The sequence below is a fragment of the Aethalodelphis obliquidens genome, unplaced genomic scaffold, assembly GCF_003676395.1.
Source record: "Aethalodelphis obliquidens isolate GAN/ISIS:26980383/991018 unplaced genomic scaffold, ASM367639v1 scaffold18, whole genome shotgun sequence".
Taxonomy (NCBI): Eukaryota; Metazoa; Chordata; class Mammalia; order Artiodactyla; family Delphinidae; genus Aethalodelphis; species Aethalodelphis obliquidens.
In genome coordinates this window covers 25545743-25617831 of record NW_020837962.1, presented here as the reverse complement: position 1 = coordinate 25617831, position 72089 = coordinate 25545743, and the positions used below count along the sequence as shown (strand labels likewise).

General features: G+C 41.3%; 2 pseudogenes; one reads left to right on the top strand and one right to left on the bottom strand.

Moving 5' to 3' along the window:
* Positions 1 to 5260: 5260 nt before the first annotated feature.
* On the bottom strand, positions 5261 to 6916 carry LOC113626629 (60S ribosomal protein L9 pseudogene; annotated as a pseudogene).
* Positions 6917 to 17260: 10344 nt separating this feature from the next.
* LOC113626628 (thioredoxin-like protein 1 pseudogene) lies at positions 17261 to 60508 on the top strand (annotated as a pseudogene).
* The last annotated feature ends 11581 nt before the right edge of the window (positions 60509 to 72089 follow it).

Genomic DNA, 72089 nt, shown 5'->3' with positions numbered 1-72089 from the left:
CTAAATGTTTGCATTTGTGTAGCTTTCAGGATTTAATTTTCAGGCCAGGATTGAATGATACAAGCTACCTTTAGAAGTATTGACACTAACATTTACTTATACATGAAAATTATTAATCAGCAAGTTAGTAAATCATATTTTCATCTCGTGATTATTGATGATATAAAAGAATCTCTAAGAACTTAACATTACTTTGCTCACAAAAGTGAAATAGTGATGACAAAAACTGTATCTAATCTTCTTTTTAATAAATAACCACATGTAACTGATTTACTCAGCTCTTACCAAATCAAGTGAGGGAAAGCTAAACTGGTTTATAAATATTGGAGGAGTGTTTAGTTTTAACACATAATAAATGCAAAGCATAAGGATTTAAAGAAGAAACTCAAAAGAAATAATATTCTAAAATAATGTTGCTTCTTCCTTTCTCTCATTGCCATTTTTTCAAACATTTATGTTCTACCTATAAATATGCACCTGTATAAATTATGACTAAATCTATTTACACTGCTTCATAGTAAGTATTTTGCTGAATGTGTGGGATTTTAATCTCTGGTGTATTGTGCACTAAAGGATAATAGATTTGGCAACAGAAATGGATAGTTATGTTCCATTAAAAACCACCTCTATAATTCATAACTGGACTGAGGTTCTGCTCCCAAACCAATGACATGCTTAACTTCCAAAAGGTCTAAAACAAATTTTCCAGTTATGGTTTCCAGAGTCATATTTTCCTCCATTTTAAAAGATTGCAATATTTATATTATTTTCCATGGGTTCTCTAAATAATAGCTAAATGCCTTGACAATAAGTATGATTTGTTAAATTCAGTGATCTCTTGATAAGCAGTAGTTTGATTATTTGCTCATATTATCAATCATCATGTCATTTATTTAATTTTTATATTTATTTTTAATAATCTTTTTCTTATAAAAGGAATACATAATCATACAGGAAAAAAAACCCTGCAAATTAGGAGAAAAAGAAAAAATGTCATCCATTATTCCAGCCCTAGAGAAAACCAGTTACCCTCTTGAGGACTTCTTATTCCAGTTCTTTTGCTCTGCATACATTTGCCATAAAGATATAATACAAAGTAATATATACTGGTTTTTTTGGATAAACAACAAGGTCCTACTCTATAGCACAGGGGACTATATTCAATATCCTGTGATAAACCATAATGGAAAAGAATATGAAAAAGAATATATATGTATAACTGATTCACTTTGCTGTACAGCAGAAATTAACACAACATTGTAAATCAACTATACTTCAATAAAATTAAATAATAATAATAATATATACTGTTTTTTAGCCTTCATTCTTGATTATAAATGTAACCTATATGGCTCCCTATAGAGAATTCTGAAAATATAAAAATTAAGGCAAAAACATAAACCAGGGAAAACCCATTAGATTACCATTATTCATATTTTAGTGCTTCCATTAAAAGCAGTCATTACTCAGCTACTTCAGAGTTCACTCAAAGAAATATTCCCTAAAATGGTCCTCAGCAGCACGATTATGTTTTCCAAATTTTTATTCACTTCTGAGTTGGATCACTGTCGTTCATCACGAATTTGCAGTAGGAGACAACTACCTGTTACATCCTGATGTTATAGATACAAAAGACCCAGCCTCTTGTCACCAAGAGCTCCAGGTTTGGGGAGGATATAGACTAGAAAACAATGACAATACAGAGTGATTAGGTCTAGCATTTGAGATAAGCTCAGTCTGCAACAGAACTGGTTGGACAGAACAAAAACCTATCCTGCTGTGGGAGAAAGAGTCAGGAAAACAAGCTTCCTGGAGGCTACGCAGTAGGGCTTCACTCTGAGGTAGGGGTGCAGCCAAAGACGGGGAGGAGGAGAGTCAGCAGGGAGCACCCACTATCCAGGATCAATGATAATCCCACATTGTTGGAAGATAGAAAGATCGAGACAAGAGATGAGGTGGGAGAAGTTGGCACAGGCTTTGTATTCCATAATGAGTCTGAGTTTTATGGAGAAGGTAACAAGGCAATTAAGCAACAGAGTTGACATGATCAGTGTGTATTTAAGAGGAGCACTCTGGCTGCAGTGGGAAGGGATGGGAGATATGGCAAGGCTGAGGGCACAATAAGCTATGGCAGTCATCCAGATTAGACATGGAGAGGACTGGAGTGAAGGCAGTGGTAGCAATCAATGTCAGGAATGTCAAGGAGGCTTAGAATATTCCTTCCCCTCCATGTGCCACTTGGGGATTAAACTTGGATATTGATCATGCCAGCCAAATTGTTGATAAGACAATATCTCAAGACTTACCTTGATGATCTCCTTTGATATGAGATTGAACAAGACAAATAAGGATATATTTTGGATCCTGCTCCAAAGGGATCATCATATAAGACCTGGGTAAGATTTCAACACTATAATTGAAGTCAGGTAATAGGGACATATGCTATATCACTCATGGAGAGTGAATGGCTTGAAGACCCTTTTAGGGCAACACGACCACTGCGGAAGAACTAGAAAAATACTTTGGGTCATGGTGATTTATCTGAGCTGCAAGTTGAAAGTAGAATAAATCTATTCTGAACAATGTACTCACTGAATCGTAGTCATTCATAGTATATTAACAAGACAGTTACCCAAATGGGTACACATTTGCTGAATAAACAAATGTTGGATAGGGGATGAGGACTTACAAATGCCAAGGTATGTAGCAGTTCAATATCAATTTTTTTGTCGACTGGGATTACTAATGTGGTTTACAGAGTTTTCCCAATCAAGGTGACTGACACTGAAAGCTATCCAAATTTTTTAGCACAGTGCTTACACCTGTCTATCATTTGGCTGCTGAAGACTTTTTTTTCCTTTAATGATTAGAACTTTCTGAAACTGGTTTGGATTGCTTCGTGAGGGGATAATGAGTTTGCTGTCACTAGAAGTATTTTTTTAAAAGGCTGAAAAACAAAACACTGGAGGACAAGTTTTAAGGAGGATTTATATGCAGATTAAAATACTGGTTTATAGCTTTAGACGGTTTTATTTTTCTGTTGTTGTCATGGGATGATATGTTTATATATTACAATAAGTCCCCTACATAGGAACCTTCAAGTTGTGAACTTCCAAAGATGTGAACGTGAGTTCATATAACCAAACACGTAAGTTAGTACACGTGTCTGGTGTACATTGTCACATATGTGCATCCTCTACAAGTGGTTGTGCTTTCATGTACTTTACTGTACAGTACTGTATAAAGTACAGTAGTACAGTATCTTTATTTTAAGTCCAGGATGTGCGGAAGCAAGCATAAAACCAGCGGTGATGTAGCTGGTACTGCTAAGAAGCACTAAGCGATAATGATGGAAACAAAAGTGAATATAATTGAGAGTGGAGAGAGATGAAAAGATGGTAGATGTCACTCATTCTTATAGTAACTGAATAACTGAAGAGATTCATAATGCAGGAGATGCAATCCAGTGCTACCGTGTCATCTATGACAAGGAAAAAAAGGAGCTACTACCCAGACATCACTGGATCGTTTCTTCAAGAGGGTAGATAGAATTGAATCCAGCAAGGAACCAGAATCTGTGGCACTAATGTCAGGCATGGGTGACATTGTAGCTTGCCCTCCATCTCCTATTGCTGACGATCCTTCAGCTCTACCATCTCCCACCTCCTCTCCCTCCTCCAGTCAGTAACTCTTCTTGCCTGTTCACTTGATGCCAGCCCCTGTATGCCAGCTGTTGTACTGTACTTTTCAAGGTACTGTATTGTAAGATTAAAAATGTTTTTTTGTGTGTGTTTGTTTTTTATGTATTATTTGTGTTAAAAGTATTGTAAACCTATTTTGTGTTTGTTTTTTATGCATTATTTGTGTGAAAAGTATTATAAACCTATTACAGTACAGTACTTTATAGCCGATTGTGTTAGTTGGGTACCTAGGCTAACTTTGCTGAACTTACGAACAAATTGGACTTATGAAAGCACTCTCAGAATGGAACTCATTCATATGTAGGGGACTTACTGTACTTTTTCTTCCTTGTTACTCAGCACTACATAAACAAATTCAACTAAGTTGATAAAAGATTTAAGATACAAGGTCAGAAAACCAGATACCTAGAATTCCTTTAACACACATACTTAAAATTTGCATATGGATGATTAAGTTGGACCTTCTTACAAGGCAATGATTTAAATATTTAATTCATTCAGCCTTAATTGAGAGCTAACTTTGTGTTGCCGGATATAAAAACAGATAGGTCATATATAAAGGGCTATTTAAAATTGTATCAAATTACAAACTGAGTACAGGTGTCTACTTCCATCATACAGCCCACACAATGAAAGAAAACTTGATGAAAATAATCCATCATAGTGCAGAAAAATATAAGGTTTTCCATCAGAGGAACAAAAATTGTGAGAAATCTCTGGAAGATAGAATACAATCATGTGCAAACAAGACAACAACTCCAAATACATATGGGAGAAAACGATTCTTTCAAAAGTTAGAAGTATCAGAGGCACCCCAAAAGGGCCATGCCATCAATGGAGGAGTATGATTTAAGGGAACCCTGCCATTGCATGTTGATGAGTGATGCTGTTTCCATTGATAAGATTTCAGGAAATCTGTTAAGAGTAAGATCTGAAATGGCTTCATGTTTTTTTTTTGTTTGTTTTTTTTGTTTGTTTGTTTGTTTTTTTAGTTTTTAGACTTCTTTCTGGCACTACTTACTGCACGTGCTCAAGATGAAGCCCCGTGTCCCTTGGGAGTGTATTACATTGCAAAGAAGAGAAGTGTAACTCAGACAATTTTGACAGTGACTCCATAGCAAGAAAAAAAATCATAAACTCATTTAAGTCCTTCTCAATGCCACACAATTACTTACAGAATATTGAGATACTAAGACAAACTTCAGGACTAGTGTCTGAGAGATATGGAATTACCTTTCAGCTGAGAGGCAGGACAAAGTGGGGAAGTTGGTAACTCAAAAAATTTGAGAAGTCCAGACCCAGTTATCCGGATTGTCATCCCCACTGTCTTTAGAAGGGGCTGAAAATTTTTGTTTCTCCAATGAGATGTCTTTTTTTCTAAGGAACTAGATTAGAAAAATCTAGGATGGAATATGGGAACTCTCAAAGCAGCAGCTGGTGAAAATAGGATTAGGATTTTTCCCCCAATCAAGAGCTTTTATTGCATCTTTAAAATGTCACAGATGAGTCCGAAGTATCATCTGGCATCTTGCTGCTTCTGTAGCTGGACAATGTAGATCTTATTCATCGGCCTGCTGAACTGTTCCTTTTTCAGAAACAGAGATAGCATCCGAAAGTTTTCTGATATCCTTGTTTTTAAGTATTGTGGCTTGCTGAATCAAAGCAGCTGAATTTGATACAAGTTCAATGTCATTTCCTTCAAAAATGAACTCATCTTTCTAGGCTTGAGATACTAAACAAGCAATGCCTGGCCTCATTTGAACCCTGTGGATGTATTTTTCACATCCCCCAAATTTCAGACTTCAACAAGAGAACCATTCTCCTAAATAATGACGTTGATGGGACTTCATCTTGTAAATGGAAGCCCAGTGTGACACCCTTGACCATGTTCTGTACACGACTACAGATAGTGTGCACCATTGCCAGTTCCTTTCTATTTCCCTATCCTTTGTCAACCCGGAGCCTCATTTTTTTCTTTCCAAGGAGACTGAGTTCTACATTAATATGATTGAAGTCCCTCCACAGGGTGCCTCTGGGCCCTTCTCAATAATTGTGCATCCCTTCAGAGTGATGTCGACATTTTCTGGAATGTCGACAGTCTGATTCTGAGAATGGTCTTCATTCTTGCAGTAGATGCGGCAAAAAGAGTGGGATTAGGACAGTGGACTAATGGGTGGACAAAGAGAAATTGACTAGAGGAGAGAAACATGATGTTGAAATGGTAGCAAATAGAAAATCTGAAAGTTTATCCTGCAGGAGGGCTAAAAATAATTTTATTCTGAATGAGAATGTGATTGCTAAGAATCACTCTTCAAGCAATCAAGGATTTAAATTTCCTTGTTTAGACTCAGAATTTAAATGGGAAAACTGATGCAGAAGACTTCAGGACCACTCTCCCCTCTTCACATGGCTGGCTTCTTCCTATCCTCTGGGATTCAAATTTAAGATTGCATTCTTAACATAAGTTTCTCCCTGACGACTTAGCAATTGGGGCTTATATAGTGCATTGAATGCAACACACGTGTGTTCTAAAGTCAAGTGGTTAGACACCGATGGGCCCCCAATACTGTTCATGGACATTTGCATCCCAGGTAGACGCTGTCAGAGCATCTATGTCCTGCCCAGTTCTTGCTGGTCCTCTCTTCCAACTCTTCTCCTCACTGACAGCCTCTTATAAACCTCTTGCCACTCTCCTGGAGGGCTTTCTCTGGTTGCAGGTGCATGATCCAGCATGCAGGCTGGAGGTATCTGTGAATCAATGCCTCCAGAAGCAGCCCTCTACAGTCATCCAATGGAAAATGTCGGATAAATTCTCCAAACCTCACCTCTCAGGTGGGGCAACAATGAGGCATGTTATGCAAAGTCTCCCGAGAGTCCCCAGAGGCCTGAGTCCCAGCTGCCCACATCAGGAATTCTGCTCATTTGCACACCCTTTGATTGGTTTTCTTTCCTTCCTTGTCTCCTTCTCCACTTGCCTTCCAGTGGTTCCTGGGATCGTCCCCCAGATAAACTACTTGCATTCACATCCTTATCTCAGAGTCTACTGGGGAAACCCATACTAAAACAGCATTTTTCCACATAAGAAAATTCACCAACTATGGTGCACTGATCAGTGTTTCCACCAAGCCTTGTGGGAGTTTGTACTCCCCGCCTGTGCACAGCAGCAGTGCACGTTTTCCAGTGCTGTGAAAAATTCGATGGAAGCCAACTTCCATTGGAACCCTGACTTAACTGTTCTTATTAAACTCCAATATCGTGCTATTTAAAACATATGAGGGACTTCCCTGGTGGTCCAGTGGTTAAGACTCTGCAATCCTAATGCAGGGGGTACGGGTTCAATCCCTGGTCAGGGAACTAAGATACTTCATGCCGCGAGGAACAGCCAAAAGAAAAAAAAAAAGTATGAATACTAAATTTTAGTAATAGTTAATTCCTCATATAGTCACTTACTAGTATGTAGCACTTGCTTATATGTATAAAATATGAAATGATATCATATGGTACATCATTTGCTCATAATAAAGAGAAAGCTTTGTGCTTTATCAGTTTAAGGTTCCTGAAAGCCTTGTGGATACTGGTCCACACTTTCACCAACCCTGCACTAAATAGAGACCATACTGGGAAAAAAAAAAAAAAAAACATTATCACAAGCAAATGCCCACTGTTTTCCTGGCAGCTCGACCCCGGGACCAAACATACTTTAAACAGTTAAGTTCCTAGTCACTGAAAGAGTAAACATACCTTCAGGGGGAAAAGAAAAACATACAACAATCTTACCAAGTTGCTTTTTTTTTTTTTAACATCTTTATTGGAGTATAATTGCTTTACAATGTTGTGTTTTTTTCTGCTGTATAACAAAGTGAATCAGTTATATGTACATATATATCCCCATATCCACTCCCTCTTGCGTCTCCCTCCCACCCTCCCTATCCCACCCCTCTAGGAGGTCACAAAGCACCGAGCTGACCTCCCTGTGCTATGCAGCTGCTTCCCACTAGCTATCTATTTTAGTCTTGGTAGTATATATATAAAAAACTAAAAATAGAACTACCATATGACCCAGCAATCCCACTACTGGGCATATACTCTGAGGAAACCATAATTCAAAAAGATACATATACCACAATGTTCATTGCAGGTCTATTTAAAATAGCCAGAACATGGAAGCAACCTAAGTGTCCATCAACAGGTGAATGGATAAAGGAGATGTGGTGCATATGTACAATGGAATATTACCAAGCCGTTGGGTTTGATATTTACTACTCTCTTTCTCGGGTCAAGGTTGCGGAGTATAAACTGGGTTCCAGACAGGTTATAACCACTTTCCTTCAACAGTCATTTCCCAGGAACTTCTGTTTTCTGGAAGCGATTTTTAAAAATAGTACCTGGGAGGAAATCAACCATGCTTATGTTGCTGAGTGATTCTAATATGTTTGAGGGGGAGCACGGCCCATCCATGTTAAATCATTCACTGTTTGCAGAGAACTTCCTTTGGATGCAGATTTTCTTATTCTCCACCACCAGCAGCTATTTTTCTAGTCGCCTATACGTGTTTGCAAGTTTGTCTCCCTCAACTGGACTGTACACGAGTCGAGGGCCATGATCTTGCCTAATCTACCTCTGCCTGCCCGCGACACTGCAGGGCAGTAAAGGGAGAGGGGAAGCCGGGCTCGTTTCAGTAGGGAAGAAGGAGGAGCCCTGAGGCGGGACTTCCGCTGCAGCGCCCTCTGCAGACCCCATCGATGGATGTGAATTCACCACCAGCTTGGCTTCCTTCCCTTCCCCATCAAGTTTCCCCCATTCCTTTAAGGTCTCCCTGAAGCCCTTCCTGAATAAACCATTTGAACATGATTCTCATCTCAAGGCTTTCTTCTGGGGATCACCAAATGACTTCAACCCAGAGGAAAGAGAATCAAAGCACTGGAAATATGCAAGTTAGTGGTTACCATCTTGTTTTAGTTAACGGTTCTCGATTTCCAAGGAGGAGAAACCCATTCACATTAACTTAGATGGAAAGTTTACAAAAGACTTAAATTCCAGAGGTACACCGTGGCCTTGGGGGAATTAGAAAGTCACCTTAAATGTGTTGGGGCCACATAGTCTCTCTTCTCTGATTCTCCTAGCACTTGTACTCATCTTTTTTGCTGCAGTTAATATTTTCTATGATGCTTTACTCTAATGTGCTGTGTTGGCACATGGCTGCAGCTTACTAAGGGAACAGAAGCCTTGCCCTGTCTCTACAGAGAACAAAATAATTTAGTCTCTTAGTGCCCTAGGTCCAAATGCCAGGGGAAAAATTCAAAACACCAGAATCTGATTAGCCCACCTGGGGCAGGTGTCTGCTCCATGACAATCAGATGTTGCCTCAGAAGCAGGGTCACCTGCCCCAACACAGCCACTTCTTCAACAGTACCGTGGACATGGGTGGGCTTTTTCAAGAGGGATTGTAGGCTCAAGGCAATGACTGACATCTTTAGGACAATAACAAGCCAAGACTTTTTTGTTTTGCCTTCAGACGTCTCAGTGTTGGCCCTGCCCTACCCTGTCAAGCATAGAGATACCCACTCACTTGAATATGTTCCATCAACCTCGGTCCCATGGGCTTGTTCACCACGTATCAACATGCTAGGCTAACTCCATCTCCATGCCATCTGTCTCATTGGTCCTCAGATGATACAGGCTTTGGCTTTGTTTCTACAAACACTATCCTTCCTTTATTTTCTACTTTCTCCATGAAGCCTTTCCCAAGAATTCCAATCCTCCCCTAATGCCAATGCACTATTTATATTTTGTCCATTTGCCCGTGTTGCATGGTAGAAGCAAGGTTATCTTCCCTATTCAGTAAGCCCCTCAAATCAGTGGGACATCATACTTCCTGTTTCTATTGCTTCCCCTACAGCATCATTCTAAGCATACAGTCAGCAACACACAGATACTCTGCCTCATGTATTGACTGAAGTAACTAAGCTTTTGTACGGCACTTACTTCAGTGACTTCCTCATAGCTGGAATAACAAGCCTTTGAATTACCGCCCCTCAGGTGGTACCACTGCAATGTGAGCTCGCTCTACTACCAACTGCCTGTATCTTCATCTCTCACCAGACGGTGTCCTCCCAAACAGCAGGAAGCCACCCTGGACTCAGACCCAGTAGACTGGACAGTCTGGGCAGTTAACCGCTGGCAGCCTTCCACCAGTGATGCTTAGAGGCAGGTGGATATATAACCCAAATCCCTTTCCCTCCATAAGTCAACTCTGAGTCTTGTACATCAGCTCCCAGAGTTTCCCCCTGGGCTTGAGCTCTGGTCGCCCACGGTGGTAACTTGCTCCATTAGGCTGCCTATCCTTCCTGTGTCACCTCCACACCTCCCTGCTAGTGTTTCCTGGGACCGCCTGCCACGTAAACTACTTACACTTGAATTCTTGTCTAAGGGTCTGCTACAAGAGAGGGGACCTACACTAAGACAAGATTCAATAAATACTCATGATTGAAGGAAAAAGTGACTTTGCCTTCCCCCTCACAGGCCGAGAAGCCAGGCCAGGGGCAGGGTTGGATTTCTCAAGCCCAGGGAGGATAGAAGTCTCAATTTCCATGCTGTACCTCAAAAGTGGAAATACCCAGAAAGGAGAGGCTTCATGGGAATCAGTTTAAAACACAAAGCACTGTATCCTTGGGGGCAGCTGTGAAGTTCACGGTACCCAGCTAGGTCTAGAGAAGGCAGGTGCTGACAACACAGCTGCCCACAGTTTACTGGCCCAATTTGGGATGGGTGATATATATCTTGGCAGCCCAGAAGCCAGACCCCCATTTTTCCTGGTTTCCACTAATACATAACAGAGATGAACCGAGGAAAAATAATAACTACTCTTAGACTTTTTGCTAACCTTGATGGACTACATTTGACTTGAGTTATAAAATCAGAAAAATGTCCCCTCTCTTGCATCTTAAATTTTGGAAAAATTTCTACCTGCTAAAATAGTTTTCCAGAAATGAAGCGGACAAAAGCCATACAAATGCTTCAAGGATGATGGGAAAAAGCAGTTACCCCGATCAACTGGAAGGGCAGCTTGAACATTTCTGATGGTCAATTGCATAACCATCAAGTTCTTGAACATCTAACATGCTAGTCCTTTGTTTGCTGGAGGAATGCAATTGCTCAATGAAATGCGAAAGAACTTGGCAAGGACCGTTTTCATGATTATCTACCAAGGTCTTGCTTTAACTTGTTTGCTTAATCAAATGTCTACTTATGATCTCTTTGGGAGGTTCTAAATTTCATTAGCTCTTTCCTTAAAGAGAAGTTAATCTACTCAGGAAGGAAGGCTTATTCATCATAGGTCAGAGAACATTAGCACTTCCTAATAATTAGTTCCAAGCCCCAGTTTCTAGACGACTAACCAGTTCAGCAAAATCCTGGTTCAGCAGAACCAGAACCTGTTTTCAGCAGAACCACTGCAACCAGAGCAAAATGTAATATCTCATTGAACTGTTTTGTCATTACAGTCCCAACGTTTGGCTATAGCTAAGCAACAATTAGACCAAATGATGCTTGTCTTTTCATTGAGGGGGATCTACAGAACAGCTCTCTGTCATAATTTTAATTTGAGATCTGCCCGCTATCCTTATGAAAGCCATCTTAATGAACTTGTGAATTTCTCATTGTCTTCTATTGTAAGAATGTACAGCAAGTTTCCTGCTCAGCTATGCATAAACAGAAGGTGAACACCCTCACTGCTGTGGACTTGAACCTGAATAAAAACTTTGTCTTCTCAGAAAGATGGCATGCTAGATGGACGAGGGGCTTTTAAAAGCCTTTAGTTTACAAATGAAGGATGTCTTCCCTCTGCACATTATCATGGTAGCTAGAATAATGGACCCTTCCCCCAAAATGTCCACATCTTAATCCTTGGAACCTGTGAATATGTTTCCTTACATGGCAAAATGGTCTTTGCAGATGTGATGAAGTGAAGGATCTTGAGATGTAGAGTTATTCTGGATTAGCTAGGTAGGCTCAACCTAATTACAAGGGTCCTTAAAATCACAGAATCTTTCTCTGTTGTATTCGGAAGGAAATATGACTACAGAAGAATGGCCAAAGGCATGTAATCTTGCTATCTTTGAAAATGGAGGAAGAGGTCACAAGCCAAGGAATGTGGCTGGTTCTAGAAGCTGGAAAAGACAAGAAATAGATTCTCTCTTAGAGCCTCCAGAAATGATCACTGCCCTGCTGACACCTTGATTTCGGCCCAGTGAGTCCTGTATCAGACTTCTGATGTCCAAAACTATAAGATGATAAATGTGTGCTGTTATAAGCCACTAAGTTTGTGGTAATTTGTTGCAGCAGCAATAAAAAACTAATACAGTTATACTTAAATAATTCCTGGAAAAACTTAAGTAAGAAAAGAAAAAAATATATTATGGTAAAGTAATTTCTTCTCCCCCAAAATAACTAGAAGTGTGACTTTTCTTTTTTCTTTCCTTTTCCACCATCCAGGATTAATAGCTATTAACTCTTTGTGTTTGTGGCCTTTCGTTCTGTTTTGTAAAAAAGTACAATATTCATTACAGTTGAACCTCAGGTCCCCTTTAGCCATAACGCCAATTGCATTCCCTGACACACTCCACCAATCCTAATCATATTTTAACATATATTTTTATAATCTATTAAAAATATTATGTATAAATGTATAATCATTAGTGTGCACTTTAACTTTTTCCATATAATGTCATAGAATTAAGGGCTATTTGACAAAAGCTGGAAAACAGGACACAAAGTCACTACCAAAGATGATGCATCTTAAGAAAGAAAGAGAGGTCTAGCTGATAACTCCCTGGCTTCTCCCTGTTTTCCCTTTGCTTTCTATCTCCTGTCTCCTGGCCACATTTCCCACAGGCCAAATCCAGCCAGAAGCCAATTGGCTGGGAAGTCCGAGAAATGTAGTTTGCAGGATGAGCCCTCTGCAGTGCAGAAGAGGACAGGGGAGTGTGGAGAATGGAGCTGAAAGCAAGCTGGCAAATGCTTTGCAGGGTGTATGCTAGACTTACAATGAAGTCCTTTAAAAACCCTACAATTTTCAGCTTTCCAGAATGAGGGCCATATATTTTTGTTTTGTTACCTGTTTGTGCCAGAGGACCTTTGAATGCTTAAAAGGAAATTCTGAAGAAGTCCCTACCATGGGGAAGGGGGCCCAGTGGGACCAGAGCCCCCCAGTTGGCAGGTCCCTTGAGACTTGAGCCCTCTTTACTTTCTGCTGTAACTGTATCTTCCAGCTTCTGAGCGGGAAGAAGGACTCTAGAGTCATGATTTCTGGAAAGTGGGAGAAATGAAGCAAAAATGAAGCTTCCCAGGGTGGGCAGATTATTTCAATAAAAATATCAGACATATATAAATGAAAACATTGACAAGACAGCAACAAAAATATGCAATATGAAAAGATTTCTGGAAACAATCTACAATATCTCCTATTTTGCATTAAATAGGATATTTCCCTTTTTATTTTATTGATTGATTGATTATTATTTTTTTTACATCTTTATTGGAGTATAATTGCTTTACAATGGTGTGTGTTTCTGCTTTATAACAAAGTGAATCAGTTATACATATACATATGTTCCCATATCTCTTCCCTCTTGCGTCTCCCTCCCTCCCACCCTCCCTATCCCACCCCTCTAGGTAGTCATATTATTTTTGATTATTATTACTTTTGGCCTTGCCACACAGCATGTGGGATTTTAGTTCCCCGACTAAGGATAGAACCCACGCCCCCTACAGTGGAAGCGCGGAGTTCCACTGGACTGCCGGGGAAATCCCTTTTTCTTTTCAAAATAAGATTTTCAGAAATTCATGTTTTTTACCCTTCAACTAGAAGAGCATCACATAGACCAAGAAAACAAACCAAAGGATTGTTCACTGATCAAATAATAACATGAATACTAATCAAAACTGCTTAATTAGATTGTTCCAGACTTTTATAAGGAAAACTAACATCAGAGGGGTTGTTGACACATTTCTTCAATGTTTTTTCAGCATAAAAGCTCACATCCTGAAAGCTCTCAGGTTCAGAGGTTTGATAAGCTCCACCCTACAGAGTACAAGTTGGGTCTTCAAATCACTATTTAGACAGAAACTATAGACCAGCACCATCCAATAGAAATAGAACATGAGCCATGTTCAAAAAAATAAAAGGTGGTGGGCGAAGTAAGTGAAGGGGGTCTAAAAAGGTACAAATTTCTAATTATGGAATAAGTCATGGGGATGTAATGTACAGCATGGTGACTATAGTCAATAATGCTGTACTGCATATCTGAAAGTAGCTAGAAGAGTGGATTTTGAAGAAAAACAAAAACTGGTGAAATTAATATTAAGAATATTTTAAACTCAGTATATCAAAAATATTATCATTTCAACATGTAATCAATATAAAAATAAAATAATTTTGCTCTTTTTCAAACCTAATCTTTGAAATCTTACATGTGTTTTACACTTTCTCCATGTCTCAATTCAGATACTAAATTTTTATTGGAAATACTTGATTTGTATTCAGATTTTATAAAACATACAGTTGGTAAGAAAAATTCATGTACTCTGGTGGTTCCAAGCATACATTAAAAAAAAGTTCTTCAGTAACTGAATCAAGTATAAGTTTTTAATTTTAGATTAAAATTAAATAAAATTAAAAATTCAGTTTCTCACTCATCATGGCTGCAGTTTCTGTGCTCCGCAGATACATGCGGCTCACAGCTACTATACTGAACAGCAAAACACTCCATCAGAGACAAGGACTTGTCAAAGCCTGAGGTTTTTTTCACCTTTATAACTTTTTCATGCTACTTTTAGAGGTGACCTGTTTTTTCTTCATAAGGATTAATCTGAAGCCTTTAAGTAAAAAGTACCTGTGTTCTTGTTACTGGTGTCAATAAGGAAGCAATGGCTAGAGAAGAAGGGAAGCTTCATGTAAGAGTGAGAGGATGTTTGTAGGCCATCAAAGAAAGAAAAGCAGCCTAACTCTCCAGGGTCTTCTGGACAGAAAGAATGGAGGCCCCCAGAGCAGAAGAATGGGCTTGGAAAGTGACCTTGTTCACTTTCAGACAGGGCTCTTTGTCACAAATGACAGATACTTGATTCAAACTGGCTTTGACAATGAAGGTTCTCTGTGGGCTTAAGGAACTAAAAAGTCTGCAGGCTCTGTAATGAGAAGCTCAGGCATGGCTGAACCCAGGGGCTCAAATAATATCCTTAGGAATTGATGTATCTCAGTCTCTCAACATCAGTGCCCACTGTACTACTTTCAATCTCAGAGTTTCTCCAACAGTGGCAAGATGGCTGCCAGCTATCCCAACCTCATGTCCTGTTCTTCACATCCCTACCAGAGAGGATGCTTCTTTCCTAAAAGACCCAGCATAAGTCCTAGGGCTGATGGTCATTGTCCTCTGCTTGGGTCACTTGATCATTTCTTAAATAATCCCCAGGCCTGATTGACTTTCCAAACTTGGAGATGGAGCATTGGATCTGCCCACTCAAACCACATGGACTCAATGAGGGAGCGTGGTTCCCAGGGAAAATCAGGTTGCTGTCACTAGGGAGAGAGAGAAGCATGCTGGGCAGGAAAAATCTTTTGTATGTCAAATCAAAACGCTTGGCAATGAGGAGGCTAGTTGGTTCCCCCCAAAATGATTATGGTTATTCAGATTTTATGTGGCTTCATTAGAAATATTGTATCATCTGTCAGGTGTTCCATCTCCTTTTTCCATTAGTCTTTTGGGAGTCCACACCTTTTTCAAGTTACTTAACCTTGAGGAAGTTGTTTAACCTCAGTGTGCTTCAGAGTTTCCATCTGTAAAATGGGGACAATAATAGGACCTACCTATCACATTTATAATAAAAATTAAATAAGCTAATATGTGTGAAATATAAGGTAGACAATTTATGAATAGAGTCTGGCAGATGACAAGTTCTAAAAAATTCCACTAAATAAACATGCAAAAATGTGATATTATATACTTCTCTTAGAAGATCCATTGCCTTCTCAAATGAGTTCATATATGGCTCCTTCTGTCAAAGTAGGTTTCAGAGAAAGGAGAGACAACTGAAAATGTTTATTGGATCAATGAATGAATCCTATTGTCAGAGTTAAGGATGTATATACTTTTTTTTTCAAAGGCATACCTATGTCCTTAAATACAGTTTGCCTGTATTGTGATATCTCTCTTAGGAGCACATGTCAGAGTTTAATTAAATTTAAACCAGTGCATTCCTCCTGTCAAAGACACTCTGACTCTGGTTAATGTAATGGCACCAAGGAACAATCTGGGTAATTTGATCATCATGAGGAATTGTCTCCATCTCTATTCTATTCTTATTGTCCCAATACTTGGTTTAATCAAGTTATAGGAATTATAGTAAATGGGGTTTATCTGGGAAAATACTCCTTGAGAAATCAAGGGACCATCTCCAGTTGCCTCTGCTGGGGAAAGCAGGACTCAGTTCCTACTTGGGGGATGAAAACACCCAGACATGGAGGGAGATTGAGGTTACGAATTGCCTGAGACTGAGACTCCTGAAAATGCCGAGTTGATATCTGATGAGGAGGTGAGCCTCAAAATCCTTTTTTGCTGGACACGTTCAATCAGTAAAAGCCACCCGCGAAAGGTGATTCAAGGTACAACCTGCTTTGCCTTCCCTAAAGGACTAGTCCCCTGTATCCATCCCTTCCCTCACACCTGGTCTAACATGACCACCCTGAGGCCACTTCACTGCCTAGGCACTGCCTTCAGTAGACCCTTGCCTGTTCCAAGCACATTTGCCACCTGCAAGGACACACATTCACATCCTGGCCCCCCACCACTGTCACACAGATAACATTATTAGATCACCTCATTCCTCACCCCTCACTGTACCCATACCCTTCCCTAAATAGCTTTGCAGTTCCTTCCACTAGAAATCTTGCTTTGGTCCCACGTGGGCTTACTTTGGCCAGTGGAACATGGACAGAAATGGCAGTGAGTCAGTTCTGAGCCTACACACAAAGAGGCAGCACACTTTCTTCTTGCTTCTCTTGTGCAGAGTTCTGCCACATCATTCCTCTGGCTCCAGAAGAGTGAAACATGTATGGAACAGAGCCACCCTGGCAAATCAGCGAACCTGTGAGCATGACAATGCATGTTTATTATTAGCCATTGAGATATGGGCTGCTTTGTTACATAGTATGGCTCAGTTATAGTTGACTGGTAAACGAGCTACCAGCCAAGAGGGAGCAAGGAAGGCTCTGAGAGTCTTGGCCACAGCAGGTGAAGTTTTCCGCAGGGGTGGCAGAATTTGTAGCATCATCATTGCAGCCATTCCTTATCCCTCCTTCCTTGCTTTCTGTAATTACAGCGCCTAAAAAGTGAAATGCCCAAGTTTCCAGAATGTTTTACCGCTGGGCCATCTGAGCCAGTTCTAGTCAACGACATAGAAGTAGAGATTGGCAGGGGACTCCTGAGAAAACTTTTGCTGTTTGAACACAAGAGAGACTTCCGGTACCGCCCTCCTCCCTCCTTCCTGCCTCGGAGGCAGTCGCGATGCCTGAGTCCATAGCAGCCAACTTGCAACCAGGAGGTGAGCAGCATGAGGTTGAAAAACCAACAGCTTGAGGAAGGCAGGAAGAAGATGAAAAAATCCTGGGTGCTTGGTGAGATTGCTGAATAGCTGAACCGGCAGCAACCAATGCCTATCTCTGGTTTTCTTTTAACGTGAGATACAATCAGTGTCCCTTTTGTTTAGACCCCTGTTAGATGGGGTTCTGATATTTAAAGTGAAATGCATTCCCCGATGATATGCCTATTTTCTGGTTGGACTCGGGTCTGGCCCAGTCTGCCTACATCAGAAAGATGATGCTGCTTCCTCACTGGGTATTGGAGGAGCTGAGATAGAAGGAAATTCCAAAGGTTTCGTAACCATTGTGGGTAAGGAAAGGGAAGCAGCAGTCTTAGCTTTTGACATCAGATAGGAGTCCCCTAGGAACTGAGACAGGGGAAGCTTTGATTACTTCTCTCTCTGTCCTGACCCATTTGATCCATTAAAATCCAACCCACCCATCGTTCTTAGCCTGTTCCATGAAGCTTTCTCGAATTCCATCCAGAATGACTCACTACTTTCTCTGAATCCCTCGAGTTGGTTGTTTGCTTGTTTATTTCAGCCTATGTGTGCCCCTCAGTTGACACATCACACTTGGCTCTGCATGAGTCCAGCTGTGTATGTGTCTTATCTTCCCTACAAGGATAGTGTCTTAGTAGCCCCTGCCGAATCTCTTGTAGAACCTAGTAGACACTGGTCGGCATGCATCAGGCCTTTAGAACTAGTGGTAACTATGAATCAAATAACATGCGTATGAACTTGCTTTATAGCAAGGCTAGCATCACATCCAGGTTTGTGTGTGTATCTGGAAACCTAATTAGGGATTGGCAGCAAAAACAGTTCGGTTTAGAATACCCTCTACTATAGAGGAAGCAGATTAAGAAAGAAATGAGGGGACAAAAGAGAGGAGAAATAAAGAACAATCCAAAGTCACCTCCGAAGAGACCAGAGTCTGTATAATTTATTCCCTCTTGGGAATGTTCCTATCAGAAGTTCTGATGACAAAGAGTCAGCAACCTGGCATGGTTTTGCATTTCTATCCTGTGCCTTAAAATATATGTTGGATCGTTTAGACTTTTTAGCGTCCACTTTAGTTAAAAAGAAGAGGGAAACTTTAATCTGGGCAGTGCCTGAACTCATAGTTAAGAAGTGGGGTGGTACGGTCTCGGACTAGGTTCCCCAGAAGCAGGGCAAATGGCTTATGTGGGAAGTGATTCCAGGAAACACAGGGGAGATTGTGGAAATGGCGGTGATGGGAAGGAAGCGAACATGGGTGGGTTAATGAGTAAGTTACACCTGTGTGTACCTGGATCTTGGTCCTGGCAGGGAGCTCTGTGTAGACCCCACCTCCAAATTGTTCCACTATGTAAAAAAAGTCACTAAACCAGTGTTGGAAGAAAATATTATTTTTATAAAAGGCTTTGGTTGGTAGGCTTGGAGTTACTTTTTTTGGTTCCTTATAATTGTCTAAACTTTACATATTTTCCATGATGAACATGCATCACTTTTATAAGTTCCTCAGAAAATCTTTGAGAAAACATGTCACTCATTACCAATAATGATTCCAAAATGATTTTGCTGACTTGACCCATCTGAGTCTCTGCTGTTAACTTCTGTTTAGCTCAAGGGTACCAGCTCCCAGGAGGTTAGCATCCTCAGCTCTGTCCTCCTCATTCCCCAAGATGTCCATGTCACACTCCCTCCCACCAGTATGCATTCATTCTTTTAAGAAAATATAGAGGCCCCGCTGTGTGCCGGGCACTGCCCTAGGCACTAAACAAAACCAGACATTGTCCCAGCCCTCATGGAAGGAACTGAGTAATAAAATAAAGCAAAATTTAAAGATTCTGTCTTTCAGAAGCACTGTGCAGGAGTGTTTTTTTTGTGGGAATTCTATGAGGTCCCAGTTCTCCAGGAAACTATAGTAGGAGATTTAGATCCAATGGGGAAGCTGCCCTTAGGAAGTGAGGTTGAACCTAAGATCTGAAGGTGCAGAGGAGTTAACCGGGCAAATGTTAACTGCATTTCTAATGTGCACATGGGGTCATCATGTTGGGGTCTTGGGACGCTACGTTCAAACCTCTGTCCTCAAAGACATAGCCATCTAATTGTCAGCCTACAATCAAGTTTCCTAAAATAACAAAGAGAAAAAAAACCAAAACAAAACATTGTTGGATCAAGTCCCCCAGTGTCTATAGGAACATGTGAGAGTTCAAAGGAAGAGGCAATCAATAAGGCGAAGTAGACAGGAAAGCCTCTTTGGAGGAAATGTAGCTTGGGTTCAGGTTTAATGCCAGCAACAAGGAAAGGTTCCCACGGAAGGGGAACAGCACACACAAATGCTCAGAGAGCTCCATGTCAGGTGAGATGACCAGCAAGATGAGAGTATCAGATAGGTATTAAGTGGAAGAGATGGCCTGTCCTTGGAAGCCGGGTAAAGATTCTTGGACTTGATGTGATGGGAACTAAGGAGCAAAGACTGACAAAAGGCAGGCATTACCTACAGGAGGATTGATGCCGCTGACTTTACCCCTGGGAAGGAGGGGAGCCAGAGGGGCTGGCCACAGCGATCCAGACAGCAAGAGAGAGTCTGACAAGGAGGACCTACTTCCTTGTATCCATGGTAAACTGGGATTTAAGAGGTTCACGGAATTTTTAGCTTCTGAAAAAGAAATTTCTATTAGAAAGGGAAGCATCATTATATTACTTGATAGAATTGGTCTCATCTCATTTATTTTATCCATCTTTCTCTTACAACCGAGGAAATATACTGAAGCCCAGCCAATTTCTTTCCTTTCCCAGAAGCTCTCCACAGGAAGGAAACCATATTTGCAAGTCATCTGGGACTCAGCCCTCCTGGAGCACACGCATGGAGTGGGAGACCCCACTCCTGCTCTAAGGAACACCTCTTCCTGATCTGTAACCTTCCCAACTCACAAAAGTTGCTGCCAGGGGCTTCCCTGGTGGCGCAGTGGTTGAGAGTCCGCCTGCCGATGCAGGGGACACGGGTTCGTGCCCCGGTCCGGGAAGGTCCCACATGCCGCGGAGCGGCTGGGCCCATGAGCCATGGCCGCTGAGCCTGTGCGTCCGGAGCCTGTGCTCCGCAACGGGAGAGGCCACAATAGTGAGAGGCCCGCGTACCGGAAAAACAAAAAAAAGTTGCTGCCAGCCGTGGTGGGGTGGGAGCGAGGGCAGGAAGTATAGGTCATGCTGACAAAGGGTCTTCGTTGCTGGAGGGGGCTGCAGAGGCATAAGGGCGGGGCTGAGGGATCTCTTCCCTAGCAGAGGCTGGTGGAACAAGCGGTGCCCATTCTGCCCCATTGCTTCCCATGACCAGCAGTTCCTCTGGCTAGATCATAGCTTTTTAGGCCATTTTCTACCATGTCCTCCTACTGAGATAGCCCCTCCTGTGTTCTAGATCTCTCCAGGAAAGGTGAGTTTCTAAGTTCTACGGTGTTTTGTTTTAGTGAACACTTAAAGGACCTTTTGAGCAACAGTAGAGGAATCAGCTTTACCCCTGCTTCAACGCACACTGTAAATACCCAATCAGGACAGCGCTAGAATTTTCTATACGGGACACATTAACAGGTGGCAATCTGGAACTTCGTTCAAAACTCTATTTGCCTACAAACATGCTGTTTGTATTTTGATTTTATGTTTACTGGGGCAGCACATGGAAGTAATGGGGTACGACGGTCCACAGCTTCCAAGCTTGTTCCTGATACCACCCCTGAGCCCTACAACTAGGCTTCTTTTCAGTTACAGACTCTCATAAAAAGTCCTACACCCTCATCTGTACTTTCACACCAAGGACAGACAGAGACTTGCATGCAGAAACCATTTACAGTGAATAAATTGGTCAATTATCTAACTTCCCTACAGAGCTGGCTACTGCCTTCTCGTGGGAGGGTGAACACCTGCTGAGAAGGTTCTCAGGAATCAGCTTATGCCCAAACACCCCACCCAGAACAGACCTTTCAGCTCCCTCCCTGGGGCTTCTCTCAGAAACAGTTTTTCTGGATCTCTGACGCCCTCTAGTGGCTGTCTCAGGCTGAAATCCTGCCTAAAGTCAGCAGCCGTTCCACCTCCTCCTAAAAATACGACCAGCCCTGAATTTAAAAAGAAAGGAAGAAAAAACACATATCCTTTCTTCTGCTTCTCCTAAGTGCAAAAAAGAAAATTTAGGGATGTCTGGTTTCTGACACTGTCAAGGTTCACCTGACCTCTTAACATTGCCCTGGTTGGTTTGTGTTTTAAAACTTTGATAGCATCTTGCTGCCTGCTCTGTACCCCAAATGGCTTTCCCCTTGTCCCCAATATATACTTTATTTCGTCTTTATGTTTGTTTCAGAGCATCACTGTCTTTTTCTCAAAAAAAAAAAAAAAGAAAAGAAAAGAAAGAAAGAAACACAGGAATGGCTTAACTGTATCCTTTAAGTTGAAGAGGGCAGATTTCCCTGCCTGACACACCAAGGTGCCCTCACAAAGCCTCTGCGTGATTCCAGGCTCCAGGGGCATCATAGTGAGCCTTGGCAGGACCAGGGATGCTGCTGTCTTTTTTGACTTTGGTAGGTAGGTGTGGTTTGAAATTGGCTACATTGGTCATTTTTATTAATCGATTTTTACAAACCCATGGGAAGTGTTCCTAATATAAATAGCCTGCGTTATTCTTGTATCACCTTCATCTGACCCCTAGGAGCGCTAAAGAAAAGCCCATCACACTTACCTGGCCTTCAGCCCGAAGCAGACAAATAAGCCACTGGCCAGGATGAGACTGGAGGAGGAGACAGCACATCTGCTGACACTTCTATTCCCTTGGCTGAAAGGAAAAGACGAATATTTGCTGGGCTTGTTCTGTGTACTGACCATTAAGTATCTCATCTAGTGGGGCAGGTATGACCATCTCCATTTTACAGACGAGGACATTGAGACACAGAGTTAAATGGTTTTCCCAAGATCACATAACTATGTAAGAGGCAAGGTTAAGATTCAAACCCGGTTCTGAAACTCTTTAAGGCCCACTCTTTACCCAACTCTTGCCTCTTATCTTACTTAGCTTTGGGTTTCAGGTCCTTGCCTCAGAGTCTATGTGAATGGTGCCTTCTGGAGTTGAGCAGTGTGCAGCCTGCAGGTCTGTCCAGAGTGGCTCAAATTTGGATTGGCTTGAAACCCTCCCATGACCAGATTCTAAGCCTGGCCTGAAAACTAGAGTCTTGCTGCTCAAAGTGTGGTCCCCAAAACTGCAGCATCAGCGATACCTGGGAGCTTCTTAGAAATGCAAATTAGTGAGCCCCACCCCAGACCCAGTGAATCACAAACTTCAAGGTTTGAGATTAGAAATGTATACCCAGGTCTTCTCAGCTTTGATGTGCACTCAGATCACCCAGGGGTCTTGTTGAATGCAGATTCTGATTCAGGAAGGCTGAGGAGATGGTGCTGAGCTTCTGCTTCTCTAACCAGCTCCCAGGCAATGCCAACACCGTGAGCTACATTTGGAATAACATGCCCCTAGATCAATAATTCTCAAACTTGAGTCTGCATTCAAATCACCTGGAGGGTTGGTAAAACAGATTACTGGGGCCCCATCCCAAGAAATTCTGATTCAGAGGGTCTGGGATGGGGCCCAAGAATTTTCTTTTTTAACAAGTTCCCGGGTGATGCTGGTATAGGGACCCTATAGAGAACCACCATTCTAGCCTATAAGAACTTCCTTCAGTTAGACAATTAACCCCATGCCTTTTGGCTTTGCATTTTCATGAGGCCCTACTTAGTCCTCAAATCCTGGCATCCTGACATCTTAGAGCTGAAAATAACTTCATAGACCAAAGGCAAAGCCAGGATGAAGCAGCCAGACTTACTCTATTCAATGTTGTTCCTCTGCATCCTGCTGGCTCTGCAGCTCCATAAATTTTCCAGCGTCTAGCAATTACAGTGTTTATGGTGAGCTCTGCATTTCAGGCCAGTTTTGTAAGCACTTGAATCCCTATCAGACACATATGTCATTGGCAAAATCCATAAAAACTCAGGGCCCTCCTACCTCACGGCTGTGTGAAAAGAGGGCTTTGGAAAAAACCAGCAGCCAGGCTGGCAGCCATGGTGGAGAGAAAACGCAGCAGCTAGCAGGCAAACCCAGACAAGGTGATTCAGCACAGAGGCCCTGGAACAAAGTAATAAACCAGGATACTGACGGCTACTGGCACTCACATTCTGCTGGGCAACCCTGAGAAGGTCATTTACTCTCTGTGCCAGAGAAGATGCTTTTCCTTAAGGTAAACAATACTCTCATTCAAGGAAATACATGCAAGAGGTGGTCTCATATAAGGACTTAGATCAGTTAGTTTCTGTTACCTGACAAATCACCCAATACTTAGAACAACCATTTATTAATGCTCATGAATATTTGAGAAAAAGTAGTACTGTATATTTTCTTGAAGCCTAGGCTTGGAACTGGCATGCCATCACTTCCACCACATTCTGTTGGCCAAAGCAAGACCCAAGACCCACTCCTGGATGGGAGAAGCTGTAACATCACATAGTAAAGATGTAGAGGAAGGTGGAGTTTATGGCCATTTTGCAATCTACCACAGAAGAGTTTTCTGAGTTTGGGAGACCCTGAGACAAAGATTCCAAAGCCAGTGGTTTCAATGGTTACTTGGAAAGTGAAGGAAATACTGGTAGGGGCGTAGGGTTTAAGACCCAGAGGAAAGCATCTGGTGAAGTGTGCGTAACCCGGCCAGCCAGCACTCTCATAGATGGAGCTGAATTCCACTGGAAAACTCTGGGAGTGTTGGACACATGCCTTTTTGTTATCCTACCTGAGAGAAGGAGCTAAGATCCTTTACATCAATTCCTAGCAGTCATTTGTTGAGGACTGCTCCTAGTGCACACGGGTTCCCCGTTACTTCAGCCTCCCAGACTGGGCAGAGTGGTCCCAGAGGTATGCATGTCCTGGTAGCTGTGCACCGAAGATGTAAGTGTAAGGGACACCAACAGTAACTCCTGCAGTGCAATGGTGATTAAGAAAAAGAAGAAAAAAACCCCTCAAGCTTTGGTTTTAAGTTCTTCTGGTAATAACATCTTTTCTTCCCTGTTTTAAAGTCTATTTGCTTTATTTGAGGTGACGCCTCATTTCTTTTTCTGGCAAAGGTTGGAACACTAGATAGCATCATATCAAGTTGTCCTGCAGCTCCAGAAACAAAATGGAACTGAACAATTCACAGCATGAGTTGAGAACAAAGAGTCGTGTCTGCTGTAGCAGTGGTGGACCACTTCAGCTCTACCAAGAACATCACTCTGTCTGAACTTGCCCTGTGCAGCAACGTCACAAACCATGGGGGGCCAAAGCACAAAGGGCAGACAGAGGTCACTGACATTTTCTAAGGTATGGGATTCCCAAAATCCCTGTAAGGAAGCAGTAGGGAGAATGAAACTTTCTACCCCCAGAAAGGTCTTTGAACTGTATGAAAAATGGGCTGAAAGGAAAAACACTAAACTTATAGTAGAGATTTATTTTGGGAGGTGGGAGTGGAGAGAGGATAGTAAATGATGTTGAAAGTGAGGGTTCAAGTTATTTAACATTTTATTTTAAATATTTACCACAAATGAGACAAAATGTCAGCATTGACCAATTCTTTGTAATAGATACTAGGTAGTTGCCATATTATCATCTCCTTTACTTTTTCTTAAATTTCAAAAAAGTGTGTTGGGGGCAAGGCGGGGTGGGGGCAGAGGATGTTCTCCTGTAATTAGCAAGGTCTGGTAGGCTTATAGAAGTAACACTGATCTGTTTCTTGAGTAACATTTGATAAATACTTCCCCTTACTGAACCTTCATTTCCTTGTTCATAAAATGAAGATAATAATAGTAGCAACATCAGGGGCTAAGCCTCAGATGATATACCCTACTGCCCAGCGTGGTACCCCAAAGGAAATGGTCCCTCAGAAAATGCTCACTGCTCCCTTTATCCCTCCCCTGATGCGCCGCATGGATTAGGATCCCCTCACATGGAGTCAAACAAGACAATTGGCTAGTTATCTAGATAAGGCTAGAAACAGAAAAATCTTAAATAAAGCCTTATCCTGACTCCTCTGAGTCCAGGGACAGCGTTGGTCTAAGAAAAAAGAAAAAGAAAACCCTTGCAGGAATGGCTAGAGAGAGACAACCCCCGCTTGTGGAGACAGGGATTCTGGAATTTAGCAATAAGTATTTTCTAAATTTTCTCAAGTCTTTAAAATCTTCTACCTTGAAGGGGAACTAACCTAGTTCTAGAACAGACCTAGGTGCCTTGGTAGGACTTGTAAAGAGATATTTCTCCTTTGAGTGTAATGAGGATTCTTGATTTTTTTATACAAATTAGAGAAAGCCCATAGCCAGCCTTAACAACACAGAATACCATGAGGAAAAGAGAGCGAGAGGGACATAATGGGCCAGTAAGAGTGGAAGATATGGAATGTGATCTATTAAATGAGGAGTTAGAGCCTGACCTCTAGGAGAGAAGGCTTCTCTGGCCTCTCTACATCTTGCCTGGGAAGCTGAGGGAAGTCTTAGAAGGGAATGCAGCATTCCTCGGAGTCTTGTTTTATCTGGGATTCTCTGAATCTGGAAAAGATTGTCCTTAAGCACAGACTGAGAAGCCATTGGTCTGGGCTTGCTCTGTGCAAGGGTTACAAATAATCTCAGTCTTCTCTACACTTCAGGGTCTGCAGGAGGGGTGTGTGTGTGTGTGTGTGTGTGTGTTGTGTACAGGGCTTCCCATCCATTCTGTATCAGTTACCTATTACCACAACAGTGCTGCATAATAAACCGTCCCAAAATTAGTGACTTGAAACAATAACTGTTTCTTTAGCTCATGAATCTGAGGCTTGCAATTGGGACTGAGTTGAGCTGGGATGTTCTGGTTTCAGTTGGGCAGACATTCTCTAAAAAGAAAGAAAATGCTAAAAGAAGAAACCCTAGAACATCAAAAACAAGGAAATACAGTAACCAAAATTATGAGTAAAGACAATAGAATTGCCTTTTATTCTTGAGACTTCTAAATTATATTTGATGGTTGAAGAAAAAATTATAACATTGTCTGATGTGGTTATCAAAGTAAGTAGAGGAAATGTTTAAGAAAACTATATTATGAACAGGAGGATAAATGGACATGAAGAGAGGTAAGTTCTTCTACACTTCATTCAAATGGGTAAAATGATGACAACAGTAGACTGTGATAAGTTATATATATACCTAGAGCAACCATTAAAAAAAAACTACACAAAGAGATACACTGTTGATGAACACTACAGATAAATCAAATGCAATTCTAAAAAACAGTTTAAGTAACTCATATGAAGGCAAAAAATAAATCATAAATGAAAAACAGAGAATAAACAAAAGAAAAATAAAATGGCAAACTTAGTCCCTAGTATATCAATAAGTACATTAAATTTAAATGATCTAAATATACCAGTTAAAAGACCTTGGCAGAGTGAATTAAAAAACATAATCCAAATGTATATCATCTACAAGAAAGTCACTTAAAATATAACAGTACACACAAGTTGAAAGTAAAATGATGGAAAGAGATATATCATGCAAACAATAATCAAAGGAAAGCAGGAGTGGCTAATGAATGACAGACAAAGTAGACTTCAGAGCAAAGAAAATTACCAGAGTCAGAGAGAGAGATTATATACTGATGAGAGGGTCAACCCACAAAGACATAGCAATGCTCAGTGTGTATCCACAAGGCAACAGAGATGCAAAATATGTGAAGCAAACCTGATAAAAGTGAAAGAAGTATAATCCACAATTATAATTTCAGACTCCAACACCTCTCTTTTAATATTTGATAGAACAACTAGACACAAAAATTGGCAAAGATACATGAGAGTTCAACCACACGATCAACCAACAGGATCTAATCAACATCTATAGAAGCATCCCCCCAACAATAGCAGAGTACACGTTCTTTTCAAGTGCCCACAGAACATAGAGAGACCATTTCCTGGGTCATAAAACAAACCTCAACAAGTTTAAAAGAATTGAAATCATATGCAGTGTGTTCTATCACAATGGAATCAACCTAGAAATCAAGTCACTCTCCTTGTTCAAATTTATTTGTAAAATGAAATTGACAAAACCTGCCACAGTTACCTCCCAGAGTTGATAGTAGAGGCAAATTAACATTAACTGAAGAAGAAACTTTACAAATATAAGAACCAAGTCTATATATAAATATTAGGCATTTGAAATCTTTCATTATATAAATAGATGCCTCAAAGTCCATCTCTCCTGGTAGTTCAGGAACATAATTACCTCACTAAGACTAACAGCTAATTTCATTTTCATCATCAGTCTTTAATCCCTGCAATATAATCAAAGAACGATCTTGGGCAAGAGAAGAGAAAAAAACAATCTCTTTTCCCGTCCTATAACTCACTCAAGAGCCAGGAATATGCCAACAGTTTCCCCTCCTGCTGCAAAGGATATTGTCAAATAACCTCTCCTAGTCTGTGTCATAGAACACAGACCACTTTAAGATATTTTAATACCTTTTACTATTTTGGTTTGAAGAGATTGCACAGAGTTTATTCCCTGGCGTTTATGTGAGAGGAAAACCATTTGACTATTTATAGCCTAAGGAGACAGAAAGGATAAAGCACATTTTGGTTATCATTGCTTTGGGGACAGAGGGTAGGGATTATTTAATCTATTGGAAGCATTTGGAACTACTGGGAGGCTTTATGCAGCAATTAACTTTCAGTTATTCAAATAACTGGATGAGTTTCAATTATTTCTAAACTAGCTTTTTCAATGAAAGGATGTATAAGCTCATTTAACAGGAAATTTAATAGGAGTTGGTTGATCCAGAATCTCAATATTGTTATCTGGAGCTTAGGTTCTCTACAGTCCTTGGCTTTGCTATTCACATGGTTGGATTCATTTTTTTAAGTTGTCCAAGGGACAATGGTGGATTCATCTGCCTTCATTCAATTATCGAAAGAGAGAATAGCTTGCTCTTAAAAGCAAGGCAGAACTTCCCCAGATGACACCAACAGCCCTCTCATCACATGTCATTGGCCAGAACTGGGTCACATGACTTTTCACAACCAATCACAGACAAGGGGCGGTGAGATAACTCTTAATCCAATCAGATTCGCTCCTGAAGCTGATGGGATTCCTCTAAGTCATATGGGCTACACGAGGATGGGGCATCTGAAAAAGAGAGTTTCTTTTGGGAAGGAAAAAGGAGATAATGGGTGCTGTGTGGGCAGCTGGCACTCAGTAACTCTAAGTATGTTTCTAGGAGGAGAAAACTCAAACAGACTATAACAATGAAGTGACCTGATTGTCTCACTGAACTGAAGGAGGCCACAGCTGGCAAGGCTTGATCCAGCAGATCAAATAATGCCATCAGGACCTGGCTTCCCCCTCTCTCTGCACTCTGCAGTACTGGCCCCTTCCTCCACATAGTGGTCTCCTGCCGATGAAAAGCTACTGCAGATTTGAAGCTTGAATTGCTCAACATGGTGGGTTGGGGGAGGGGTGGAAGAAAGAAACCAATTCTAATAGTTCCAGTAAAAGACTCTTCCTTTTGCCAGAATACTCAAAAAATAGCTCTTCATATTTCATTGGCTTTGATGGGGGCATGCACCCAACCTAAACTAATTACTGTGGCCCTGCAGTGGAATAGTTTGTCTAGTTTAATTCCAATCATAATCTCTGTGTGTAAGGGTGGGCCAACAGCAGTAAACAACAACAACAACAGCAATAACAAAAAACACACACTAAATCCGTTGGTTTAACCCAGTAAGATTTATTTCTTGCATTCATTCAATGTGGGTGGACAAAGTGACTCTAATCCACACAGTTATTCAGGAACCCATGTTCCTTTTAAATGCAGCTTTGCCCTGGACATCAGAGCGGATGTGAAAAATAAATGAAGAGGTGGAGAGAGAGACATGCTCTTGCTCCTCATTTGGCATCCACAGCCATGACAGAAATGTGACTTCATTCACTCCTGCCCTGTGACCACTTTGTCTTAACTCAGCCAAAGGGACTAAATGACATATTTCTGAGAACTCTGATGCTAAATGGTGAAAATATAGGGTAGGGTTCGACTTTTCTAATTTTGAATCTTTCTTCAAACTAACTGTGAAGCTTTATGTAAGTCAAATTCTTGGGCTCTCGTTTCCTTATTTCTGAAAGGAAATAAAGTTGTGTAACCTTGGGCAAGTTACCTTATTTCTGTGTCAGCTTCCTCATCTGTAAACCCCTCATTTGAAGTCAATACTACTTTACTCATAAGGTTGTATATGAGTCTTCTAGGGCTGCCATAACAAAGTATCACAGAGTGGGTGGCTTAAGCAACACAAATGTATTTCTCAATTTATGGAGCCTAGACATCTGAGATCAAGGTGTCTGCAGGGTTGTTCCTCCTTGGTTTGAAGATGACCATCCTCTCTCTGTGTCTTTACATGGTCTTTACTCTGTGCATGTCTGTGTCCTTGATTGCCTCTTCTTATGAGGATACCAGTCATATTGGATTAGAGCTTATCCTAATGACCTAATTTTATCTCTTTAAAGACCCTATCTCCAACTACAGACATTCTGAAACTGGAGGATAGGATTTCAACATGTAAATGTGGGGGAGGGAGACACAATTCAACCCATCATAAGTTGATATGAGGCTTAAATAATTTAGTACATGTTAGGGCTTAAATCTATATAGTAGGTATATGCACTTAACATGAGCTATAACAATTATCTTACTTTTTTACAGTAGTAGCAATACATGTAGTAGCAGTGGTATTTGAAGTAGTATTAGCATCCCTAGAAGCAATACAGAAAAGGGAAAACGGCTCACTACAAAGGAAAGGGAAAGATACACTTTATTTATTTATTTTAACATCTTTTTGGAGTGTAATTGCTTTACAATGGTGTGTTAGTTTCTGCTTTATAACAAAGTGAATCAGTTATACATATACATATGTCCACATATCTCTTGCATCTCCCTCCCTCCCATCCTCCCTATCTCACCCCTCTAGGTGGCCACAAAGCACCGAGCTGATCTCCCTGTGCTATGTGGCTACTTCCCACTAGCTATTTTACATTTGGTACTGTATATAAGTCCATGACACTCTCTCACTTTGTCCCAGCTTACCCTTCCCCCTCCCTGTATCCTCAAGTCCATTCTCTAGTAGGTCTGCATCTTTATTCCCATCTTGCCCCTACGTTCTTCATGACCTTTTTTTTACATTCCATATACATGTGTTAGCATACGGTATTTGTTTTTCTCTTTCTGACTTACTTCACTCTGTATGATAGTCTCTAGGTCCAACCACCTCACTACAAATAACTCACTTTCGTTCCGTTTTATGGCTGAGTAATATTCCATTGTATATATGTGCCACATCGTCTTTACCCATTCATCTGTTAATGGACACTTCAGTTGCTTCCACGTCCTGGCTATTGTAAGTAGAGCTGCAATGAACATTTTGGTACATGACTCTTTTTGAATTATGGTTTCCTCAGGGTATATGCCCGGTAGAGGGATTGCTGGGTTGTATGGTAGTTCTATTTTTCGTTTTTTAAGGAAACTCCATACTGTTCTCCATAGTGGCTGTATCAATTTGCATTCCCACCAACAGTGCAAGAGGGCCCTTTTCTCCACACCCTCTCCAGCATTTATTGTTTCTAGATTTTTTGATGATGGCCATTCTGACAGGTGTGAGATGATATCTCATTGTAGTTTTGATTTGCATTTCTCTAATGATTAATGATGTGGAGCATTCTTTCATGTGTTTGTTGGCAATCTGTATATCTTCTTTGGAGAAATGTCTATTTAGGTCTTCTGCCCATTTTTGGATTCGGTTGTTTGTTTTTTTAATGTTGAGCTGCATGAGCTGCTTGTAAATTTTGGAGATTAAACCTTTGTCAGTTGATTCGTTTGCAAATATTTTCTCCCATTTTCAGGACTGTCTTTTCATCTTCTTTCTGGTTTCCTTTGCTGTGCAAAAGCTTTGAAGTTTCATTAGGTCCCATTTGTTTATTTTTGTTTTTATTTCCATTTCTCTAGGAGGGGGGTCAAAAAGGATCTTGCTGTGATTTATGTCATAGAGTGTTCTACCTAGGTTTTCCTCTAAGAGTTTGATGGTCTCTGGCCTTACATTTAGGTCTTTAATCCATTTTGAGTTTATTTTTGTGTATGGTGTTAGGGAGTGTTCTAATTTCATTCTTTTACATGTAGCGGTCCAGTTTTCACAGCACCACTTATTGAAGAGGCTGTTTTTTCTCCACTGTATATTCTTGCCTCCCTTATCAAAGATAAGTTGCCCATATGTGTGTGGGTTTATCTCTGGGCTTTCTAACCTGTTCCATTGATCTATATTTCTGTTTTTGTGCCAGTACCGTACTGTCTTGATTACTGTAGCTTTGTAGTATAGTTTGAAGTCAGGGAGCCTGATTCCTCCAGCTCCATTTTTCTTTCTCAAGATTGCTTTGACTATTCAGGGTCTTCTGTGTTTCCATACAAATTGTGAAATGTTTTGTTCTATTTGTGTGAAAAATGCCAGTGGTAGTTTGATAGGGATTGCATTGAATCTGTAGATTGCTTTGGGCAGTAAAGTCATTTTCACAATGTTGATTCTTCCACTCCAAGAACATGGTATATCTCTCCATCGATTTGTATAATCTTTAATTACTTTCATCAGTGTCTTATAATTTTCTGCTTACAGGTCTTTTGTCTCCTTAGGTAGGTTTATACCTAGATATATTATTCTTTTTGTTGCAATGGTAAATGGGAGTATTTTCTTAATTTCACTTTCAGATTTTTCATCATTACTGTATAGGAATGCAAGAGATTTCTGTGCATTAATTTTGTATCCTGCTACTTTACCAAATTCATTGATTAGCTCTAGTAGTTTTCTGGTAACATCTTTAGGATTCTCTATGTATAGTATCATGTCATCTGCAAACAGTGACAGTTTTACTTCTTCTTTTCCAATTTGGATTCCTTTTATTTTTTTTCTTCTCTGATTGCTGTGGCTAAAACTTCCAAAACTATGTTGAATAATAGTAGTGAGAGTGGCAGCCTTGTCTTGTTCCTCATCTTAGTAGAAATGGTTTCAGTTTTTCACCATTGAGGACGATATTGGCTGTGGGGTTGTCATTTATGGCCTTTATCATGTTGAGGAAAGTTCCCTCTATGCCTACTTTCTGTAGGGTTTTTATTATAAATGGGTGTTGAATTTTGTCAGAAGCATTCTCTGCATCTATTGAGATGATCATATGGTTTTTCTCCTTCAATTTGTTAACATGGTGTATCACATTGATTGATTTGCATATATTGAAGAATTCTTGCATTCCTGGGATAAACCCCACTTGATCATGGTGTATTATCCCTTTCATGTGCTGTTGGATTCTGTTTGCTAGTATTTTGTTGAGGAGTTTTACATCTATGTTCATCAGTGATATTGGCCTGTAGTTTTCTGTCTTTGTGGCATCTTTGTCTGGTTTTGATATCAGAGTGATGGTGGTCTCATAGAATGAGTTTGGGAGTGTTCTTCCCTCTGCTATATTTTGGAAGAGTTTGAGAAGGATAGGTGTTAGCTCTTCTCTAAATGTTTGATAGAATTCACCTGTGAAGCCACCTGGTCCTGGGCTTTTGTTTGTTGGAAGATTTTTAATCACAGTTTCAATTTCAGTGCTTGTGATTGGTCTGTTCATATTTTCTATTTCTTCCTGGTTCTGTCTCAGAAGGTTGTGCATTTCTAAGAATTTGTCCATTTTATTGGCATACAGTTGCTTGTAATAATCTCTCATTATCCTTTGTATTTCTGCAGTGTCAGTTGTTACTTCTCCTTTTTCATTTCTAATTCTATTGATTTGAGTTTTCTCCCTTTTTTTCTTGATAAGTCTGGGTAATGGTTTATCAATTTTGTTTGTCTTCTCAAAGAACCAGCTTTTAGTTTTATTGATCTTTGCTATCATTTCCTTCATTTCTTTTTCATTTATTTCTGATCTGATCTTTATGATATCTTTCCTTCTGCTAACCTTGGGGGTTTTTTGTTCTTCTTTCTCTAATTGCTTTAGGTGTAAGGTTAGGTTGCTTATTTGAGATGTTTCTTGTTTCTTAAGGTAGGATTGTATTGCTATAAATTTCTCTCTTAGAACTGTGTTTGCTGCATCCTATAGGTTTTGGGTCATCCTGTTCTCGTTGTCATTTGTTTCCAGGTATTTTTTGATTTCCTCTTTGATTTCTTCAGTGATTTCTTCGTTATTAAGTAGTGTGTTGTTTAGCCTCCATGTGTTTTTATTTCTTACAGATTTTTTCCTGCAATTGATATCTAGTCTCATAGCGTTGTGGTCTGAGAAGATACTTGATACAATTTCAAGTTTCTTAAATTTACCAAGGCTTGACTTGTGACCCAAGATATGATCTATCCTGGAGAATGTTCCATGAGCACTTGAGAAGAATGTGTATTCTGTTGTTTTTGGATGGAATGTCCTATAAATATCAATTAAATCCATCTTGTTTAATGTATCATTTAAAGCTTGTGTTTCCTTATTTATTTTCATTTTGGATGATCTGTCCATTGGTGAAAGTAAGGTGTTAAAGTCCCCTACTATGATCGTGTTACTGTCGATTTCCCCTTTTATGCCTGTTAGTATTTGCCTAATGTATTGAGGTGCTCCTATGTTGGGTGCATAAATAGTTACAATTGTTATATCTTATTCTTGGATTGATCCCTTGATCATTGTGTAGTGTCCTTCTTTGTCTCTTGTAATAGTCTTTGTTTTAGAGTCTATTTTGTCTGATGTGAGAATTGCTACTCCAGCTTTCTTTTGATTTTCATTTTCATGGAATATCTTTTTCCATCCCCTCACTTTCAGTCTGTATGTGCCCCTTGCTCTGAAATGGGTCTCTTATAGACAGCATATATATGCTTCTTGTTTTTGTATCCCTTCAGCCAATCTATGTCTTTTGTTTGGAGCATTTAATCCATTTACATTTAAGGTAATTATCAATATGTATGTTCCTATTACCATTTTCTTAATTGTTTTGGGTTTATTATTGTAGGTCTTTTCCTTCTCTTGTGGTTCCTGCCTAGAGAAGTTCCCTTAGCATTTGTTGTAAAGCTGGTTTGGTGGTGCTGAATTCTCTTAGCTTTTGCTTGTTTGTAAAGATTTTAATTTCTCTGTCAAATATGAATGAGATTCTTGCTGCATAGAGTAATATTGGTTGTAGATTTTTCTCCTTCATCACTTAAAATATGTCATGCCACTCCCTTCTTGCTTGCAGAGTTTCTGCTGAAAGATCAGCTGTTAACCTCATGGGGATTCCCTTATGTGTTATTTGTTGTTTTTCCCTTGCTGCTTTTAATATTTGTTCTTTGTGTTTAATTTTTGATAGTTTGATTAATATGTGTCTTGGCGTGTTTCTCCTTGGATTTATCCTGTATGGGACTCTCTGTGCTTCCTGGACTTGATTAGCTATTTCCTTTCCCATATTAGGGAAGTTTTCAACTATAATCTCTTCAAATATTTTCTCAGTCCCTTTCTTTTTCTCTTCTTCTTCTGGGACCCCTATAATTCGAATGTTGCTGCATTTAATGTTGACCCAGAAGTCTCTGAGACTGTCCTCAATTCTTTTCATTCCTTTTTCTTTATTCTGCTCTGCAGTAGTTATTTCCACTATTTTATCTTCCAGGTCACTTATCCATTCTTCTGCATCAGTTATTCTGCTATTGATCCCTTCTAGAGAATTTTTAACTTCATTTATTGTGTTTTTCATCACTGTTTGCTCTTTAGTTCTTCTAGGCCCTTGTTAAAAGTTTCTTGCATTTTCTCCATTCTACTTCCAAGATTTTGGATCATCTTTACTATCATTATTCTGAATTCTTTTTCAGGTAGACTGCCTATTTCCTCTTCATTTGTTTGGTCTGGTGGGTTTTTGCCTTGCTCCTTCATCTGCTGTGTGTTTCTCTGTCTTCTCATTTTGCTTCACTTACTGTATTTGGGGTCTCCTTTTCACAGGCTGCAGGTTCATAGTTCCATTGTTTTTGGTGTCTGTACCCAGTGGCTAAGGTTGTTTCGGTGGGTTGTGTAGGCTTCCTGGTGGAGGGGACTAGTGCCTGTGCTCTTGTGGATGAGGCTGGATCTTGTCTTTCTGGTGGGGAGGTCCATGTCTGGTGGTGTGTTTTGGTGTGTCTGTGGCCTTATTATGATTTTAGGCAGCCTCTGTGCTAATGGATGGGGTTTTGTTCCTGACTTGCTAGTTGTTTGGCATAGGGTGTCCAGCACTATAGCTTTCTGGTCATTGAGAGGAGCTGGATCTTGGTGTTAAGATGGAGATCTCTGGGAGATTTTCACTGATTGATATTATGTGGAGCTAGAAGGTCCCTTGCGGACCGGTGTCCTGAACTTGGCTCTCCCACCTCAGTGGCACAGCCCTGACACCTTGCTGGAGCACCAACAGCCTTTCATCCACACGGCTCAGAATAAAAGGGAGGAAAAAAAGAAAGAAAGAAAGAATAAGACAAAATAAAGTTATAAAAATAAAAACTAAGAATAATTATTAAGAAAAAAATTTTTTAAGTTAAAAAAAAACACAAAAATCAGACAGAACCCTAGGACAAATGGTAAAAGCAAAGCTATACAGACCAAATCACACACAGAAGCATACACATACACACTCACAAAAAGAGAAAAAAGGGGGAAAAAATATATATATATATCATTGCTCTGAAAGTCCACCTCCTCAATTTGGGATGATTCTTTGTCTAATCAGATATTCCACCAATGCAGGGTACATCAAGTTGATGGTGGAGATTTAATCCGCTGCTCCTGAGGCTGCTGGGAGAGAGTTCCCTTTCTTTTCTTTGTTTGCACAGCTCCTGGGGTTTAGCTTTGGTTTTGGCCCCTACTCTGCGTGTAGGTCACCTGAGGGCATCTCTTCTTTGCTCGGAAAGGACGGGGTTAAAGGAATAGCCGATTCAGGAGCTCTGGCTCACTGAGGGCGGGGAGAGGGAGGGGCATGGTGTGTGGCGTGAGCCTGCAGCAGCAGAGGCCAGTGGGACATTGCACCCGCCTGAGGCGCACCATGCGTTCTCCCGGGGAAGTTGTCCCTGGATCATGGGACTCTGGCAGTGGCGGGCTGCACAGGCTCCTGGGAAGGGAGGTGTGGAGAGTGACCTGTGCTCGCTCACAGCCTTCTTGGTGGTGGCAGCAGCAGCCTTAGTGTCTCATGCCCGTCTCTGGAGCTCCTTTAAGCAGTGCTCTTAATCCCCTCTCCTCACACACCAGGAAACAAAGAGGCAAGAAAATGTCTCTTGTCTCTTCGGCAGCTCCAGACTTTTCCCGGACTCCCTCCCAGCTAGCTGTGGCACACTAGCCCCCTTCGCACTGTGTTCATGCCACCAACCCCAGTCCTCTCCCTGGGATCCGACTGAAGCCCGAGCCTCAGCTCCCAGCCCCCACCCGTTCCAGCAGGTGAGCAGACCAGCCTCTCGGGCTAGTGAGTGCTGGTCGGCACTGATCCTCTGTATGGGAATCTCTCCACTTTGCCCTCCGAACCTCTGTTGCTGTGCTCTCTTCTGTGGCTCCAAAGCTTCCCGCTCCGCCACCCACAGTCTCCGCCCGTGTAGGTGCTTCCTAGTGTGTGGAAACCTTTCCTCCTTCACAGCTCCCTCCCACATGTGCAGGTCCCATTCCTATTCTTTTGTCTCTGTTTTTTCTTTTTTCTTTTGCCCTACCAAGGTATGTGGGGAGTTTCTTGCCTTTTGAGAGGTCTGAGTTCTTCTGCCAGCATTCAGTAGATGTTCTGTAGGAGTTGTTCCACGTGTAGATGTGTTTCTGATATATTTGTGGGTAGGGAGGTGATCTCCTCATCTTACTCTTCTGCCACCTTGAAGCTCTCCGAAAGATACACTTTAAATAGAAGTGAGATGCACGAGGATAGTATTTGTATCACAAAATTGCAGTTTCCCAAAATATTTCAGAATTTGTACAGAAACACAAAAGACCCCAAATCACCAAAGCAATCTTGAGAACGAAAAACAGAGCTGGAAGAATCAGGCTCCCTGACTTCAGACTATACTACAAAGCTACTGTAATCAAGACAGTGTGGTACTGGCACAAAAACAGAAATATAGATCAATGGAACAGGATATAAAGCCCAGAGATAAACCCACACATATATGGTCACCTTATCTTTGATAAAGGAGGCAGGAATGTACAGTGGAGAAAGGACAGCCTTTTCAATAAGTGGTTCTGGGAAAACTAGACAGGTACATGTAAAAGTATGAGAATATAACACTCCCTAACACCATACACAAAAATAAGCTCAAAATGGATTAAAGACCTGGGCTTTCCTAGTGGGGCAGTGGTTGAGAGTCCACCTGCCGATGCAGGGGATGCGGGTTCGTGCCCTGGTCTGGGAAGATCTCACATGCCACAGAGCGGCTAGGCCTGTGAGCCATGGTCACTGAGCCTGCATGTCCAGAGCCTGTGCTCTGTAATGGGAGAGGCCACAACAGTGAGAGGCCCGTGTACCGCAAAGAAAACAAAAACAAACAAAAAAAAGGATTAAAGACCTAAATATAAGGCCAGAAACTATCAAACTCTTAGAGGAAAACATAGACAGAACACTCTATGACATAAATCACAGCAAGATCCTTTTTGACCCACCTCCTAGAGAAATGGAAATAAAAACAAAAATAAACAAATGAGACCTAATGAAACTTAAAAGCTTTTGCACAGCAAAGGAAACCATAAACAAGACCAAAAGACAACCCTCAGAATGGGAGAAAATATTTGCAAATGAAACAACTGACAAAAGATTAATCTCCAAAATGTACAAGCAGCTCATGCAGCTCAATAACAATAAAACAAACAACCCAATCCAAAAATAGACAGGAGACCTAAATAGACATTTCTCCAAAGAAGATATACAGATTGCCAACAAACACATGAAAGAATACTCAACATCATTAATCATTAGAGAAATGCAAATCAAAACTACAATGAGATATCATCTCATACCAGTCAGAATGGCCATCATAAAAAATCTAGAAACAGTAAATGCTGGAGAGGGTGTGGAGGAAAGGGAACACTCTTGCGCTGCTGGTGGGAATGTGAATTGGTACAGCCACTATGGAGAACAGTATGGAGGTTTCTTAAAAAACTACAAATAGAACTACCATATGACCCAGCAATCCCACTACTGGGCATATACCCTGAGAAAACCATAATTCAAAAAGAATCATGTACCAAAATGTTCATTGCAGCTGTATTTACAATAGCCAGGAGATGGTAGCAACCTAAGTGTCCATCATCGGATGAATGGATAAAGAAGATGTGGCACATATATACAATGGAATATTACTCATCATAAAAAGAAACGAAATTGAGTTATTTGTAATGAGGTGGATGGACCTAGAGTCTGTCATACAGAGTGTAGTAACTCAGAAAGAGAAAGACAAATACCATATGCTAACACATATATATGGAATCTAAGAAAAAAAATGTCATGAAGAACCTAGGGGTAAGTCGGGAATAAAGACACAGACCTACTAGATAATGGACTTGAGGATATGGGGAGGGGGAAGGGTAAGCTGTGACAAAGTGAGAGAGTGGCATGGACATAAATACAGGACAAAACGTAAAATAGATAGCTAGTGGGAAGAAGCCGCATAGCACAGGGAGATCAGTTTGGTGCTTTGTGACCACCTAAAGGGGTGGGATAGGGAGGGTGGGAGTGAGGGAGACGCAAGAGGGAAGAGATATGGGGACATATGTATATGTATAACTGATTCACTTTGCTATAAAGCAGAAACTAACACACCATTGTAAAGCAATTATACTCCAATAAAGATGTAAAAAAAAAAAAAAAAAAGAAAAAAGAAAAAAAATTCCAGTTTCCGTGGCTGTGTAACATATTGTGTCAAAATGTGGTGGCTTAAACCAACAATATTTATTTTCTTCAAGAATCTGCAGTTTCAACAGTGCCCAAGAGAAACAGCTCATTCAATTGTATTTGTCATTAGCTGGAGCAGCTCAAAGTCACTTTCTTGTCAATGCCAGCTGTCAGCTGGGATCTCAGTTGAACATCTATATAGGGTCCCTTCACGTAGCCTGAGCTTCCTCACAGCATGGTGGCTGTGTTCCAAGCACCCTGAAAGGAAGTGGAAACATAGTGCCTTTTAAGACCTAGCCTCAAAAGTCACTCAAAATGGCTTTGGTTGCATTCTACTCATCAAGGCTTTCATAGACTGTCCACGTTCAAGAGGAGGGAACATGAACTGATGGAGGATGGAAAGTTCTGGAAAAGTATGTGGTCCTGGAAATATTGTTATGGTCATTTTTGAAAAATATAATCCTCCACTCATCCCTACATTCCCACATAGAGAACCTCCTTCTGGGTTGGATCCTTATACAATGTTGCTCAATTCCCACGAAATTGAAGATAAAATAACACACTTGGTAGGAAACTTTTAAGAGCTTTGTAAAAGAGAACTCCTCAAATACAGGTTTGGTGTAGAGCACAATCCTCTTCCAACTAGGCACACATAGAATGCAGGTTGATTTTCTGATTTCCCGGATGATTTTTTTTTAATGATTCTAGACACAATCATGTCCCAACCCTGCACAGCGAATTCAGACTTTCCTTTGTAAAATGAAGACTAGAGATAAGAAGATCCACAATGCCCTTATCAGCTCTAATATTCTATGGAAACAGGAGAAAAATAGAATGAATTAAGAAAATTTAAAAGCACTATGCTGAGTCCATCAAAGGGAGAAGCCGAGCTGTTGCTTGATTTATATTTGAAGGCTGTGCATGGTTTTCATGATGGCAATAATAATTTATTGACAAAATGCTTTTATTGAATTGCCTTTACTGAAGAGGCCTTGCATGGTTTTTCACCAACTTGCTACAATTAAAAGCAGCAGTAAACAGAGCCTTTCTATTTAGATTGAAAAGCAACAATTAAGCTTGCTCAGCTATAAATAGGAGGCAGCTTCACATCTACCACCCCAAATGCACACATTAAAGACTCCAGTCTCAAATGCCCCCAATTTATTTCCACAGGACAAACCAATAAATTGTCAAACCCTGACCTGAAAGCTGACAATTTCTTAGAAAATGGAAGTAGGTAAATTATGCATAATTCTAGATAATTACTGGGATGTCCACGAGGCCAGGAAATCAGTACCCGTGCTGGAGATCTAAATTTACAGGCATCTAGTTTTTTCATTTTATCATTATCAAACCATGTTTTGCCTTGGGTGGCTGTCAGGGCTGGCTCTCCTTTGCCTGAGAGGCATAGATGAAAATAATGGATTTAAGAGTTAGGGAAAGGAAGATAGAAAATAAAAAGTTCTTTCACAAGATTCCCATTAGTTCGAGTAATTCAGTAAAGAGACCAGAACATGGGCAGAGTTGAATATTTTTTAATAAAAAGAAAACAAAACTGCAAGTGCCACTCATCCCATCTATAAACTATAGATACTGAGTTTTCAGAGATGTGAAGGCATTTGATTCAACCACCTCATTTTCCGCCTCATTTTCCGCAGGAGGAAACCAGAGGCTTAGGAAGCCACATGTATTGTCCAAGGTCACAGAACTTGACAGTGGCAGAGCTGGAACACAATAGCTTTCCTGACTGCCACTTCAATGTCCATTGAATGGAAAAAATTGCCCTCCTTTCATTCTTTTCAGTACAAAAGACTAGATTAATGAGACCTAAGTGATAAAAAGTCCAAAGTGTATCGTATTTCTTTGAGTGCAAGACAGTTTTCAAAGGCAACAGGATTTTCCCACTTGGAGATACTGGGACTCCTCTGCCTCTGTATCCCCCAGTCTAAGCCAAGAGTTGCCAATTTCCAAAAGCGCCAAAAAAGTGATTTTCCAAAAATCTGTCTTGGGGGAATCACACCTTTTTGAGACTCATGAGTCTTGGTTTTCTGTTGCACATGCCCTGTGTCTCCCAGTGAGTTACCAACTGCCTATGACTTCCCTCCGATATGTACGAGGTATTCTTTGTTGCCCCCCTCACCTTCTCTAACAAGCTCTGTGCCCTAGCGGACTGACATTTATGGACTCATCAATGGTACCCTAGTTCTTTGGCTACCACTGAACTTGGCTATATGGCAGGGGGTGGGGGGAAGGGACACAAACAGGAGACTGGATAGCAAGAGGATAAAGAAGCCAAAATTTGTATTCTCCCATCTCACTTCCTGCAGAGTGAAGCAGAGTTGCCCAGCCAAGCCCATCCCAGATTAGCCAAACTCCAGGCAAAGCCCAGACACGTGAATGAGATTAAACAACTATTGTAGTAAACCACTCACTTTTCAGGGGTAACTGTATTATGCAGCAATAGCTGACTAATACAGAATATGACATCTAAAAAGAAGACTTTTAGACAATATGGCCATTCTAAAAACTGAGATAAACATCTGTGAAAGCCAGAAATGGAATTGAACAGAGGAGTAATTGGGATTCAGTTTACAGACTCACTGAACTCCAGATCCAGAAGCCAATGGAGAAATCTGAGTTCCTGTGGGTAACAAGACTAAAAATTTCACAAAGGAAGTAAGAGGCTCACTCTTCAAACTCACTGTTTGAAATCAGAAGCAAGTTTGAGGTTTCCTCATACATTAAAGGATGCTGAAATAAGCTCTTAAAACCACTATCTGAGCTACCATTTATATAAAGCAGGGAAGCTGTAAGAAATGAAATCTTTCATCCTGGACTTAGGCTTAACAATCTGCTGACTTGGTTGCTGAATATGTAATGACTCCAATATCAGTGTAGGTTGCTAGCCCTGAACTACCAATATAAGACCTGGTTTTGGAATTACTGTTCTTGGGAGGTGGTGGAAGAAATCAAATATAAATATGCAGGACTGTGAAACAAGGGGTGGAAGAGAAAGAGAAAAAGCGTGCAACCTCTCTGTCTCCATTCAGTAATAAAATTCCAAAACATATGAGAAAATAATGCTAAGAAAGACAGCAACAACTGGAAATAAATTCACTCTAGATGAAATGGAAATAATTGGAGAGATTATTACACACAGATCCTCACTGAAATAACTACTAAAGAATTTTAGGCAGAAGGAGAAAACATCTTGAGAGATAGGTTGGAGTGAAATATAGAAACAATACTTAGTGTAGAATTTGGTGAAATATGTTGATAAGTTTAATTTACTATTGACTCTTTAAAAAAGAATGGTATTTTTCCACATAACTAGATACAATTCAAGTAATGTCAAGGAAAATATAGAAGAGGGAGGTGTTCATTGTGTAATTAAAGCATATTAAGTTCTTGGGTTATTTGGGAGGAGGGTAGAGATACTGAATAACTTAAACTTTGTTATAAAATTTTATACTTAAGTAAATATGTGAAAATTTTGAAACTATCAAACAGAAAGAAGAAAAAGTGGAAAAAGAGGCAAATAAAGAGCATGATAAATCTAAAACATAAAATAAGATCATATAACTAAGTATGAATATAGCAGTAATCAAAATAAATATAAAGGAATTCAAGTGGCCTATAGGAACAAGATTATCAGGCCAGATTTTTAAAAATCCAACCATCTGTCATTTACAATAGACACATCTAAAACATAACTGTCCAGAAATGTTGAAAATAGAAAAAACACAAAAGACAATTACGAACTAAAAGAAAGCTGATATAACAATGTTAATGTCAGATATAATTTAATTCAAGCTAAAAATCATAAAGAAAGACATAACATAGTGATAAAAGGAACAGTAATGAAAGGAACTAACACATAACAGTGTTAGTTTGAATGGCTAACACTATGCCTTGAACTATAAAGAAAGAATACTATCAAAATCACAAGCCAAAATGAAAAACCTACCATCCTATTTAAGGTTTTAAAATACATATATCAAAAACCTGTGGAGGCAACAGAAAATATCAATGTATATTGAAAAGCTCAAAAGTAATAAACCCATTTATAGATGTAGAAACTAAGTCTCTGGGAAGTTAAGTGACCCACCCAAGGTCAAAAAGTTTATATGAGTTAGAACAACAACTATAACTCACATCTTTTAAGGCTAAATCCTATGCCCTTCCAATTTTATAACACTAAAGCCAATAGAATAAACTGCATATTTGCAGAAACTAGATTTTTCCATTCCCTTAAAATAAGTGTAAGTGTGGGGCTTCCCTGGTGGTGCAGTGGTTGAGAGTCCGCCTGCCAATGCAGGGGACACGGGTTCGTGCCCCGGTCCGGGAGGATCCCACATGCTGCGGAGCGGCTGGGCCCGTGAGCCATGGCCGCTGAGCCTGCACGTCTGGAGCCTGTGCTCTGCAACAGGAGAGGCCACAACAGTGAGAGGCCTGCATACCGCAAAAAAATAAAATAAAATAAAAGAATAAGTGTAAGTGTGTAGCATCTCCAATGGTGTTCCACTCAGATTCCCTTCGATCCCTTTGACCTTTTCGGTATGCTTTTCCTTGCCTTCTAAGTGTTTTACTTCTAATTGTCCATCTCTATGATGCTCTATGGAGAACCTCCCTGGGGCTATTGTGTTGGCTTGAGAGACAGAAGTTCCTCAAAAGTAGTCCCTATCCAATGATTGACTGGAGTGGAAAAAGGAAAGCCCAGCTCTTTTGCCTTGGAGTTAGGCCGAAATTTGAGGTGTAATTTACATTACCAACCTCTCCTGAAGGTTAAGGCTGAGGCTAGAACTTGGCTTGGCTTCTTTCCTTCCCTGTCCTGCTTTCCACACCTAATTTTTCCCAAGAGAACTTCCTCAATAAATCAAGTTGCATGGGAATTCTCATCTCAAGGTCTGCTTCTTGGAACCCTTTGCTAAAATAAAGACCATACAACTCTGTACAGAAGTATAGGGAGAGTAGAGAGTCATCCTAGGGAAAGAACATTTGAGTGGCTTAGAGTTCCTGGTGCTCTGGTCTTTGGGAATTTCCAGTTGGATTTACGCACTGGGAATCTGGCATTGTGAATGTGGTGTCTGCCAAGCTTGAGAAAAATTCTCTTGCACTTTCAGACTTGAGGTCAATAACTATTGATTGGCCAACTTTCTGTCCCCAACAGTCCCTCTTGGGTCCAATTCTAGATAAGTGATATTCAAATCTGGACGATTCTTGGCTTACAGCTGTCTCTCCCTCTTTTTCTCCCTCTCCCTCTTGCTTTTAAGACTGGCTCTGAAGATGCAAAAATGACACCACAGAGCTCTGGGCCTTAAGATGCAGGACCACGGGTAGCCATACAAGCAACATCATGGCCTTTTGAGTTGATGTGGCCATTATTTCAGCCCCTACATTTTATCCCATAGCTTTGTTTTCCTTTGCTTTCCAAGTCTGGATCTACAGGTAGGCCCTATGTAGAAATCCAGGTCTGCCCCGTAGCAGGCAAAAATTCCATTACTCACTGTGGCTTAGAATGATATGTATATAATAAAATATTTACCATTTTAGTGCATGCTGTATGCCATTTTACAAATGAAGAAATCGAGGTTTAGAAAAGAAAATTAACTTGCTCAGATTCACAAGGCTACTAAGTAGCTGGGTCTTGCTACCAACAGATGAAGGATTTGGTGAGCCACATATGAGTCCTGAACCTCCATGGATCCTACAAGTCATAGCATTTTCTACCCTGGCTTTGCTGACCCAGGCTCTAGCACTGGGATAGTCTTTGATTTTCTTGCTATGTGCACGAGTTGTACTTTCCAGGTTAGGGCCCTGACATCCATCCTCTGCTGACTCGTTTCTCCCGGGAGCTGACATTTGCTTCTCAAAATGTGTCTTCAATTTCTACCTGCCATTCCCTACGTATATACATAGCAGGAGGATGTGCCCTAAATGAACATCTCTGGGGACTTCCTGTTTCAAAGCCCTGCCCACTTCCTGCCAGGCTTAGCTGTGGCAACTGGGGGCCTAAAACCCTCATTGTGTCTTAGGTCGGATTCCCCAGAAGCAGAGCCCAGGACAGGAAAAATCAGGTGCCCAGGGTATATTGAGGAAGGATGCTTAGGAGAAGCCTCTAAGGGAGGACAGAAGACAGGACAGGGGAAGAAGGCAAGCAACGATGTGTGTTCTGGCAAAATCTAAACTTGGCCTGATCCATGAAAGACTCTGGAGACACAATTGTCCCCTCCTTAAGGCAAGGGGGCTGGCCTTTTGTACCCCTGCATCAGTCAGTCATTGCTATAGGCTTCTCCTGGTGGGGGGTATAGGGGTATAACCTCCTAGGCATCAGTTAAGGGCAATTCTTGGGGAAAGAGGCCTCTGTGAGCCCTTACCAGCCAACACTGAAAGCAGCCGGGGGCTGGGGGCCCTGCCCATGCAACAGCATCTACTCCATGTGCCTGAGTCCAAGTCGGGCTCTGAACTGACAGGCTGCAGCAGTCAGATCCCTTTCTCTCACCCCACCTCCCTGCTCCTGGACTCCTGCTTCCCACCAGCCCTTGTGGCTGGGATCCCCCATGCCAGCTGCTCATCCACAGCTTACTTGATTTTAGTACAGAGTAAACTGCATTGGCGCCCGACACTTTATTAGTGTTCTAAATCTTTGTTTACAGTTACCAAGACTCCCCAGGTGGCAGCAAAAAAGTCAACAAGGAAATAATACTCCACCAGCTGGCGTATTAGCTGGGGATCAAACCACCACACAGGTAACAGCTGGGTGTGCGCCCACAATCCTCAAGGCATTGCTGGCCCTGAAGGCTCATCTGGAGTTACGCGTTTTAACCCCCTTTCTGAGCCTGCCTCTTTATCCTCTGCGTCTTCCAGTTATTTTGCACCATGTGGAAGCTGAGGTAGTAATGAGCTTTGAAGCTGTTCCGCTGCCTTTGACAGTCCATAGTTGTTCGTTGATCCAGTTGCTTGCTGCTACGTACATCAATCTCTTGGCAAAATCTGTGCCATTATGTCCCATTGTTTCCTTAGTCTAAAACTCACATCTTCTGATGCTAAATCCTATGTGTTTCTTGTTGTATGAAATGAACACTTTAAGGGAGCCCTGAAGAAAAACTCTCCAGCTCTTCTTATCTGAGACTGAAGAAATTAGGATGAGTCCAAAGGAAGTCATTCAGAGGGGCCAAGAGAAATATACTAAACACTGCTGCTATTGCTTCACGCCTCCTGGTTTGATTCCCTGGACCACATGCATGTGACCCATGGGTGGGCTAGAGACACCATGAGGGTGGCAACAGGCTTGGGCTTTAGAGCCTGTGCCTGAATTCTGGTTCCAGAAAATCAGAGCTGCGTGACTTGGGACAAGTGACTTAAAATCTTCATGCATCAGATTTCTTCTCCATAAAATAATAGTACCTATTATTTCAGGGCTGTGAGGATGACATTTGAAAATATATGTTAGACACTCAGCCTCGAGGCTGTGTCTAGATTTGGTGGGGCCTGAAGTTTATTTAAATATACCCTCCCACAAATAAAAAAAAAATTAAAACATTTTGCATTTGCAGATTTTATGAAAACACTTAAATATGTGAACATGCTAAGGCCCTTTTCAAGGCCTTGGGAAAGCTCCATGTATGTGAGAGGCCCCAAGCTTAAACTTTATTAGCTTCATATTGAATCTGCTTTTCTTAACAGTCTGTGCTCACTAAATAGTAGCTATCAGGGATCTGGTGTGGGAAAGAGGGCCCTCAGCTTCTTATACATGTGTTCTTAATTAGACTCCATGCCTCTTGGGAGTGAGCCAAAGACCCAAAAATACGGTCTGGTGATCTGGGGGGAGTTTAGGAGAATGTATGTGTCTGGGTGGGACAGTACCTTGTGAAAGGGATGTGACCAACTGTATTACTTAGGATAAGTAATGTTAGCTGCTATAAAAAAAATAGCCCCTATAATTTCAGTAGCCCCAAAATACAAAAATATATTTCTAATTCATATAAAGTCCACTGGATTCTCCTGGTTGGTGAGACCCAGACTCCTTCATCTCATGGGTCCCCATCTTAGTTCTTAGAATCCTCTCCATCTAGCTGATAGATAGGGAAAAAAATAAAGTGGAAGATAGCTCATGGGAAATCTTCATGGGCCACATTCTACTAGATAGAATTCAGACACATGGCCACAAGTAACTGTAGAGGAATCTGGGAAATGTGGTCTAGCTGTGTAACCAGGAAGAAAGGGAAACAGATTTGGTGAGCCAGTTTAATATCTGCCAAACCAACTTTCCTTTAAGTTTGACTAAGGACCACAAGGCGGGGCTGAAGTAAATTTTACTTGAGTCCAATAACAGGCAGACTTTTGTCTCTAGACTGAGTAGACAAGAACTATGAGAAACACAAGAGATAAAAGGGAATCAATCATAAGAGGCAGGCCTATGGCTTCAAAGGTTAGTATGTCTTTTGTTGACCTTGTACTGATGCTACTGGAAGCCTTACTCCATGGGAAGGTCAAGAGGGAACCTCTCCACTTCCAGGATGTCCAAGAAGAACAGGGGTCTGTGGAAGTACAGGAAGAAGACCCTGGGCCAGACCATGTACCAGCCAGAGATAGGAGCAAAGAGTGGGAAGTAGTCCCCATTCCTGAGAGGCAGAAAGCAATTCGTGCTCAAAGAAAAGTTCACAGTTTTGGAGAATAGACTAGAATATCAGAGAGGAAGCATAAGACATTATATTTCTGAAAGGGAAGATGGCAAAAAACACATTGGAAAAAGAGTCAACTCTACCCTTTGGCCATAGCGTCCAAAAGAGAAGAGAAATCTGAAAGCATTCCACATAACACGGAGAGCAGCAAGCAAGACTTACTATGGATTCATAGTCTCCATCATCCGAGTCTACTCAACAGTTTCCTCCTGCAGAATCACAAAGCCCTGCAGTGACCTCACGAGCCAAGAGTGAGAACAGTCAGCATCACGGTGCAGGTAGGGGTATTACTTAAATGATGTTGGGATTTCTCCTTATCATGGGACCCTGAGGGACCATGGACACTTGAGGACTTTGGGTTATTCTCATCTGGCTACCGCAGAACAGAAAGCATTGGATTGGTAATTTTCCTTTTCTTCTTTATAAAAATTTAACTCTATTCTGATGTGCTGTGGCTAAAGCTTATAAAGAATCCAGTCTTCTAGAACATTTCCAGGATGGCAGCTTAAGCAAAGAAGGAAGCAATCACTTTCTACCTTCACCCCATAGAATAAGGTCACCTGACCCTCAATTCTGAAAGCCGGTGGACTCCAAAGTTAAACTTGTCAGAGCCTTCCTGCTTCAAGGTCTTCATATTTCTTCTCAGCAGCTGCTGGACCTCATCAGTCAGCTCAGTTTTACCTACATCTCAAGGGTTGATTTTTACCTATATAGGAAGAATTTACCCAGCTTTCATGGTATCAATTTTTCCTCAATGTTCTGCCTCTGAGCTGTACATAATCTTGTTTAAATATCTAGATCATTTCCTTCCAAATAGAAATTCTTTCCAAATTTTTTTCCCCTATCAGGTGGCTCAACACAAACTAGGTAAGTACTATGACCAGTCACCCTGCTCCTTGTACCGCTCTGTTTTGGCCTGTCCCACTGGATCTCTTGCTTAGTCCCATGCTGTCTTCTCTGCCTGGAACCATCTTCCCATAGAGCCTTGCATGCCTCATTACTGCTCATTGGTCAGGGCCAGCTTAAATATCAACTCCTTAAAAACCCTCCTGTGATTAATTTATCTAAAACATGACGTATCTCTGTCATTCTCTTCCACCTTATTCTGAAATTGTATAATTTATTTTAATTTTTTAATTTATTTTAATTATATTTTTTATTAGTCATCCATTTTATACACATCAGTGTATACACGTCAATCCCAATCTCCCAGTTCATCACACCACCATCCCCACCCCCCTGCCGCTTTCCCCCCTTTGTGTGCATTAGAGAACGTTTATTCTCTACCTCTGTGTCTCAATTTCTGCCCTGGAAACCGGTTCATCTATACCATTTTTCTACGTTCCACATATATGCGTTAATATACGATATTTGTTTTTCTCTTTCTGACTTACTTCACTCTGTATGACAGTCTCTAGATCCATCCACATCTCTACAAATTACCCAATTTCATTCCTTTTTATGGCTGAGTAATATTCCATTGTATATATGTACCACATCTTCTTTATCCATTCATCTGTTGATGGGCATTTAGGTTGCTTCCATGACCTATTGTAAATAGTGCTGCAATGCACATTGGGGTGCATGTGTCTTTTTGAATTATGGTTTTCTCTGGGTATATGCCCAGTAGTGGGATTGCTGGATCATATGGTAATTCTATTTTTAGTTTTTTAAGGAACCTCCATAGTGGCTGTATCAATTTACATTCCCACCAACAGTGCAAGAGAGTTCCTTTTCTTCACACCCACTCCAGCATTTGTTGTTTGTAGATTTTCTGATGATGCCCATTCTAACTGGTGTGAGGTGACACCTCATTGTAGTTTTGATTTGCATTTCTCTAATAATTAGAGATGTTGAGCAGCTTTTCATGTGCTTCTTGACCATTTGTATGTCTTCTTTGGAGAAATGTCTATTTAGGTCTTCTGCCCATTTTTGGATTGGGTTGTTTGTTTTTGTAATATTGCGCTGCATGAGCTGTTTATATATTTTTGACATTAATCCGTTGTCCGTTGATTCGTTTGCAAATATTTTCTCCCATTCTGAGGGTTGTCTTTTCATCTTGTTTATGGTTTCCTTTGCTGTACAAAAGCCTTTAAGTTGCATTAGGTCCCATTTGTTTATTTTTGTTTTTATTTCCATTACTCTAGGAGGTGGGTCAAAAAAGATCTTGTTGTGATTTATGTCAAAGAGTGCTCTTTCTATGTTTTCCTCTAAGAGTTTTATAGTGTCCTGTCTTACATTTAGGTCTCTAATCCATTTTGAGTTTATTTTTGTGTATGGTGTTAGAGAGTGTTCTAATTTCATTCTTTTACATGTAGCTGTCCAGTTTTCCCAACACTGCTTATTGAAGAGGCTGTCTTTTCTCCATTGTATATCCTTGCCTCCTTTGCCATAGATTAGTTGACCATAGGTATGTGGTTTTATCTCTGGGCTTTCTATTTGTTCCATTGACCTATATTTCTGTTTTTGTGCCAGTACCATATCATCTTGAATACTGTAGCTTTGTAGTATAGTCTGAAGTCAGGGAGTCTGTTTCCTCCAGCTCCACTTTTTTCCCTCAAGACTGCTTTAGTTATTGGGGGTCTTTTTTGTCTCCATACAAGATTTAAGATGCCATTGGTAATTTGATAGGGATTGCATTGAATCTGTAGATTGCTTTGGGTAGTATAGCCATTTTCACAACATTGATTCTTCCAATCCAAAAACATGGTATATCTCTCCATCTGTTGGTGTTATTTTTAATTTCTTTCATCAGTATCTTATAGTTTTCTGCATACAGGTCTTCTGTCTCCCTAGGTAGGTTTATTCCGAGGTATTTTATTCTTTTTGTTACAGTGGTAAATGGGAGTGTTTCCTTAATTTCTCTTTCAGATTTTTCATCATTAGTATATAGGAATGCAAGAGATTTCTGTGCGTTAATTTTGTATCCTGCAACTTTACCAAATTCATTGATTTGCTCTAGTAGTTTTCTGGTGGCATCTTCAGGATTCTCTATGTATAGTATCATGTCATCTGCAAACAGTGACAATTTTACTTCTTCTTTTCCAATTTGTATTCCTTTTATTTCTTTTGCTTCTCTGATTGTCATGGCTAGGACTTCCATAACTATGCTGAATAATAGTGGTGAGAGTGGATATCCTTGTCTTGTTCCTGATCTTAGAGAAAATGCTTTCAGTTTTTCACCATTGAGAATGATGTTTGCTGTGGGTTTGTTGTATATGGCCTTTATTATCTTGAGGTAGGTTCCCTCTATGCCCACTTTCTGGATAGTTTTTAGCATAAATGGTGTTGAATTTTGTCAAAAGCTTTTTCTGCACCTATTGAGATGACCATATGGTTTTTATGTTTCAATTTGTTAATATGGTGCATCACATTGATTGATTTGCATATACTGAAGATTCCTTGCATCCCTGGGATAAATCCCACTTGATCATGATCATGGTGTATGATCCTTTTAATGTGTTGTTGGATTCTGTTTGCTAGTATTTTGTTGAGGATTTTTGCATCTGTATTCATCAGTGATATTGGTCTGTAATTTTCTTTTTTTGTAGTATCTTTGTCTGGTTTGGCTATCAGGGTGATGGTGGCTTCATAGAATGAGTTTGGGAGTGTTCCTTCCTCTGCAATTTTTTGGAAGAGTTTGAGAAGGATGGGTGTTAGCTCTTCTCTAAACGTTTGATAGAATTCACCTGTGAAGCCATCTGGTCCTGGACTTTTGTTTGTTGGAAGATTTTTCATCACAGTTTCAATTTCATTACTTGTGATTGGTCTGTTCATATTTTCTATTTCTTCCTGGTTCAGTCTTGGAAGGTTATACTTTTCTAAGAATTTGTCCATTTCTTCCAGGTTGTCCATTTTATTGGCCTAGAGTTGCTTGTAGTAGTCTCTTAGGATGCTTTCTATTTCTGTGGTGTCTGTCGTAACTTCTCCTTTTTCATTTCTAATTTTATTGATTTGAGTCCTCTCCCTCTTTTTCTTGATGAGTCTGACTAATGGTTTATCAATTTTGTTGATCTTCTCAAAGAAACCACTTTTAGTTTTATTGATCTTTGCTATTGTTCTCTTTGTTTGTATTTCATTTATTTCTGCTCTGATTTTATGATTTCTTTCCTTCTGCTAACTTTGGGTTTTGTTTGTTCTTCTTTCTCTAGTTCCCTTAGGTGCAAGGTTAGATTGTTTATTTGAGATTTTTCTTGTTTCTTGAGGTAGGCTTTTATAGCTATAAACTTCCCTCTTAGAACTGCTTTTGCTGCATCCCATAGGTTTTGGATCGTCGTGTTTTCATTGTCATTTGTCTCTAGGTATTTTTTTATTTCCTCTTTGATGTCTTCAGTGATCTCTTGGTTATTTAGTAACGTATTGTTTAGCTTCCATGTGTTTGTGGTTTTTAAGTTTTTTTCCCCTGTATTCATTTCTAATCTCATAGCATTGTGGTCAGAAAAGATGTTTGATATGATTTCAATTTTCTTACATTTACTGAGGCTTGATTTGTGATCCAGTATGTGATCTATCCTGAAGAATGTTCTGTGCACACTTCAGAAGAAAGTGTAATCTGCTGTTTTTGGATGGAATGTCCTGTAAATATCAATTAAATCTATCTGATCTATTGTGTCATTTAAAGCTTGTGCTTCCTTATTAATTTTCTGTTTGGTGTATGTGTCCATTGGTGTAGGTGAGGTGTTAAATTTCCCCACTATTATTGTGTTACTGTCAATTTTCTCTTTTATAACTGTTAGCAGTTACCTTATGTATTGGGGTGCTCCTATGTTGGGTGCATATACATTTATAATTGTTAAATCTTCTTTTTGGATTGATCCCTTCATAATTATGTAGTGTTCTTCCTTGTCTCTTGTAACATTCTATATTTTAAAGTCTATTTTATCTGATATGAATATCGCTACTCCAGCTTTCTTTTGATTTCCATTTGCATGGAATATCTTTTTCCATCCCCTTACTTTCAGTCTGTATGTGTCCCCAGGTCTGAAGTGGGGCTCTTGTAGACAGCATTTATATGGGTCTTCTTTTTGTACCCATTCAGCAAGCCTGTGTCTTTTGGTTGGAGCATTTAATCCATTTACGTTTAAGGTAATTATTGATATGTATGCTCCCACGAACATTTTCTTAATTGTTTTGGGTTTGTTTTTGTAGGTCCTTTTCTTCTCTTGTGTTTCCCACTTAGAGAAGTTCCTTTAGCATTTGTTGTAGAGCTGGTTTGGTGGTACTGAATTCTCATAGCTTTTGCTAGTCTGTAAAGCTTTTGATTCCTCCATCAAATCTGAATGATATCCTTGCCGTGTAGAGTAATCTTGGTGTAGTTTCTTCCCTTTCATCACTTTAAGAATGTCATGCCACTCCCTTCTGGCTTGTAGAGTTTCTGCTGAGAAATCAGCTGTTAACCTTATGGGAGTTCCCTTGTATGTTATTCGTTGTTTTCCCCTTGCTGCTTTCAATAATTTTCCTTTGTCTTTAATTTTTGCCAATTTGATTACTCTGTGTCTTGGCATGTTTCTCCTTTGGTTTATCCTGTATGGACTCTCTGCACTTCCTGGACTTGGGTGGTTATTTCCTTTCCCATGTTAGGAAAGTTTTAGACTATAATCTCTTCAAGTATTTTCTTGGGTCCTTTCTCTCTCTCTTCTCCTTCTGGGACCCCTATAATGTGAATGTTGTTGCGTTTAATGTTGTCCCAGAGGTCTCTTAGGCTGTCTTCATTTCTTTTCATGCTTTTTTCTTTATTCTGTTCTGCAGCAGTGAATTCCACCATTCTGTCTTCCAGGTCACTTATCCGTTCTTCTGCCTCAGTTATTCCGCTATTGATTCCTTTTAGTGTATTTTTCATTTCAGTTATTGTATTGTTCATCTCTATTTCCTTTTTCTTCATTCTTCTATGTCTTTATTAAACATTTCTTTCATCTTCTCGATCTTTGCTTCCATTCTTTTTCCGAGGTCCTGGATCATCTTCACTATCTTTATAGATTTTTTTTTTTTTGCACTCATTACTATTTGTATCCCCAGCCAGAACACAAAATTCACAAGAGGAGTCACTCTGTCTTGTTTGCCATGATAACCCTAGGACCTCTGGGAACTTAATAAATATTTGTTGATTGAATGGGTTCCATACTCCACCTGCCCATTGATTTTTTTTCACCAGCAACAGCATCATGGTCTTTTCCCTTCAGCATTAGCCACAAGTTAATAAATCCAGCTCTGTTCCCCAAAACAAAATTTTGTGTTGATAGGGAATGATATGCATGCACTTTGAACCAATATTTGTGATTTTCTATCTTGGAGAAAGTTAACTAATAGCTCAGCCTTACAGAAAACATCTTCTATTATATCAGCCACATCTGGGGTTCTCCATACTTTTCCTAGAGAATATGTATAGGACTGGGGAAAGAAGAGGAGCATCATTCAACTACAAAGCTTAGAAAACTCTCTTTTCATCTCCCTCTTGGCTCTACAGTAGTTATGATTAATGTATAGAATTCCCCCCTCCCACGGCTGCTCTTCTAGAAAGACATGGTACCAAACTGTAAGTTTCATACATCAAAATTATGACTGGCTTATTCATTTCTGTAAAACAAGTATGTAGAACAGCCCCTGGCATGTGGTTGGTGCTCAGAAAATGCAAATTGAATACCTATTGAATGGCCAGGTTTATAAACATTTGCCTGTTAACTGGACAGAGTCTTGGCCCTTGAGAAGAAAGGAGTTGGCCATAGCATCCCAGAGTTAGCACTGCCAGAGTCACTAGGAAGAGAATGGATTTTGCAGACCTGAATGTTAGCACATTAAGGAGCGGAAGGCTGGAGATCATCTTTGCTTTGGTTTAATAATTTTATCTAGACCTCTTTATTCAGGAGAACTTAGCTCCCAGTAAGATGTCAATTCTATAATGAGAAGTTATGTTCTTCCTTTATTTTTGAGACATTTGTTTTGTTTTGTTTTTTTGCGGTACGCGGGCCTCTCACTGCTGTGGCCTGTCCCGTTGTGGAGCACAGGCTCCGAACGCGCAAGCTCAGCGGCCATGGCTCACGGGCCCAGCCACTTCGCGGCATGTGGGATCTTCCCGGACCGGGGCACGAACCCGTATCCCCTGCATCGGCAGGCGGACTCTCAACCACTGTGCCACCAGGGAAGCCCCCTATTTTTGAGACATTTAAGGTCCAATAAAAGGGGTTAGGACTGACTTGGTGTCAGAAATTAAAAGGAAGACAAAACATTTGCATGTTTTGACAATAGCTTCACACTTTCACTTGTGCAATCTTTTCTTAAACACTCTTGCAATTCACTGAGAATCAGGATTCCATAATCCAGCCTGAAATGGTTTCCTCTGGAGGCTCATGTATATGCATTCCTTTCTTACTTTCTCCCTGACTTCTGATTTTGCTTACATGCTTAGTAATCACCCCAAGGATGAGGAGGACACAGAGAGCAGAGTGTTGAGCATCGATTCAGTCAGCAGTTTGTGTATTTTCCTTCTTATCCTGGATGTGAAGCCCCATTCTAAAATTTGCAATTAAAACCAGAGCCTACCTTAAAGATAACATTATATTTTCCCCCCAATGGTCAAACTCTGCATAATAACATCAAATTGTATTCACTGTCTCTCAAGAGTGGCTCACTGCTTTTAATCAGTAAGTGAAAAAGAGAATGTTTTTCTTGGTTCTAGCTGTATTCCATTGCAAAAGCTCAAACTGCACTAGGGTGAAGATTGCAGTATTTCTGCAAGGGTTAGAAGGGATCCCAACTATCCAAAATAGGTCAATATGCCCAGACCGCTGCATTTAGTGTAGTGTCTAAGCCTCTCTTCTGGCTCACAGTTGTTTAAGAAGCCATTTTTCTTGGTATGTCCTGATAATCCCACCTCATTTCTGCCAAGGGCAGGACTGAATTAGAATAGCATGACCAAGGATAAACTCTAAAACATGATGTTATGTTGACCCCCTGCCATCCCCAGGAGATATGATGGTTTAAGAGGACTATGCATCCTTTGACACTCTCCCACTAAGGGGTAGGGTCTGTGTTCACACCCCTTGAAATTGGGTGGGCTTTGTCATTGCCTCAACCTAAGGAGTGCAACAGAAGTAACACTGAGGCTGCCATGTGCTGAAGGTACCAGGTGGAGAGGCCATTGAGAGAGAAGAGAGATGGCCAATGAGCCCCAGCTGTTCCAGCCCCAGCTATTCCATCTTCCCAGGTCACGGAATGCCATGCATGTGAACATAGAAAACTTCAAGATGACTCTAGCTCTAGTTGCTTTCTGACTGTAACCACCGAGAGCTGGGAGCCAGATGTGCCCAGAGGAGCCTGGCTGACCCCAGAACCATGAGAGACACTAATAAATGATTATTGTCTTAAGACCCTATGTTTTGAGGTTGTTGGTTACATTGCAGTAAATAACTAGAAGAGGAGGCATCACTCATAATGTGATGTAGAACTGAACCCAGATGATTCTCCTGCCCCCACTAGATACAAGGCTGTGGTAGGCGGCACTGATGTGGGCACACAGAGACAAAGCAATGCCACACGGGACGTTGGAGCTGGTAGCTGTCTGCAGGCTATGATTTGATAATCAATGGAACCTCCCCAAGGGCACTACTCTGGCCCCTGACCGTAGTAACTGCTTCGATAGGATTTGCATCCTAGCAAACGTGCAGAATGCTAGAGATCCCCACGTACAAGGAGTTTCAAACTAGGAGCACTTGGGGTTTCGAGAAGGGACTGTCAAGGAGGTAGGGTGCAGAGCAAGCCTAGTGGGAACAACCTTTTCCTTTCCTCTGTTCTCAGGGTCAGGGCTTCTTTCCAGCCTCAGGGGTGGGACATATGACTCCAGTGACCAATCAGTGCAACACATTCCTCTGGCCATTATGATTGCTGTAGGCTTGGACATGAGGTATAGGCCAGCCAATCAAAGTGAATGTCAGGACCTTCACAGGGAATTCTGGGGGAAAGATGTTTACTCTTCTTCACTAGTTTGGACATCAAAAGGATGTTACTCTGAGAGCTTCCAGTGGTCATCCTGTGATGAGGAGGCAAGGATCCTGGGAATGGAGTAGAAAGAGGGAAAGCAGAGGAGAGAGGAGACAGACAAACTGATCTTGATATCTTTGTTTGTACCTCTGTATCCAGCTATGCTTGAAGCTGGACCTTCCTAGTTTATTTTGTAATTTGAGCCCATAAATTTATTTTGCTTGTTGACTTAAGCAACTAGAATCAAAAGAATATCAATGAATACATATATGCTTAGCTTCTTTAGAAGTTTATGTCTAGGAAAAGTCATTTCTGCTGCTAAAAATGTGTTTAGAAATAGCTGATATTAGTCCATTTGATTTAGTCCTTTTTGTTTTGCAAAAGGAAAGGAATAAAGTCAAATTAGTACCCTGGTCACCTGACATAATCCCATGTAATAATAATGATGATAAAGATGATGATGATGATACTAACATTCACTGAGCCCTAATCCTGGGCAAGACAATGTTCTAAATGCTATGGATATATTAGCTCATTTAATCATCTCAATAATATTATAGGCTACTCCATGATTATGCCCATATACAAATAATGGAATTGAAACACAGAGAAGATAAGTAACATTCCTCAGATCACACAGCAGTAGTGGTGAAGCTCGGATGGAACCCAGCTCATTCTCTTAGCTGTACCCTGGTGCTGTCTCTGACAAGGTAAAGTGATTTTTGAACAACCCCTGGGTTCTGGGCCATTTGTCTTTTCACAGTGCCTCCATTCTTAAAGCATGGAACCCAGAAGGCCCATGTTAAATATAAGTGGGAGAGTTTCCATCACTGTGGATTTGCCTCCATCATCTCTTCTTATTCCAGCAACAAAGTACCTGCCTTACCCATGTCAGCTTGGGTCTGGGTCTGACACATTTCCCAGAGGTGAGAAAATGCAGAGATCAAAGAGAAAACTTTTAACGTAAGTTGTCAGCTTGTTTCTGCTGCCAAAAATTCTCATGTTTAAAAGTATGGCACAATACTTTATTCTTCAATCTAAAAAAATTAAATTGTAGCTGACTCTCAGTCCTCTTTTCACTTGGGTTGAGGAAGATTCAGTCTCAGTGAGTATGAAGAGTCTTTGCTCCCACGGCCCCAGTTCCCAGAAGGGTCCAAGAAGTTGTGTGCAGCATAGAATTTGGGGGGCTCCCCCCCATGGTGTTTGGACCCTGTATGCTCCTTGTTCAGATGTGCATAGTCCTTGGAGGGAAGGTGGCTCTGACAGACACCTCATTGTCTGTTACTCTTGGGTGCAGGGTACTTTGTGAGACTGGTTTCCCAGAGGCTGGGGCCAAGCTTCCCTCATGGGCCTCACATCCATTTAATTCTAAGGAGATGCTAGGGTGCCAGATCGGAAGCCACCATCCCTTTCTTTGTCTCCGCTAATCTTCACTTCTCTGCTTTTACTATTTCTACCTTCCCTTGGATGAAGAACACAAGCACCCTCACTGCCCCCACTCTGTTCTTTGTAGCACTTTTCACATTGCATGGGTTTCAGCCTAAATTAAAATGGGCTTTTTAAAGAATTGTAGAGCTTTTAACCATTCAAGCATCATTTATTTTACTTTTCCCTTAAATACATTTTGAAAAATCTCTTAGAAGTCCAGTCAGTTTAGGGGTTAGTTAGTGTATATTTTAATTGACCATTCAATTTCAAATAAATATGGAGGAAATTGTAACCCTCTTCAGCAGCTCAACGACAATTTAAGGAGAATGAGAACCTGATTGAAACAATTAGGAACTTAGAAACCAGACTCAGATGTGGTCAGACGTGGTCAAAGAAAACAAGCCCAGGAATTTTTAAATCCTGTCTTATTTTGCTTTTAAGAAAAACGTTAAAACCACAAAATTAAAAGAGATATTGCCCTAAATTTGAAATGATTTAATAAACAGATTGGATGCAATTATTATAGTTGGCATTGAGAAATATTGATAACTAAAATTTTATCTTTTGAAAAATAAAAATGATTGTTCTCACCTAGCCTGTAGGCTAGAAGCTGGGAAAGAAAACATTTCAATAGCCTGTCCTCTGTTACATATGTTGATCAACCCATGTAATCAAATTCCTGATCAGATGGGCCATCTGCAGACACCCCAAGAAGGAGAGTTTTCTATCAGCCCCATTTTATTTACTCCCTTTTTGGATTTGTGGACTTTACTGAATTTTGTGGTAGGTGAATAATAGCCTAATAAAACTATCCCAAAACCTATTCCAAAAATTAATATATATATATTTATATATATACATATATATATACACACTATATATGTATATATATAAATAATGTTATAAAATATATATAAAAAACTATATATAATTTTAAATGTATAACACATTATAATCAATATAGTGTGTATTATATATCTCATACGTATAATGTGTTGTTAGTTGTATCTTACATTATATATTGTATAAATGCATCTATGATTACATCATATAAAATTATAGGCCTTTTCTTCCCTCATCTTTCCTCTCCCCCTCCCATCCCACCCCCTCTGCTGCTCCGCTCTCTGACCTGACTCGGCACTGGGGGACCATGGAGAAGACACCAGGGTCGCCACCTCCTTTGTCCAGGCCTAGATCTTCCTGAGCCTCCCCCCTTCCTCTCCAGGGCCTTCTCCTCCTTCAGCTTTGAAGCCAGTGGTGTTGTGGCCGCCCTGCCAGGCTCTCTGAGAGTGGTGGGTGTGAAACGGGTCAGGAGTGACCTGGATTTCCAGACTCACCATGGTCAAATTCACCACGCGAGGGTGTGGACCGTGTTTAAGGATTGCCCCAGCATTCAGCTCTATGTGTAATAAGTATCCACAAGCAGTTTCCTTGGAAGTAGGTGTACATCAGTGTCAGGGAATAGCTGCCACCAACAATATGTCAGCAATACCTACATTTTTGTTTTTTTGAAACAAAGTGACAGTTGATCAGTATCAAGGAGCAGATGCTGTGGGACTAGAAGAAAAAACCGAGCAGCACTTAGAAAACAGCCCTGGAAGCAATGAGGACACAGATATTCCAAAAGGCTATACGGATTTTATGCTTTTTTATTAACAAATCTGGCTGTGAATGTCTTAATGTAAGTGAGGAGCATGAATTTGACAACTGTTTATGAAAAGACATGACCTTCCTGGAATCTGATTGGGATGGACAGCTGCTTATTACTGTCGTCTTCAATCAGCCTGTTAAGCTTTATTCAATGAAATTTCAAGGTCCAGATAATGGTCAGGGTCCGAAATACGTAAAAATTTCTATCAATTTACCCCTATCTATGGATTTTGAAGAGGCAGAAAGAAGTGAACCAATTCCAGCTCTGGAACTATCAGAGGATGATATTAAAGAAGATGGTATTGTCCCACTTCATATGTTAAGTTTCAGAATGTTAACAGCATAACTATATTTATTTAGTCCAATCAAGTGAAGAAGAAACAACTAGAATTTCATATTTTACTTTTATTGGAACTCCAGTCCAGGCAGCAAACATGAATGATTTCAAATGAGTAGTTTGCAAAAAAGGAGAAAGCCACTAAGGTACAAAAGACACTGGAAGACCATATTGCAATCAGATCTACAGCTCTTGGATAATTGCTTGATTCTCGCCAGAGATCTTCTTTTTTTTTTAATTTAATTTAAAAAATATGTAATTGATTTACAACGTTGTGTTAATTTCAGGTATACAGCACAGTGAATCAGTTATACATACATATATATATATATATATATATATATATATATATACACACTCTTTTAGATTATTTTCCCATATAGGCCATTACAAAGTATTGAGTAGAGTTCCCTGTGCTATACAGTAGATCCTTATTCATTATTTACTTTATATATAGTAGTGTGTATAAGACTTTCAATATTTCATTCATTGCCATCACCAATAAATCATTGCCTTTGTTCAGATGGTTAAAAAAAATATTATAACAAATAATTGGGCAAGTTATAAAGTTGACCCTTGTACAAGCAAGGTTAGGGGCACTGACCCTCTGTGCAGTTGAAAATCCAAGTATAACTTATAGTCAGCCCTCTATATGCACATTTCTTCTGTATTCGCAGTTCTGTATCTGTGAATTCAACCAACCTCGGATCTCTTTTTTTTTTTTTTTTTGGCCACACGGCTTGCAGGATCTTAATTCCCAGCAGAGTCCTAACCACTGGATTGCCAGAGAATTCCCAACTTTGGATCTTGTAATACTGTAGTATTATTCAGTGAAAAAAAAATCCAAGTTTAAGTGTACCCACACAGTTAAAATCCATGTTGTTCAAGGGTCACTTGTAATTGTTAATGAGCCCTTTACCTCCCCTGCTCTGGTTTCAAAGCTGAAGACACCTAAATTCTTTTGACCCCCACAAAACTTCCTCCTTCCATAAATATGCCACCCCGACTTTCTCCACAGACCTGACAGTAAAACAAACAAACAAAACACAAAACAAAACAAAAAACTTTCCCTGAGACTAGTCCATCCCTGTGTCAGGTTGTTTTTGATTTGCTTTGTTTTGTTCAGTACATCATGAGGTCAAGAGCCCTAAAGTCAGCCTGCTGAGCCTCTAATCCTGGCTTCACCCCTTTAACAGCTGTGATTGAGTTCAAGTCAGCTCCCTCTCTTTGCCCAGATCACCCACCTGAAAAGTGGAGGAGTAATTGAATTCATCACCCAAGGGCATCAGGAGGACTAAATGACTTCTAAGAATTCAGGATTCAGTCATTAAAACAGTGACTTATGCTCAATAAATGATAGTAGTAGTAGTAATATTATAGTTATCCTCCTGTTGTATGGATTCTCAAAAACATCTTAAATTTTAAACTACTTAGGCCTTATAATTGGAGCAGAGTCAGCCTCATCCCTATTTGGGGAAACAAGGGAACGTGACAAGCAAAGGCTTCATGGTCACAACCTGGGAACAGGGCCAGAAAACCCATATTTGGGGCATCCCTTTTTGCTGCCCTGTAAATGGTCTTTATTTGCTTTTCCTATCTAGTCTCTAGATTAATTGCGAATTTAGATGGAGGAACTTGAAGTTTGCCCATACATTTTCTGTGTTTAAAGAGAAGATTTTTATCCCTGAATATTCTGCAGTGAGCACGAGTCAAGGAGAGTGACTCAGGCTATCTTCTCAGAGGTGGCCAGTCATAAATCAACTCATACAGAAAATTAATCTCTCCTGGCTTCTTTGGGAAGTTAGCAATTATTAGTAGACAGTGAGAGAGAGTCTTCAAAAGAGGCATATGTGACAATGTCACCTAAGTATCTTCCAAACTTATTGATATTGGAGAAAAGATTTTCCCTCAAGTAAGCTTTGTGGGGATGGGGCGGGGAGCTCTTAGCAAGCAGATGCAGCCAAAGGAAGTCGTTGGGGCCTGAAACTCAATACAAATGTGAGATGACTCCCAAGAAATACCCTGGTATCTTCAGGGGAAGATAAGGTTTCAAACACCTATTTGGCCCAACATGGGTTTGTTTCTACCCACTGTTGAATACCTAGGATATCTTGAAAATGTTTACCCAACCATTTTGAGAGTCTGACTATATGGCACCCCACAGCTGAATACAAATAATATCCAGGTTTTGGGGCCAGTGTGAACAGCCACAGAACTAGGGAATTCAAGAAAGGACATGGAAGAGTCACCCACATCAAGCCCTCACTTGAGGCAGCCTTACACTGAAACCATCACAGACAGGATTTCCTCCTTCTTTCTGTCTGTCTCTATCGGTGGGTTCTTAAAATGTGGTTCCCAGACCAGCAGCGTTGGCATCACCTGGGTACTTGTTAAAAAGGCAAATTTTTAGGCCTTTCCCAGATTTGCTGAATCAGAATCTCTGAGGTTGGGGCTCAGAAATCTATATTTCAACAAGTCCACCAGATAACTCTGGTGCATGCTAAAGTCTGAGGATTACTGCTCTAACTAAAAATTACCGATATGTCTCCCACCCCCAGAAGTTCTGATTTTATTGTTCTGGAGAGAAGCTGAACAATAAGGTTTTTAAAAGGTCTCCAAGTGATTTTATTGTGCAGCCAGACTAAAGGCATGAGAAAATTCCACTGGACTCTGTGCCAAGCCAAACACCCAAATATGTGAGGGTCTACCTCCAATAAGACTCAAAGGCAGGGCTGGGCAATGTTGTTTTGGGTGACCGTTCTTCTTGGGGTCTATTTTGACATTTCTTTAAACGTCCACCTTTCTCTTCTCCTTTTTAGCTGATGTTGCATGTTCACCAGGGCTCACTCTGACTTCATGAAGTTCCCTTCAATCTACCTCTCAGCTGGCATGTGGCCCAGCCAGGCAGAGCTGGGGGTGATAAACAACGGATTGAGGCCAAAGCTCTGTATTAATAGAAGAAGTGTATTTGCCCTGAATGAATGTCCCCTTTATACTCTTCCCTCTTGAATCTCTGACCAGAACATCAAGAACTCAAGGATGTGGGATTTTAGTCATCATCACTCTGCTTCTTTCTTTGAGAACCTAACTAATATCCTATACTATCTTCCCACCGAATGTTGCCCAATCTCTTTTTCAAAAATTCACCACTCCCAGGGCCTTCCTTTTCATTTTCAGAATTCTCAAATTATGCAATGTTCTCCCCTTCTGTTAAGCCCAAATCTGCCTCTATTGAGAGTCCAATTATGGATCTTAGATCTGCCTACAGAATGTACAGAATGGGTTCCTCTATGTGTCATTACAACTCATCAAAATTGGGACACAGTTATCAGGTCTCTGCTAAATTTTCCCTAGATCTTCTTTGAGTTCAGAATTCAGTTTCTAAATAGTGCCTCTGTTAGCAAATGCTCTTGGGGTCCAGCCCAGAACCCCCTTTCCTGGATCACATTCCCATTCCCCAGCTGCTCTGAGTGTTGCTATTAAGAGCTCATGACTACATCTTCTAGAAAATTTCCCAAGGCTGATGGAAGCCACAGCAATGGAGATGTGTGTCTCCCCTCACCCAGGGGCAGCCATAGCCAATGACTGACAGATATGGGGCAAACAAGCCCAGCTTCCTTGTCTCAGAGTGGGAGAACACACCCACACCTTAGTCCCCTCCCCTTTCCTGAGATTCTTTCCACAACAAATCACTTGACGAAAATCCCCATTCTGGGCTCTTCTGGGAAACTTGACCTAAAACATTTCCTTTTTATGTGCTCACTCAGGTTTCCACACATTTATTTGACCAGCAGGATTAAAAGTCTGCTGAGCCCCAAAAGAATAAAGCATAAAAGAAGGCTGGAGAACAGGTTTGACTGGTTTTGTGGGGTCAGAGTCAAGGCTACAGGAGGCCTGGAGAGCAGCTGCTACCCCACAGATGCTTTGCAGAAGGGAAAAGACCTGATTTCCAATGCCTCTGTTTTCATACCCCAGCCACATGTAGTAGATTGAATACAAAAAAAAAAACAAAAAATGGCCCTGATTTTCCACCCCTTGCACACTCATTGCAATGTGATTTTGCAGTTTCTCTAAGCTAGATGCAGATTGTGTTTCCCACCCCTGGAACCTGGGCTGGTCTGTGATTTGTTTTGATGGGTAAAATAGAGCAGAAGGAATGTTTTTCCAGCTCCAAGCCTCACCTCCAGTGCCCTTGAGCACCCTTCTCTCTCAGACCCTTAGCTATCACCATGTGACAATATCCAGACTAGTCTGCTGGAGGATGAGGGACAGCCGTGCCATCCCCCCAGCCAGCAGCCAGCTGACGAACAAGCATGCAGGTGAGGCCATTCTTGAGCAGTCATCCTCCAGCTGACCACCGACTCACAAGCAAGCACAGCAGAGGTCAGCAGAGCCCCAAGCAGAAGGACCGCCCACCTGAACCATAACCTTGAGAACTAATAGTGATTGTTGTTTGAAGATGCTGAGTTTTGGAGGGGCTTGTTAGGCAGCATTATTGTGGCAACAGATACTTTCACAACAGATGCCCCACAATTTTCAGACCCTTCTTGGATAAACACAAATGTGGGAGGGAAGCATTAAACTTCCAAGTACAAAGAGCTCTGCATACCTGATTTTGGACTTGGGGAGGCAGGTTTGCAGTTCAGAGCCCTAGAGAGAGCAAGGGCTCTGGTAACCAGAGGACACAGCACCGGAGGCAGGGGCAGGGTTCAAGCTCAGAGGAGAACCTGTGAGCAGCAAACAACACAGCCTAAAGCCTTCTGTGCAGTCACAGGGGAAGTGATGAGAAGGCAGGTTCTACTTCTGTTCCATGGTCCAGCAGAGGTACCTGGGAAGCCAGCAGACAGCAAATCAGGGAAGTTGACTAGTATGGCCTATAGGGGCTTCCATTTAATAAAATATGTGTCATAAAGGAGAGAAGGAGAGCAGGACCCAAAAATGTGAAATGTGGGGGTAAAATTAGAACTAGCCTTTCTCTTTTGTAGCTTTAAATTTTCTTTTTTATGATGTAATAAGCATCCAATAATTTGTACAAATCTTAAGAGTTCAACTCAGACCAATATGAAGGCATTTTCTAGCCCCTAGAAACTCCCTTATGTCCATTCCCTGTCAACACTGCTACCTCATACAGAAGTAACCCTGTTAGTTAGTTTTGCTTGTTTTTGAACTTCATATAAATGGAATCATACAGCATGTCTTATGTCTGCTCATCATTTTTTATGGGTTTTTTTTTTGTTTTTCTTTTTTGCCTTACACGGGCCTCTCACTGCTGTGGCCTCTCCCGTTGTGGAGCACAGGCTCTGGACGCGCAGGCTCAGCAGCCATGGCTCACGGGCCCAGCCGCTCCGCAGCATGTGGGATCCTCCCAGACCGGATCACAAACCCGTGTCCCCTGCATCGGCAGGTGGACTCTCAACCACTGAGCCACCAGGGAAGCCCTGCTCATCATTTTGAAACTGAGCAGGACTGTGCAGGGGCCCTCCCAGCTGACCAGAAACTTATGGCTCAGCTAATGTTCCAACTGCAAGCAAGACCTGATGACTACTTAGAATTGCAAGGTTGAGACAATTATCTCTGAAAATAGAATATTGCCCCCTCCCCAGCATGTAGCCCCCTTCCCCCTTTCCCTATATAATCTCCAAGCAAAACCTGGGGAGTTGGGAGTTGGTTCTTTGGGACATGAGTCTACCTTCTCCCCAGGATGGCCAGCTTCCTCAATAAAGCTACCTTTCCCTTTGCCCAACTCTTGTCTCTCAGTATTGGATTCTTGGACAGCCAAATTTGAGTTTGATAACAAATTTCACCTATAGGATCTATATATGAGGGTACATGTTATGGTAGTTGATTCATTTTTTATTGTTCTGTAGTATTCCATTGTATGAATACAGCTCAATTTATTTATTCTATTCTATTACTATTAGACATTTGGGTTCTTTCCGGCTTTGACTTAATAAATAGTGGTGCTATAAACATTCTTATACAGTCTTCCCTCAGTATCTTCAGGGGATTGGTTCCAGGACCCACTCTGGATACCAAAATCCACAGTTGCTCAAGTCCCTTATATAAAATGGCACACAGCATTTGCATATAACCAACACACATTCTCCCTCTCATATACTTTAAATCATCCTTAGATTACTTATAATATCTAATACAATGTAAATGCTATGTAAATAACATTTCCCATGCACAGCAAATTCAAGTTCTGCTTTTTGGAACTTTCTGTATTTTTTTTTTCTGAGTATTACCAATCCACAGTTGGTAGAGTCTGAGCATGTGGAACCCTTGGATATGGAGGGCCAACTCTGCATGCCTTTTGATGCCCATATATACTCTTTCTCTTGAGAAAACAATGGCTTTCAATCAACCCCCTTTTGTCCCTCATCTGGCCTGGGGAATGACCCAACACCCTTGCTCACCTGCTGACAATCGGTTGCTTAGGTAAGAAATTGCATTTGAATCCATATTCAATCCCAGCTCTGAGAGGAGGAAAGGGGAGAAAAAAGGAAGAGGCAGTTTCAGGGACAACAGAAATGAGAGTCAGTCCCTCTTAGCTTTACATCTTCTCTCTAGTAGCTCTCTAAGATGCCAAAAATAATGACATTCATCTGAATTAAAGATGGGAAGACTCTTTTAAAGATGCAAATGTGCTTTTTAGAAGGACAAGCACATAGAATAATTAAAATGTTACAGTTTCCTGGTGCTTCATGATGTTCAAATTGTCCTCTTATTTACTAGCCCCTCACTACTCAGAGTGATACACAGATCGGCAGCATCCATTAGCCCAGGAGTCTGTTAGAAATGCAGAATCTCAGGCCTCACCCTAGACTTATGGAATCAGGATCTGCATTTTAACAAGCTCCCCAGGTAACTTCCTGTACACTAAAGTTTATGAAACCTTCTAATATTCCCCATGATACTCAAAGGCCTGGTAAAACAGAGAAGGGAGGAGTAACTGTTCTCATTTTACAGATGGGGAAATCAAGATACAGAAAGGTGAACTTGAGTAGCAAGGGAACCCTGCTGGTTCCATGCAGGGAAGGCCTCTAGATGGAAACTGCTAATTTTCATTACTTCACGCTGAAACCCATTGACATGCCTAACGCGTAATAAGGTCAGCCAGCCTGTTTCTCCCTAGAAAGCGCTGTCCTGATGGGATGCACTATGGTGTGAGTCATTTTGTTTGGAGTTTGACATGAAAAGCCGTCAGAAGGACACAAATGTGTCAGCGTGATAAGGGCGGGGGCGGGGGAGGGGGCAAGGTGGAGGAAAGGAAAAGGAATGAGGAACCACGTGAAACAGCAGAGGGGTGTGGAAAGGGGGATGAAGCAGCGCCAGAGACATTTCAAGTCCCAAGCTTTCCATACTCCTCCCTTGCCTGCAAGCAAGAGATCTGTGCTGTGACGCAGTCTGCAAGAGGCTGTTGGCAGCCAGCCCAGAGCTGGCCGGAACCCTCACTGCGGTGCTCTCAGCTACGCAGGGACACTGGAGGCTGCCTGGTGCACCTCTGCTGGGCCCTGCAGAGCATCCGCACCACCTGTGCCAGAGGGGACACGGCACTGCAGCAAACAAAGCCAGCCAGACTGCAGAGCTGGCTGGAAAGCTGGGTGCAGTAATGTGAGACAGGTACAGCTCAGGGCATGCCTGGCTACACCTGCAGGGGCTGAGGACCCTAGGGCTTCACTGTCCCTTTCTGCCCCTCCAGAAAGCAGCTCCAGGCTGCAGACCTGCTCACGTGGCTTGGAGACATCTGGATACTCTCCCTTGACCCTGAGCCCTGTGCCAGTCCAACAGCCAGGATGATTCCTGATCAGCAAAGCTCAGGGTTCAAATCAGTGACACTTATCTAGTCTCTATGCCCCCCCAAATCCAGCTGGAGGTGGCTGGAAAATACCCAGGGATCTGCCTGCCTGGTGCTGACATAGGAAGACTCCAAGGAAGCCTGCAGCTCCCCCCTCACCACCCCTGCAGATGCCAGATGTCAAAGGTACAGTTAACAGTGGCCTTCCAAAGCTGTTGTCTGATTTATTTCCAAACCCAAAAGGTTGGCTCTAATGGCAGATGTTCTGGAACAGGCAAAGGGAAAGGGGTACCACAGGCTGGTCAGAGAGCTACTTAGGGCAGGTGACAAAGTTTGTGGGCTATAAAACCACAGTGTATACTTAATCATCTCCCTAAGTCCGAAGAGTAGAACTCCTGCTGCTGCCTTGACCTGTGGCCTCCCGGTTTCTCCTGGCTGCCCAGTTTGCTTTCACCTTGCTGCCATCAATGGTTCTCCTTCCCCAATGTCGGGAGATGGCTACAACCCTCTATGAACAGCTGTGGCCTCTTTACGCAGTCAGGGTCCAGGTGTATGGCCAAGACACTGATACAACCTTTCAGCTGATAAAACTAGGCAAGGATGAGGGTCAGGTTTCCAGGCCAAGGTCAAAAAGTGGTCTGTGTGTTGGAGTGAGTGTTGGTGGGTGGTCAGAAGTAAGGAAAGAAGGAGGTGAAGGTCACTGAAAAGAATCAGTTCAAAACCACTGCTTGAGGGTTCACTGTTTCTCAGGCAGCCCAAGACTTACTTCCTACCGAGCTTTGCCAGAGTAAATGGTACCGTTTCCCACTCCTTGTTGTGTACCTCTCCACAGTACCCCAAACAGGGCAGATCAGCAGATTCACTCAAAAGCCTACTGTGACAGTGGAAATGCGTTTAAAAATCTTCACAACAGAAATGGTCTAGCAACGTACGTGTTAGATGCCACGTGGCTAGGGTGTTAATTCCAGATGCCACGTTTCCTGAATTTGCTTCCATGCTTTTCCCACCTGCTTGATTCAAGCAAGCAGAGCTTAAAAATCTCTTAGATTTAGTCTTCTCTTTTTTGTTATTCTCTCACCAGCCTCCTAGATACCGGCAGATCATTCATTCATTCATTGATTCATTCAATGAATAACTATTGAGCACCTTTCCTGCATGAGTCATTGTGCTGATGAGGCAGAGACGTTGTTTCTCCCATATAGGAGTTTCTTTATTCCACAAATATTTGTTAGCACTATCTGTTCACACAGCTTTGGTTGAGGTGCTAGGGAGGGTAAAAAGGCAGAGAGCATACAAGCCCTGGGGAAGCTTTGGATATATCAGGAGAAATGTGCAAGGTCACACACAGCCCAATTCTGTTGTCAAGAAAATGGACCCTTGCTACAGAAGTGTGGATCCGCTGAAAGCTTGTGAGAGATGCAAGGCCCCACCCCAGACCTGCTTAATAAGAACCTGCATTTTAAGTGAATGCCCAGGAAATTCCAAGCACAACGATCTTTGAGACCCACTGATGTAGACAGTTGAAGTTCTAGGAGTTTAGGGGAGACAGATTATCGCGCACTTCATGATAATAGTCAAGAAAACATCCATGCAGGAGTTTGCCTCTGACGAATCACTGGGCTTTGGCTGGATACAGAGGGCTCGGGGGACAGTAATTTCCCACTTCCACGGTGTTAAAAACAAAAACCAAAACCGAAAACATGTCTGCAAACAGCAGAAGGCAGTAAAATTCTGCAATCACATTTTCCACAACAGCAAAAGCTTTGAGTCAGGTAGGATGAGTCTGCAAATTCTTGTGGCTGACGGTGTCAGGATCCCCAAGTGGGAGATTGCCCAGTTTGGACAGCTTCAAGCTCCGATCGCCTGGTGCCCTGGAATGGACCGGCCCCCATACAATTCCTGGCCCTGCCCACCCTGCCTGGCAGTCAAACAGATCAACCAATGAGAAACTGGTTCATTATTTTCCAGCAGTTACTCAGCCAATTGGCAGCTTCCAGCAGACTGAGTCCCGGAGTGGCATCATCTGAACGTCCGTGGTGCGGCTGCTTTATCAAGCCGGCCCAGGAGAGCAGATAAATCACTGTGAAGTTGCGATTAGAGGCTGTTTGTGCTGTGACTACCGTTTAATATTGGATCAGCCTGAGGGGCTGCCTTAATTTTACTTGCACTGTCCCTTCCTACATTCAATTTAAGCATTAAGATTTTTGTTTTAAGTATAAAAACTGAAACAAAGGAATAAAACAGATCAAAACATGACTGTGTTTATTGTTATCTCCGGTTTCTGCCTACCGTCCCAAATGTCTATGTTTGTCCAATAATTTAACCAGAAAAAGATGATACAGAACTTCACAACACCATTGAATGCTTTGCTTAAAATTCAGGCTTGTGCTCCACAGTGATGAAACCTGCCCATCCTTTCAGAAGTCATGCCAAGGAGAATCCGCTCCAAAGCAGGTAAGCTCTAAAGACAACATGGCCCAAGTCATCTATCAGCAGGCAGATTTCTCCTCGGAATTATCTTCTAGCAACTGGGATGGGCTCGTGCTGAGTCATCTACACCCTCTCACCCTTGCAGCCATGGCTTGTTTTAGGAGGCAGCTGGCAGAGGTGAGAGCTGAGCTGAGGCTGGGGAGAAGGACCCAGCTGACTGGCTCACAGGAAATGGAAGTTAGGATTTCTGACTCATCAGCTCTACTCTAATCCCCTTAATCTGATGTTTAATTAATAACATGGCAATCACATCTGTCCTGAACCCACCACCACTCACCGTGTCCCCCAACACCTCCTGCCCTCTCTTCTCTCTTCCCCAGGAAACTGGGAGCACTAGTCAGTCAACTAATTCTCTTAAGCATCACCCTAGGTGTGATTTCAGACTGGTGCAGGCTGGGGTTATGCCAGGCAGGAGCAGGCACCCACGGAGAAGAGGAGACATACTCCTCTTTATCTCGGGACTCTGCTTATAGGAAGGAGCTTTTGAGTGGGAAGGTTCCAGCCTCCAGCACTGATCTCCCCATTTGCTGCACACACACACACCCCCTCCCCCATCTATCAGAGACTGAGCGTACTGTGCAGTGCGTTTGAAATGATCAAATGGAACAGTGAGGAATCCGGAAGCCACACAGATAAGGAATGGTTGAAGGAACTGATGGAGCTGAGATGAAAGTATTTCAAACGTTGGAGGCGGCGGCATGTGAAAGAGGCAGCAGGTAGGTTTCTGTGATTCCTGTGCGTCGGATGTAGGATGTAAGCTCAGGGGACAAGGTGCTTCCTCACAAAGAAAAGCCCCCAACCACGGAGGCCAGACCCTGCCTGCTGAGGTAGGAGCTCCCCATCTTGACAGGCACTTAAACTGAAGCTTCGTGACTATTGTAGGAGACACGTGCATTATAAGGGAAAGGGTGGAACCGAACTTTATGATTCTTTCATCTCTGAGATCCTGTGATGTCTGCAGGGCTTGCCTTCACAGGGTAGATTCTATGGCCTCATTTTACACGTATTATCCCCTGTCACTCCTGCAGCACTCCAGTCAAGTAGGTACAGTTGCTGTATTTTGTTTACTATTCCTGCTCCCTCTGCTTAGAATACTCTTGCCTTAGATACTGTGTGGCTCTCTCCCTTCACAATATTCTGGCCTTCTCAGTGTTTTATCTCCTCCAAGAGCCTTCTCTCTTCTGCCCTTTGTAATATGGCCATTTCTTCCTCCTCTCTCCATCCCTTACCCTGCTTTATTTGTCTTTATAGCATTTAGCACTCTCTAAAATTGTGTTACAAATAGACCTGTTTATCATCTGTCTCCTCTAGGAGAACAGAAGGACATTGGTTGGTTTTACTCACTGCTCCATCCGCAGCACATGGAATCAAGGTTGCGGCCCATGGCAGGACATGTGCGTGCAATTAATAAATGAGTCTGTTTTACAGATGAGAGACTGAGGCATTGAAGAGAGGAAATAACATTCCAACGGTTACACAACGAGTAATTAGAAGAGCTGGGATTCGAGCA